This window comes from Lolium perenne, chromosome 5, assembly GCF_019359855.2.
Source record: "Lolium perenne isolate Kyuss_39 chromosome 5, Kyuss_2.0, whole genome shotgun sequence".
NCBI classification, from domain to species: Eukaryota; Viridiplantae; Streptophyta; class Magnoliopsida; order Poales; family Poaceae; genus Lolium; species Lolium perenne.
In genome coordinates, this window is record NC_067248.2 from 2,798,221 (window position 1) to 2,870,309 (window position 72,089).

Below are 72,089 nucleotides of genomic sequence, written 5' to 3' on the forward strand. Positions count from 1 at the left end.
TAATGTGATAACATTGATATTGTAACTTCATCTATATCGCTAAACGAGGGCCACATTGCTAGTTACAGTAAAAGTGAAATCCTGGTGGGATCCGACACCTTACACACCAGTCATGGCACACTGTTGGAAGTCAGCTCCTTGTTTGCCTGCCACATCAATCATGCAATGCTACCGGGTTTGTCGTCGGTGAGGGCGACGCGGACGCGCTCAATCGATGTTCGCCGCTATATCAGTCGTGCTGGCGAGCGTGCCATCTCCGGCAGAGGCTGAAGTTTTCTTATCTAGCTCCCGGATATGGCGACACCGGCGTACGAGGCGCACGCCGTCACGCTCCTGCTGCTGGCAGCGACGACACTGGCCGCCACAGTGCCCTCGCAGCAGGCGGACGCCCTTCTGGCACGGAAGGCCAGCCTAGGTGACCCGGCCGCGCTGTCCAGCTGGGACAAGGCTGTTAGCATTAATCTTGTCTAGTTGGTCGCTATGTCCAGCTTGGGCATCCATATTGTGTTGGATGTGTAATCCTAGTCAAATTCTAGTCTAGTAAGGCAAGGTTTCCTAGGTAGTTTCCTAAGCTGGTTGTATACGTAGGATCTGAGTCTGTCCGTGTCGTGTTAGGACTAGTCCGGCCGGTTCAGAGTCTAGCTCGGTTAGGAATACGCGTGTCCAAGTTTGGGTCGGCAGGTTCTAGCTAGGCCTTGGTTCTTTATATACAGGTCTAGCGTGAAGTTCTAATCGCAAGTTGTAAGGAGAAAACCAAAAAATAAAGAGAAAAGAGCGGGTGCGACATGCATCATTGGCTATAGTTTTGGGTGTTCGTGTGTGTAGTCTATTTTGATTTCTAACAAAGGCGACGCAAGTGATCTGCTCCTCCTGGCGCGGCGTGGGCTGCGACTACCTCACCAACCCGCCGGGCTACCGCGGGTTCTCGCCCATGCCCACCGTCAAGTTCATGTCGCTCTACCTCAACTACCTCAACGGCAGCTTTCCCAAGTTTGTCCTCAACAGCGGCAACATCACATACCTCGACCTGTCACAGAACACCATATCCGGCACCATACCAGAGTCGCTCCCGGTAAAGCTCCCCAACCTCATGTACCTCAACTTGTCCATGAACCAGCTCTCAGGTGGCCTGCCACCGGAGTTGGCCGGGTTGCGCAAAATGCGGGAGTTTAGCGTATCATCCAACAGAATCGCTGGTCAGATCCCACCAGCTTTGTTCACGGACTGGCCAGAGCTCACATCATTCCAACTGCAGAACAACTTGATTTCAGGGAATATTCCGCCGGAGATCGGCAAGGCAACCAAGCTGGAATTCTTGTATCTCTTCATCAACAACCTTACCGGCTCTATCCCGGCAGAGCTCGGCGAGCTGGTGAACCTGCGTGAGCTAGATTTGTCGGTGAACTATCTGACGGGGCCGATCCCCAGCTCCTTCGGTAACCTCACCCAGCTCACGAGGCTAGCGCTCTTCTTCAACGCGCTCACCGGCACGATCCCGCAGGAAATTGGCAGCATGGCGGCCTTGCAAGTCTTGGAAGTCAACACCAACCAGTTGGAAGGCAAGTTGCCCGCCAACATCACATCGCTCAGGAATCTCTCCTACCTTGCTCTGTTCGACAACTACTTCAGCGGCACCATACCGCCAGACCTCGGGAAGGGGCTGAGCTTGACAGATGTGAGCTTCGCGAATAACAGCTTCTCTGGCGAGCTGCCGCAGAGACTATGCGATGGCCTCTCACTGCAGACCTTCACGACGAGCAATAACAACTTCAGTGGCATGCTGCCACCGTGCCTCAAGAACTGCACGGAGTTGTTCCGGGTGCGGCTGGATGGTAACCACTTCACAGGCGACATCTCAAAGGTGTTCGGTGTCCACCCCAGCTTGGACTACCTGGATATCTCGTGGAACCAGCTGACGGGGAAGCTGTCGTCTGACTGGTCACGGTGCAATAATCTTACACTCTTATCCATGAGCGACAACCGAATATCTGGCAATATTGATGCAACCTTCTGTGGGTTGACATCTCTCCAGTCTCTGGATCTATCAAATAACCAATTCACTGGGGCGCTCCCAAGTTGCTGGTGGAAATTGAAACTTCTGTCTTCTATGGATGTGTCCAACAATAGTTTTTCGGGTGAATTTCCTGTATCGACGAGTTTGGACCTTCCTTTCCGGTTCCTTAATCTTGCTCACAATGACTTTCATGGAGTCTTTCCATCCGTAATTGAAACCTGCAGAACGCTCATGAGCTTAGATCTTGGGAACAACAGGTTCTTTGGTGATATCCCCTCTTGGTTTGGAATAATAGTCCCTTCTCTGATATTTCTGAGCCTCACATCCAACAATTTTAGTGGTGTCCTTCCACCCGAATTATCGCAACTTCCTAACCTGGAGTTCCTGGACTTGTCCAGCAACTCCTTCTCGGGTGAAATCCCCATCCTCATGACAAACCACAACTGCTCTCTCATGTCATTTCATCTTGCTAGCAATGGCTTCACGGGAGCCTTCCCGCAGTTCCTAGAAGGTTGCGACTCGCTGGTCACCCTAGACATCAGTAACAACCGGTTCTTTGGTGGTATCCCTGCATGGATCGGCAGCCAGGTTCCATCCTTGAGGATCCTTAGCCTCAAATCAAACAATTTCACCGGAGAAATCCCCTCGAAGCTGTCCCAGCTTTCACTACTTCAACTGCTTGACATGGCCAACAATGGCTTGACTGGATCAATTCCCGTGGCCTTCAGCAATTTGACCACCATGAAGAATGATCTTCCCCCATTGGTCCAAGCAAGACAACTTTCTGGTTTTCCTTCGAGGGCCATGCCCAGTAAACAGAATGAGTTCCCAAACAAAGTTAACATATCCTGGAAAGGCCGTGAACAAACTTTTTTGGAGACCATTGGGTCAATTAGAGGTATTGACGTATCATGCAATCAACTTACTGGAGACATCCCTGAGGAGATAACGTACCTTCAAGGTCTCCGGTTTCTGAACCTATCCAGAAATAATCTATCTGGCAGTATTCCAAAGAAAATTGGCAGTCTCGTGCTCCTGGAATTCCTTGACCTCTCATGCAATGAACTTTCAGGTGCCATTCCTCCCAGCATTTCAAATCTTCTATCTCTCGGCGTGTTAAACCTTTCGAACAATCGCTTACAAGGCAGCATACCCACTGGGAATCAGCTACAGACACTTGTAGATCCATCAATTTATGGCAACAATCCAGGGCTCTGCGGCTTCCCATTGAGCGTGTGTGAGCATACAACCGAAGGCCATGAAGATCTCCGAGATACTACCTGGCTGTGTTGCTCTGTAATTCTTGGCGTTGCTTTCGGTTTTTGGCTCTGGTTCGGAGCTCTGTTTTTCGTCCAGCCATGGAGGTTTTCTTTTCTCCGTCTTGTTGATCGCTTAGGCATTAGGATAGTGCATAAGATGGCGCATGCTTAATGCATATTGTCAAATGTAAATCAGCAGTGATATCATAACTCACGCCTCATCAACTATGAGAACGACTACGGATTACTAAACTCATATTTGTTCTTTTTGGTATAAAAATATCCTAGTCTTCTAGATACATTCAGAAAGCATTTGTGCTGGATGACTTCCCAGGATGTCGTTTCCTATCTGATTCTGCAACACCATGTGAATCGCTGAGTGAGAGTCATGCATTTCTAATGTGCAGCAGCTCTGGACTTGACACTGTGCAATTTTCAGTACAAGAAACCTGACTGAAGACGCTCATACGAAAGATGCCGCGTTTCGATTTATGGAAACTGTTTCAGGTTCCAGTTTCTGAGATGCCGTTTCCATCTTCAGACTGCAAGCAGCTGAAGACGTTTCAATCCTTACCCCCTCCCCTCTTTGTTGTGTTTCCTAAACCTAAAGACATTCAATTTCTTAGCGAAATCCTTACATATGTCTCAAGCCTTCAGTCGCTGGATCATTTCTAACCTTTGAGTGAAAAACTGCTCGATAAAACTTAGAAAGGGAGAGATGTGCCACGTTGCATGTGTAAGAAAAGTATAAGCGCAAATATTCAAGGATATCCACTACTCCCTCCGTCTATAAAAGATGTCTCAACTAAATCTAAATTTAGATGTATCTACACACTAAAACACGTCTAGATATATACATATTTTGACAAAGTTTGGACATCTTTTTATGAACAGAGGGAGTATTTAAGAATGAAGTGAGCCCTAGTTAGGGTTTTCTCTCTACCAGCTATTTTCGCCCATTGCGGACTACTGCTTGACATAATTTGTATCCATATTAGCTTCAGCATATCATTTAAAATACAAAAAATTGTAGTACCCAAATTAGTACAAATAATAGAATTTAGTTTACAAAAGTTGCTATGCCTATTAGATTGTTGTCAAGTGTTTGGTATGAAAGATTGCTGCACTAGCCAATTGAACCAAAAGTCGTCCGAACTGATGGAAAGAGACTAGGCGGTGTATTTATATTCAACACTCCCCCTCATGTCTAGGCTATTTTAGTTCTTAGCGTGGGTTCGGTGCAGGCCGCAGAATCTTTTTTTCTTTTATTTTTAATACTGCACGAGCAGTGTTTTAAACTTGAGACCTCTTGGCTCTGATACCATGAAGATTGATGCACTAGCCAATTGAACCAAAAGTCCGAACTGATGGAAAAAGACTAGGCAGTGTATTTATATTTAACATGGTAAATGTATGTGTTTGGTACATACCTGAAGAGCGATACATGATTCACCAATCACCATGCAATAAAACATACTCTCCCTCCAATAAGAACTAAATATATGTGTGTATGACCTGTAAGTAAATCTTGTGCTAGAATGAGATGTATGTAAACCTTTGTTCTCGGCTACCTCAGCCGCGCCCAAAACTAACTTTGTATTCTATTTTTCTACCTTAATGAAGTTCGGCCACAGGCCCTTCGAAGTAAATCTTGTGCTAGAATGAGATGTATCTTACACTAAAAAAAGTCATGTAGCAGGGTAGTGGCAACTATCAAATTCTTTTAGGATTCCAACATACAGCTTAGGGAGGAAAAATTCAGAAAAATCATCGCCGGAAAACAAATATAGAAACAGCTGCTGATCTCGACTGTGATGGCCACCAATGCAGCGCATATGATTTGGACAAGCAAGAGCAGGCCAGCAAGAGCAACAATGCAATAGAAAAAAACGAAAGCATAGCTGGAAATTATAACCGATGTTTCAAACATGACATATCAGGGAGTAGAATAGACACAGATAGATCGTCATGGATGCAAACATCTGCTCCGCATGGTTACATTAGATAGAGAGATGGACCAGATGCTCAGTTGGAGAGAATAGTATTACCCTTGTGAGCATCGGCTCCTCGAGCTGTAGCGACTTCATCTTCACTCAGAAAATCACCATCCTCCTTATCACTCATGGAGTGATCATCCTCTCCATAGCTGATGAGAAGAGCATCCTCTGTCAGGAATGTACCGACACTAACAGCCTTGATGCAAACTGAGAGGTTAGTGTTGGCAACTGATAATATCTATCCAAAGGCACAAATTTCCTTTCAATATGCAGGGCTAACAACCAAAATGAAGTAACCATGTTGTTATAGACGACAAAGTGGCGCAATAGTGCTTCAGCTAACATGCAAAGGGCGCAAAATAAAAAACACAAGTACTGCATAATGCTACCACCATATACTCAAAGCTGAAATTGAACTCAAGCCAATTTACGTATTCTATGCAACTATATAACTGATAACTGAACGCAAGCTGAGCTGTGTATTCTACTGACAGACTGATGTTAGTTGAGAATTCATTGAGAAAACTCCCATCTCACAAATATGACTAATAACGGGAGCAAGAAACAACTGGTTTATGAGATAGGGGCTGGGAGCAAATTAAACATTTCAGAACAAAGGCTAGAGTTTGACCTTTTAACAAGTACTATGGTATCAGGACAACAAGTTACCTATCAACGAAAGCACATCTTGGATATTCGATATTTCACCATAAGCTCATACTGATCCAGTCAGCCAATCTAAAATGCTTTAGTATATTCCTTACATGTGCAAATCCCCCTATCTGATATGTGGTCGTCGTCAGTTTGTTTGGTTGAAGCCTACCAAAAACTTTGGTAGGCAAGATTGTGATTTCGACAAGACTGGTAAAAAGAAAATGCTACAATAGCCATAATAAGCAAAGACCAATACTTATGAACGATGGAAACATCCACATCACTAGATGAGGTCACCGCACTTGGAGAAAACACAATGCAGTAGGAATAATCTACAGAACAATCAGGAAATCATGCTCATTGGAGACTCAAGCAATCCACCAGAAGAGCAGCCCAGATGGAACCAGGATGCAACAGCAAAAGCACGAGATAGCTGCAAACTGGAATCGATGTTCTATACGTGACACAGCAGGAGTGCAATACACAAATCGTTATAGGCTAGATAGACCGGCTATCTGCCACATATAGTTAGATCAGATAGATAGAGATGCACCAATACTGATGTCTTCATATAGTTAGATCAGATAGTTGGCTACAGTGTCTTCATATATCACTCACAGAGGAACCCTCTTCATCACTGATGGAACGATCATCCTCTCCATAGCTGACGAGAAGAGCATCTCAGGAAGATACCGCCGGTAATAGGCTAATAGCCTTCTCTAAGTTTCTTTAGTTCCTGAAATAGCAAAACGGCCACGGAGGTAACCTGGGTGAAGAAACGCGAATGGCCTACTGGTTGGCCTTCTCCCTGGCGGCGACGTAGTCCTCATCGACCTCGTAGTAGCCATCTTCCTTGAGCCCCCTGATCACCTGCTGCCTGAACGCCTCGTACCTCTCGTCCCTGTCCCCGAAGTACGCCGCGTCTGCCTCGTGCTGCCGCCTCTTTTCTGCGGTCGACTCCGGCGGGTCGAACCGCACGAGGTCGTCCAGTCTAGGTAGTCGGCGCTGGAGAACGGCTCCGGCTTGAGGGCAATTATGCCTTTCATCAGCCGACGCTTCAGTTTAGCTTCATCCCTCCTGGTGGTGGTGATGGTGATGGTGCTCCGGGACTCCGGGTGCGGCCGGCAGCTTCGCCTCCTGCAGCATCTTGTCAATCGCTGCCGCCCTCCTCTGTGAACCGAACGGATGGAATGACGCCGGCTCGGCTAGTGCGTAAACGTCGATCCATCCCTCGTGCGGCGGATCTCCCTCCTTGTAGCTGGACCTGGCCACTGGTGCCTTCCTCTTGGTGGCGGCGGTGCACGCACCGCCTCAGCATCCACTTCGCCGCATCCGTCGAACTCGAACCCTTCTCCTCCTCCTCCTCGTCCATACCCGCCATCTGTTCGAGCTCCAAGATGAAGCCTGGCCGAGCCTCCTTCCTATCAGCATCGACCTACCACTACATCACGGTACAAGATTTGGGGCACTTTTAAATGGCCCAAATTTAAAACAAAGTGCCTCTAATAAGCTATAGGGGCACTTTTTCAAGTGCCACCTTTACTTGCGTCTCTAAAGGTATTTGGGGCACTACCTAGAGGCACTTCTCAAAGTGCCACAAAATCCAATTAGGGGCACTTCTCAAAGTGCCACAAAATCTAATTAGGGGCACTTTGCCAAGTGCCACAAAATCTAATTAGAGGCGCTTTGAGATGTGCCCCTAAATCGAATTTGTGGCACACTTCTAAAAATGCCCCAATACCTAATCTATGGCACTTATAAAATGCCTCAAAACCTATTTTGTGGCACTATGAGAAATGACCCTAATTACATCCTATTAGTGGTACTGTGAGCAGTCCCAAAAAGGCAACAAACTATAAACCGATAAAAACAATGGCAACACAATATGAATAGATATATACAAGAATAAGCACACAGTGGCAAACACATTAATATATCCAGTGCACTTTATCCTGCAATTATCATACAATATCAGTTGCACACACGGCACAGTATATCACTATGTCTCACTATGTACACTCTGTCAACATCATCACTATGTTTCCTATTCAGACACCTTCACAATGTGATCAGCATCACCTTCAGTTGATCCCAGCCTTCAGCATAGTACCTTGAGAGTAGTAATTTATTTCAGCTAACAGAAACGGAAAAAACAGCATGTCTTTTTCGTGTATGTATTACAAGAAGTAAAAGTAGCTAGGAGATGTGCTAACAGTATCAGCAAGTTGCTAACAGTATAAGCAGATGTGCTGGATGAATATTGTACTAAAAACAGCATATGTTGTTGGCAAGGGAGAAAAACGAACTTAAACAACTAAAGTAAACCCGACATGTGTAGAACAAAAACAGCTAAAGTATCATCAGGTTAAATTTAACACTAAAAAGGACAGGACTAGCTAAGAATATGAATATCCAGGTAAACTAGCAAACATTCCAAACAGTAACCGATAGGTGTAAACAAGCTGCAAACTACAAAACTACACACATTTCAAACTGTTTGTACCATGCGGGGTTACTAATTCTTCTCTTCTTGCATGACTTCACATCTCCAGGTTCCTTTTCCCATATTTCTTTCTCCATATTTCTCGCAATTCCTGCATTTATATTGTCCAATTCTGCTTCTGTAATCTGCAAGTCAATGTCAGAAACCTAGAAGCTGATCAGGAATGAGTGTGTACATTATTCATGGTAGTATCCAGATAAAAAAGGGCAGCCCAGTGCATGAAGCTCCCGCTTTGTTCGGGGTCCGGGGAGGGGTCGGACCACATTGGGTCATTGTACGCAGCCTTTCCTTGCAATTTTTGCAAGAGGCTGTTTCCATGACTTGAACCCGTGACCTCCTGGTCACAAGGCAGCAGCTCTTACCACTGCGCCAAGGCTTCCCTTCAGGTAGTATCCAGATAGAGAAAAAAAAATTAGCTGCAGCCATTGGCACGTACATATTTTTTCAGCCATCGAATGCAATGGGCATCTGTTTGTCCTACATTTGTTATCCCGCCTTTAGCTTTAGGCAGAAACTTCTCTACTTAGTTTATTTTAGCCATGATAGTTGCAGGACATGTTGGTCTCGGATTAAAATCTAGAACATTAATTAGAAATAAAATTCAGTTAGTTAGAATAAGTGTAATAGAAACAGTATTACACTATATCATCAAGTTAAATGTTATTTAACATTATATGAAAATTTAGCCAAATAGATACTTAAATTTATGTCTCTAAGATTTTACAGCTGGAGTAACATATTACATATTTTACGGTTGAACATTTCAGAACCATATACTGACACAGTAATAAGCGAATCATTGTTGTGAAACTGAAATTATCGAGATAGTTGCATCGCCGCGCACTGAAAATTTCAGACCCATATACTGACACAGTAATGAGCGAATCATTGTTCTTGCGGCAGAATAAACTAAGAACCATTTATCTGGGCCCATTCAGAAAGCATATTCTCCTAGGACATGCATTCAGCACTTGGGCTGATTTAGAAACAAATTTAAGGCATAACTTTGTATTCAGCACTTAAAAGCAGCTGGACTATCTGAAGTGCGGGAAAACATATTAAAACTACCAAAACAATAATATGACGACCTTCTTATCAATACCAAAACAAGAAATACTTGGTACACGCCAACTTTAAATTGCCCAGAAAATATTGTGTCGACAAGAGTCAGACTTAGAACACTGTCTATAGTCATTTCAGTCTTATTAACTCAGCTTGTTTTGTAAAAGCCAGCAGACTAAAAGACTAATGCCAGCAGACCAAAGTTATAACTTTGGTGCAAAACAGCCTATACTGAAGCAACATAATATCCAACCGGTGTCAAGGTATGCACCGTAACAAATACTTAAGTCAGTCTATTACTTGAATACAACCTAGAATCCTTCCACAGGGTTTTCTTATAGTGGTAACATGGATGCAAAATTAAATGGCTACTATAAATATAAAGCACGCCATGTGAACATGATCTTTCATAAACTCTTGATACAACAATATAAGTTGTTATTAATCAAAGTGGAGCCATGAAGCTATACCAGAAATAAGTGTTACAGCCAGCGGTAGTCCCTTAGGTACAGCAGCGACAACAATAGTTACCTAAATGTCACAATGTAAGATGAGATAAGAAAAAGGGTGCTTAAGAAACTGAACAATGCACAACTTAACAAACTGAACAACGCTTAAGAAAAAGGGTGCCATCTAGCACTCAATTAGCAATTTACCTCTCCTCTATTCGTTACTCTTTTGAAAAAGGTATCTAGTTAATTTTGGTTACTTAGAACCTAGTTAATGTTCATCAGCTGGTCAAAATGTTCTGGTACCCATAGCTCAGCTAGTGGAATTACAAAGTAATCATGCATTATTCTACAACTATTACCATTCTTTTATCTTCTCAAGAGTGTTCCTAACCAAAAAAAAAAACGAATACCTGTGAGCTTTGCTTCCAACAAATACCTGTGAGCTTTGCAATTGTGACTTGAAGTTGGAGATGTTGGCCTCCTGCAGCATCTCACTCTGCACAGGGCAAAGTAGAATCAGAAAACAAATAAGTGACCTGTCCAACCCCACCAGGAGCAGAGTCCGGAGGAGATAGGCGTCACCTTCTACATCTCGACCCTGGAGACACCCTGCGACCCCAGCTTCCTCACCTGCAATCACTGGCGCACACGCATCTCAGCATTTCAATTCATCGAGCACCTCTCAGGCGCAAATCCCAGGAGAGAGCCAGGCAAATACTGGTACCAGAAGCAAGTAGCATGCTGGACTAGAAGCAAGTAGCATGCTGGACTAGAAGCAAGTAGCAAGAAACGGTGAATTTTTCGGCCCCAGCTAAAAATAAACACTCACAGGCACATGCTGGACTAGAAAACTAAAACTAAGATATATGCAATGTGCATGAGCAAGCTGAAGTACCAAAATTTTCAAGATAATCTGGTTTAAGATCACCCCATGGATGCCTTCCACTGCTGTAGTTTTTTAAATTTAAGATTACTAGGGACCTAACACTGCAGTATCAACAAGCGGTACAAATATTAGCTCTGTCTCTGTGATATACAACACAAGGATTGCTACAACAAACTTGAAGAAAAATCATCAAAAGCTCTGTCAGTATGATCCACAGAAGTTCAGTAGTAATAATAGTTCGTTCAAGAAGCAACCACTATGTCTGCATTTAATTAGTTGTAATACGATCGACTGAATGTATCTACAGAACTAGATAAGATAGGCTAGTTTCTCAAAGTTCAGCACACAACAGAAGGCTCTAGTTTACAGTGACAATAAAACTATATGCAGAACCCAAATAACGACGTTTGCAATGTTGTAATTGTGTATCAGGACCAAATGTGTCAACATTTAGAAACATTTCCGGATCACCCACAAGCTAAGTCAAGTTGTCAACATTTACTTGGACTAGACCGACCTTATCGTGTCTATACAAGCATACAGAGAAGTTCATAACACATAAGGAAGCACACAACTATGAAGATCAAACAAGTAAAATGAAGTTTAGCCTTGGGCATATTTAACTGCGCATATCAATGCAACAAAATAAAACACAGATGGACAGTTGGATACTAAATTAGCAGCAATGTCAATGGCAATAATACACCCCCTAACTTTTCATTTGACCAGCATGACACATAACATCAAAACAGAGGCAATTAATAGCAAAAAGTACTATTTCATTTGAGCAGCATCACACATAACATCAAAACAGAGACAATTAATAGCATAAAGTAGTTTGATGCGGCCAAGCACATAGACAGTTATTGGGAGCAACACTGCAGTCTGATCAGATCGAGAGCTCAGAAATAAAACAATGTGATGGACTTAGGGGCCAGACCTGCTTGTTGATGGTGGAGTACTCGACCATGTATTCGTATGCGTCTGCCTGGACGTTGACCCTGGTCTCGGTTTCCTCAACGGGGAGCGCGAAGGCGTACATGACGATGATAGATTCGCCCTCGAACTTGCTCTGCATTAGGCCCATGATCTCGAGACAGAGGAGCAGGAGCCCGAGGGTCGAGGAAGAGGTCGTAGATGACGTAGTGGAGCAGAAGGAGGCGCGGCGGCGCCAGGATCGCGCCAGCGACAGAGCCGCATCGGCGACCTAGACAGCGACACGGAGGCTCAGGTACGCGGGAGCCGCATCGGTGACCTAGCCAGGATGGGTTAGGGTTAGCCGTGGGGGTGCGCGCAGGTACATGGCGGCATCGCGGTGAAGGGAAGTCGGTGGAGGAGACCTTGGGGAGTCCGTGTAGGCGAGCAGCGGCGTGTGGCAGCGCTAGAGGCGACCGACATCGGCCGGAACTCAGGCGGAGTCGACGTCATGGTAGGGTCGTGGGCGAGCGAGAGGGACCTCGAGGGTCAAATCGAACAGGCACAGGTTGTAGGGGGTGGCGAGGCGAACCTAAGCCCTATTTCGCCGGCGCCGTAGAGGGCCGGGAGCGGCGACGCAACGGCGCCGTGGGGTTCGTGCGCGTGCCTGCCTGTATGCGAGAGGCGAGAGGGGCGAGTGTGAGGGGGTGGGGCCTGTAAGGACTAAGGACCCATCTAGATTGGGCCTAATAGGCCAATTAGGTCTGGTTTGACCAGATGGGCTCTGTCCATTTTACCCAGTTGGCTAGTATCTTTTTTTTAGGAAAATCTTTTAAATTACCCGCAAAAAAGGAAAATCTTTTAAATAAAATCCATTATGAAAATCAAACAAAGTAATTTGATGCCATAAAATATCTAATAAGTAAAAATAGCAACAAATGGTCCCAAGGCTCTACGACGACGGCCTTGAGCAAGGTGAGTAGCCTGTAGGTGGAGGATTCGGCGAGGTTGCTCGAGCACACGATGGTCCCAAAGGTCGACGACGGAGGTGCGGAGGTAGTTGACGGGTGCCCAGGCGCCGATGGCCTCGAGATGGGGGACGACGTAGTGGAGGTCGGTCGGGTGGAGGCTCCGAAGGGACGAGGTCTCACAGGACGGCGCCAGGGCGAGCTAGGTTTGGCGATTGGGCGAGCAAGAACAGATGGACTATTCTGCTGCGACGGAGCACCGACGTATTTACTAGGAAAGTTCACCATGTATGGCTATATATACGTAGAATGTACTTCAATAGTAAATCACAAGTTATCAGTAGCACGGGTGTTATTGATCCTCATTGCAGATAGCTTATTTTAGTTTTTTTTCATTTTTACCTCATTTGTTAGCACTTAGAAGCCTCTTAAAGAAGTTTGGCAGGGATTTCATGTCAATCGTTTAATTTAAAGGGCTACATATAGCAAAAGTGGAATGATAGCATCGTCTTAGAACGAAATCTCATTTGTAACTTTTTAAAGAAAGTTGACCCTTCTTTGTAGCCTGTAATGACTATTCTTTCTATTGTTATTTAACTACTGATAAATTGAGGCACGTAGAAGTGCCCTAAAAGGTATATATCTAGTGGGGCACTTAGAGAAGTGCCATAGTAGATATACGGCTATTGTGGCATTTGAAGAAGTGCCACAAAAGGTATACAATTAGAGGCACTTCGCTAAAGTGCCCCTAATTGACACCTATTAGCCGCACTTTGACAAGTGCCCCGAAGAGAAGTGCCCCTAAATCTACACCGTGTTGTAGTGTATACATCGTTCTTTCGGTCCAGCCGTCCAGTCCACGGACACACTGGGCCTCGGCCTCCACTTCTTTTCCCGTTGCAAAAAGAACTCTAATTTTTTTCCTTTTGGTTCCAAGAAGTCAAGAGAAGCGTTACAGACACTGCATCTGGTTTTATTGCAGAAGACTGCTTCATGTTTGTTAGTAAAAAAAAAACATCTCCATTGCACCTCATGCTTGTGACAGTCCATTTCATTCGCGATAAAATTGTTTATACACCCGTGCTCTTGCATTCTTCTTATGTAAAGGTAGTAGGAGCTTCATCAAACTTGCCTGCTCTTGCTAACCTAACCATGAGACCGCATTGTAAGCATAAACATTAGGGGGTGCGGTGTATCCAAGTGTGTTCATCTCATCAAAAAAAAATTCATCATCAAGGAATCCAGCCTTCTCTAAGTTTCTTTAGTTCCTGAAATAGCTTAATCCACTCCTCGAAATAGGCTTTCGCCCCGCTATATTAATATAGCAACGACCTGATACAAGATAGAGACCACCACTGGGGCAAACAGCACAACAAAGCCCAAAAAGAAAATAAAAGAAGAAGAAAAAAGAAAGAAAGGATGACAAAGTCGGATCGACGAAAACGCTGATGATCCGCAACCGCTGCGCCCTCCGGAAGATTCCCACCACGAGCTTAGCCCTCCGAAGCGCCGCATACCAAAGCAGCACCTTCAACAAGGGATGCGACGATGACGACGCTGCTGCCCGGACAAGCCTAAGGTTTCCCCTGGTATTCGGAAGGGAAGTGGGAAGGGGAAACCCCGACGCCCCTCAAGAAGGAATGGTGGCACCCGCGAGCGTCACCGCGTCGGTGTCGGCCATCGACAAGGATTTCTCCCGTCCCCCAAAGACCCACGGCCCCGGACACTCCGTCATGCTCCGCCAACCTCGCCGCCCACCAACTCGCGCCACCACGGTCACGCAACCACCACCGCCGTCTCACCGTGGCCCACTGACGAAGACCGACGAAACCGATAGGAGGCACCCCGAGCCGAGGAGAGCCTGGACAACAGCCACGCGGGAGGGCGCAACCTCCACCGCCAGCTGCGGTGACAGACCGGACGCAGCTACAAGAGCAAACTAGGCCTCTCTGCCCCGGCCGAGCCCAGCGGGCTCGTGAAGCTCCCGTGGCCGCGCTGCAGTCCACGCGCCGTCGTCCTAGCCACACTCAGCAAGAGAAGCTCCACCAGCCGCCGGGAGCAGACCTCAGGATGCCAGACCTGGCCCGCCCAAGCCTAGATGGGGCCCAAAAAGGCCCAGATCTGGGTCAGGACCGTGCCGCCCGTGCCGCCGCTGACCTCCATGCCGCCCCGCCGCCACCCGGGAGGAGCGCAGCCGCCGCCGGAACCCTGCCCACCGAGATGCACCGCCGCCAGCACCGGGAGACCCGCGTCGCCCGCCTCGCGCGCGGGTAGGAGCGTGTCCGCCGCCGCCGGCACCGCACGGGACTTTGCCCGGCAGCCTGTGCCGACGGCGGCGAAGGGGAGGAGAAGGGAGGCGGGACCTGGCGGCGCTAGGGTTGGGAGTTCTCCCGTCTCCGCCCACGGGGGACGGAGCGGACGAAACCTGTAACAAGGTCCAACAAGTGGTCTTATCACAGGAGTGTTTTCCGCCCTCGAAATAGCTGAATCCAAGCTAGCAGAAAGCACAAGTTGTACGCGAGCGACCCGAGCGACGGGAGCGCTCCCCAGGGAGCGGTCGGGCTTGAAGAGTACTGATTGAGCAAGCGCCTGCCCAGTCAGCTAAGGCGCACGTCCGTTTAGGTCCAGCTGCCTCAACAAAATTGCCAGACGAGACGAGCTGTCCAAGCAGAATTAACAAAAACAATTGCACGGGCGCCGTGGTTTTGGCAGCTGGTTTACCAGTTTCATCGTCCCAGGACGAACAATAGACTTCCTTTCTTTCTGAAAAACTCAAAGAGTCCTCGTTATCCGTATAGCAAACAAAACGTCCATGCGGGCCTGCGTGCGTCTGGCCGCCTACCCTTCCAAATCGAAGAACTGAATAAGCCCCCCTTAATAAGATTTCCAGTTCTCAGCCCTCCCTCCCCAAAATGACTGACTGACTACCCAGCATTGCTGATCGGGATCTCACTGAATGCTCTCATATATTTACTATATATCAAAGCTGAAGGTGTTTGCTGTTACCACAGCGATTGGGCAACTGTTCACCTATAAGTTTTTTCCAATTAGCAATTGACACGTTAACCTTACCACTGTAGATATCATCGTTTAGTTTGTAGTTTCTTTTTTTCTTTTCTTGAGTGCCTATGCCCTGCCGCTCTATTTCCCCCTTCCTGCGGTCAAAACGGTGGAGGATAGCATTGGTCAAAGCGGTGCTGCAATGAAAGTGGACGCACGCCGCCCCGTTAGACTGCCATCAGCGTCGACCCCGTCTCTCCGCCATGTCGCCGCCGCCCGCCTCAACCCCGTCGCCATATTTTTTTCCCTCCATCTGCGTCGGCGCCTTCGACTTCCACCAGGCCGCCACCACCCACGTCTGCCTGAACGTTCCCTCTTTCCTTGGTTTTCTCTCTCTGGTCTCCTCTTTCTCATTCAGTGACGGGTGCACCGTCGCTGGAGACGGCCGCGTCGCCAACGTCCTCGATGGCAACGAGAGCGGGGCGACCGACGAGGATGGAGACGCTGCGGCGCCACGTGAGCTCGATCTCCGCTGTCGGATTTTCCCCGCGGTGTCCGTGCTGCCGGCGAGGTCGGAGTCGACGTTCTACAGCCTCCCGGCTCCAGATATTCAGCGACGAGGAATCCTGAACAACGGGGATTTCATCCCCGTGCTCAGCGCGGCCAAAGACGGCGGGAAACAGCGACGCGGAGGCAAACTCCGGCGAGGTTTAACTGAACTTTAACTGAACTTTTCTCTTCTTTGTTTGCGTGGATGAATGGGAAAAGGAGGGCGAGAAGGAGGATGGCGTGCATGGGCTTCTCCGCGTGACCTCGTCCAGGTTATAGCAGAGTGAGAGCTAGAGCGCGCTTTGGTGGCGACGATAGGATTCAGACTTCAGAGGAGCTCCTCTTGTGCTTCCCTCTGTTGTAACGACAGGGAAGGATCAGCCAAGGGGTACTGGCCAGGTGGTTTGGTCAGGCTCGGCTGGGAAGGGAAGAAAGGATGGGCTGGCTGGATAGGTAGGTTTTTCTCTTTCTTTTATTTGTTTAAAAATTCTCTCCATCTTGAACTCGACTTTGAAATCAGAGAGAGAGGTAGAGAGAAAGTTATTGTAAACATTTTCTTTTTCTTTCACACGCTTTCCTTTTTTATGTTACAATGTTGATTTTTGGGAATTTTTATTTGGTGAACAGGGCAAATTGGATGAGCCGGCTAAATCGAAGATGTGGAGTATGGGAAGCGCATCAGGCGAGTATTGCTTTCTCTCTCCATCTCTCTTCAATTCCAGTGTACTGATGCGAGTATTGCTTTCTCTCTCCATCTCTCTTCAATTCCAGTGTACTGGTAGGTTTGCCTGTATTTTTGGTGCGGTGATGAGCTATTAGCACTAAGAAAGCAAGATATTCAGAGACGTCCTATCACTTTCGCCAAGTCGGCAGGGAACGGGCTTGAGGAGGACCTTGATGATTGAGAGGCCAACTCGATTTTGATTGATAGTCCATTATCAGCTTGCGTGTCTTCTGAAATTAGTAGCTACTGCATATTTGAAAGATCATCAAATATCTGTTCTAAATGACCACGTTATTGTGCCTGGTGTTAAAAGGATGTATCTTCCACATTTTAACATCTGATTTGTTATGTGGTCAATAGATTATATTAACTCAGCTACTGATATATCATCTTTTCTACTTACTGCAGACAAGCGAGCTAATTAGTAACTTCTTGAGCATGTAGTTATTAGTATTTGACTTATTTTGGTTTGACATGTAGTAAATGAAACCACTTCTTGCTCATTTCTTTGGGGGCAATACAGCCATTTTGAAAGGAAATCGAACTACATTATGTTCTATAACGTATGGTTATGCAAGAATGATATTGTAGACCCTATGCTCACTGATTATAGTACCAGTTCAGTGGAAAAATGCATGCGTATTGGAGAATTTTATTTCTGTGGAACAGTTCATGCTTAATCAGTTTTACTTGGGAGGAGATACCTGAACTTGCAAAGTTTACGAACGAATGTTCTCACTAGAGACTCAAAGTATCTACCTTTTTCTTAAAGTTGCCAAGCCATCTACATCGGTAAATGACCTAACTGTTTAGGCAGATGAGAACGACAAGATTGGAACTCTGCTAATGTTTTGTGTGGTGTGCATTTATTAATATAGTCTACAAATTTTTTTAAACGGTTGATATCCGTTCCCTTTGTAGTTATTTCTTGGGAACTATATTTAGTATTATTTTTCCAGTGTTGCATATGTTGCCTAAACACAAGGATAAAAGTTTGCATGGTTGTTGTATTTTGTTCACACTATTCCAAATAATGTTTTACATTTTTACACACGAAGGGTGGTTTTGCACGCTGCTTATCTGAGTAAGTATTCTTGCTTAGTCCATCTGATAACATGATGAAATTGCCCTCATTGTTAACACTTTATAGCCGAACTGAATTTTATCACATGAGGTGCGAATTTACTGGCTTTATTTCTGTAGCTGCGATAAGCATATATCATATACAATGCACTAATACAGTGAAAAAATTAAGTAGTTTTGAAGGTGATTTTTTTTCTTGGTCTGCAGCTGAAAGAAAAGAAAGCAAGACAAGTAAAGAATAAAACAGTTGTTAAAATTCCAGAACTAATCTGAATGCTCTGCTAAACTAGAGGTCGGTGTTTTCTAAAAAACAGAGTTCAGCGGTGAAACTAATGGACACTAAAAGATTTTTCCTACTTTGTCCTACTTAGTTCTCCATGCAATTCCATAAGGCTAGCTACATATCTGACAATATAATTATTTGCATATCGAATGTTTGATGGTGACAGTTTTGAAATTCAACTCTTTGAGGGTAAATCTTTGCTTGCTCTCTAGCTGAATTCAAATAATACAGAAAATAAGTACAGCAGAGACAACCAACTGTTAGTCATATTGGAACAGTAATATGATTGCTCTGCTACATGACTAGAAAGAAAACACACAAAGAAACCGATGGAAAGTGAAAGATCATGGGCTGTCAGAATTTTCCATCCTGTTCTTATTTTATGACATGTTAAACTGTGAAGAAAAGTGCTTCAAAGCTCAGAAACAAGAGGCTGCTCTTCGTCGGTGACTCAATCAATAGGAATAAATTGGTCTCCCTGGTGTGCATGGTCGATTCCTCCATTCCTAAGGTCTGAAGATGCGTGTTTACAATGGCCTCCTTAAAGGCGTATATTTTTAATATCTGAATATTGAATTTCACATAACATAGGAGGCATGCATAACACTTTCTGTCAGCTGACTTATACAAATTCTGGTCGTCGCTGATACTGGAATCAAGCAACAACATTCTGATAATCTACCAGATGGAGTACCAGAACATAAGGTATAAAATTAAGAAGCATTCCATTATATACGTAGAGGAACGGTGAATCAGAAGGCCAATATGAGGATGAAGGTCATGTAAGTATATTTCCTTTGCTTCTTCATACTATATATATTTATACGTATGATGTTATAGTTAAGTCAACACATACCTGAACTGATCAAAATCTCTCCACCATTTACAATGATTAGGTATGCCTCATTTGACGATGGTGATGCAAAGCTAGACGAAGTGAAGATGGTCTAAGGTTATGAGATCACTCTCAAGAAGCTACCTAATTAGCTGGGAATGAACATCACCAAAAAGACTAAAATCTATTTCGCTGGCTCATTGCCTAACCATACTGGTGAGACGGCAAACTACAGCTAATATTTTTATCTATCAAATGTTAAACCCGATTACCGACACATTAAATTTCTTTTGAAGATACTGCATATTTTGTTCCGTTTTTCACTGGAAACCAAACATACACCGGCAGTTGTCCTGACCGTTTCTCAGAAAAGAGTGGCCTTTGCTACTATAACAACGGCAGTGCTACTGCCAGTTTTTGGAACAAAACAGAAAAAAAAGCAGAAACACAACGATGAAACAAAATCTCATGGAACATTGATTTTTTCAGGGAAAGCGTGTGGGGTGGAGACGACAACAAGGCGTAGCCGATCCCGGATGCTGGGGACGAAGAGGTCACCACAGACTGCAGCATGATGGGCAATGCTGGAGATATCTTCAGAACACTGGAGAAGAAAGACGTCGACGCCCTAGATTGCCAACACCAACTCTACGTGGGCTGTACACTTTGGTGTTTCACAGGTGCTATTGGCATATGAAACTGATGTCAATCAGTGACGCCCAGTGTATGAACTAACAAGAAAGAAAACTCTTGCATCATCATTGTACTTCATAAGCTACTTTTGACTGACTATGAAAATATTCCCTCTAGATGCAATCTTCCCTCTATCGTATTTTATTCCCATAAAGTATATTCATTAGCGTGTAGTCCAGTCATTAGTGTTAAGTTTTGCGAACATCCATATCAACCCACGGGCGCGGCGTGCGCCGCGCCAGCACTTCCTAGTAGTATACTCTAGTTGCAATATTGAATTTAACAAGGCGAAGAGCCCAGATCACAGCAGAGAAGGGACAGTTGAAAAAGTTGTGATTGTACACATTGCAGAGAGTACAGGACTAAAGAAAGCGTCCTACAACATCAAGTGGCACGGTGAAACTTAACGCGCACCGCTGTAACACGCCCAAGGACGATGTACGCGCAGAACGCGATGCAAATAAACTTTGCTTCACTGAACAACGAGTTAATTAATCCGGTTTCGCATCTCAAGAACCAGCCGTGTGACGAGGCTAGATTCCTTCTTAGCCCAACACCAAGATGCATGGTGCGTGCTCATTCGGTTCCTAACGGCCATTGCTTCTTCCTGCAGCCCTCTTCAGCTTCAGGTTCGCTCTCTTGCCTACAAGCTGTTTAGATCCATGCTTCTTTCCTCCTCCCATATTCTTTCTAGTTTCTCAAGCAAATGCGGACTTCTTCTTTTTTTTTCCAACATTTCTGCGGCAACCAATCTGTCTCCGGCGAGTTGTTAGATCTGGCCTTCTAGCTATCGTATAGTTGTGTGAGACTATCTGAACTTCGTTTTGTTCCTGGACTAAGGATTGGGTGCGCCTTTTCGCGCCACCTCGCCGGTCATTTGCAGTTAAACTTTTTATTTTAGGTCGACAGGGAGAACCTCGCCGGTTTCATTGATTAAATCAACGAAACCAACATCTGGTCCGAAGTTCAGAGTTATTTATCCTGAGCCAACTCGCCGGTCTTTTGCAGTTAAACTTTTTGACATGCACGATGCCATTCTGCTGTTGAATTTCATACTTTGATCGCTAGAGCATGGTACTGTGCATCCTGGGCGACCATTCAACTGAAAAATAGGCAGTCGACCATCCGGGTTGTGGGTGCCAGTATGTACATGGATGCCTATTAGGTCTAGCAACGGACAAGGCATTTCTGAACCCGAATAAAATAGCAAATAAATTTTAAAAAATCTTAAAATTATGTACAATGAACATGACGTGTTCTAATTGCACACCAAATAACTACAAAAAAAGACATATGTAGTGGTATGTGAAAAAAAGAAAAATCGAAGTCATGTAAGCAACAAATCCAGGTGTTCTAAACATCACCGTATTTTATCTTTTGACACAGACCCCTGCACCTATCTTTTTCTCGGTAATTTTTGGTGTGTAGCTAGAACAATTGTTCATGTTCACTGTACAAAAAGTTAATTTAAAAAAAATGGTGTACTACTTTTTATTTCTTTATTCAACCAGGGGTATCTACTCCTGGGTTCAATATCTTTCGCTAGCAACGTGTCTTCTTAACTCTTTGTGGTTTCTATTGCTCTCAAGCTGTAACAAGGTAGCAGCGAGCCCAAGTACATTAACTTTACGTACACAAAATGGAACGGAATATGCATTTTTGGCGAAATCATAGATGGTCATATATACGTACACTCACCTCTGGTCCAGTGGATCTTAAAAGTGACGAAGTCATCACATATGTACACCATGTCTCTATTAGCATCTCCGAGAGACTGAGTCGAAAAAACTTGTCCAACGAGTCTTGAGATGGACGAAGTCACCACATACATACATTGTGTCTCTATGAGCACATCCGAGAGACTTAGTCCAAAAAAGTTATCCGGCGGATCTTGAGATTGACCAAGTCACCATAGATGTTTTGCCTCCCACTAAATAATATTCCGACTTTATGAGAAAGCAAAGCAGTGTCAAACCTGACTTTTGATACCTGGTGGGCTAGGGTGCCACCTTCCTAACCATCCGACCATAAGTTGGTTCTCAAAAACATATATTTTTAGTAATATCAAAACACCGCACACATAGGACACGTAAACAGAAAAGTAGCTGAGCACGGAGACATCATCATGTACTACCTCCCTTGCAAATAAATTGTCACATATTTCTCTAGATCCGCATATGTAAACACGCTAAAATGCATATAGATACATGTAAATCTAAACAAATCTAAGCTAATTAATTTGCAACGAAGAGAGTATTTAGCAAGAGATCTAAATTTAATCGGAAGGGTGGTATTTAGAGTAAATTCGACAAACAAATAAGATATCTGGATTCCTTCAGTCTATCTTTTTGGTGCAGTGTTAGGGCATCTTCACCGGGCCGACCCATCGGGTTCTGGCATGTTCGATCGGTCCACGCGAACAGGCGGACCGGACGTGCATGCTCCAGCGGGCTACCCAAACGGACCGACCCGTCTTTCTCGATCCATTCGTAAACTAAATTTGGGGAGCAGATGCGTCGGCGCAGATGTTGCGCGCACCGCGCGCTTGTCCTCCCGTCCACCCTTGGGTCCGGCTTGTAAGTGAGGCATTATACTAGTTTAGTGATTCATTAGGTTTCGACAACAAGTTACAAAAAGGTTCGCATCTAATCTAACCAAAAATAATAAAAGAGACTGCCAATACGTTGGCCCCTGCACGTCTACTCCTCTCCGCCGCCTAGTCCGTCGCTATCGATGGCCGCCCGTGCAGCCTAGATGGCTTGTTCTTGCCATGTCGTGGCGTAGCGACGGAGCAGCGGCGCTCCGCCCGGTGGCGTTCCTCCTCACGGCGGACTAAGGCGGCATCGAGCTCGGCCGCCAAATGCTTTGTGCGCTCCTCCTCAGTGAGTCGCTCCGTCTCTGTTGCGGCTGCCGCAACCACCTCCCTTGCCTGCTGCGCCGTGGAAGCTTCGGCGGTGCGCTCCTGATGGTCGTGGTATCTTGCGGCGGACCTGCAGTGCGCTCTCTGCACCTGCTAGAGGACATCCTCCTTCTCTTCCATGTCTTTGCCCAATAGACTCCAAGCCATAGCTACGGCCACCGCCTCCGCAACGCGGTCCTCCTTCTCTGCATCGTCGGCATCGCGGTCGGCCTTCTCGCGCGCCGCCTGCTCCGCCGCCTCCATGTGCGCCGCCGTCACCATGCGCGCCGCCATGGCGTCCCGAATGGCCTTGGAGGCGGCGTCGATTTCCGCCGCCTCAGTCGCCTCCCTGCGCGCCACGGCGGTGTGGTGACGCTCACGCACTGCGATGGTAGCAGCGCCGCGCGCCACAGCCTCCTCCATCGCCATGGCCGCCTCGTGGCGTATCACACGCAGGGCTGCAGTGGCGGCCTCCTTGGCCACCGCGGCCTCCGCCTGCTCCAGCGCCTGCTCCGCTTGTCACGCCGCCGCTTCGACCACCTCCGCCAGCGCCTGCTGAGCCACCTCGGCTTCGTGCTCGAAGGCGGCCACCTCGTCCTCCGCCTGTACACGGGCCATCTCCGTGGCCATGATATCGACCTCCTTGTCAGATCTCAGTGGGAAACTGGCTATGCACATCTCCCTGATGCGATTCCAGTTGACGATGTTCCGGCGAGGCATGGATGGATTTTGCTGTCGATTAAGGGTGGGGCTCCTCGCCGAGCCAGCGGGTGTTCTTTATAGCCGTCTGCCGGGCGCGTGAATTTTTTTCCGGCCACGGCGGGAAACACCAAACGAGTGCAGGCGGGAAACCGGGGCTACCGTGCGCGATTGCCATTAGCGTCGCATCGCTATTAAAGGCAGATCGTTATCCTTGACAGCCGACGGGGGGGGGGGGGGGGGGGGGGGGGGGGGGGGGCAATGTGGGTCGGGCCGCTATACTCACAACCCAACCAAAACTGACCGCCACCCCCAACATGTCAGTGGGCCAACCGAAACGGATAAAAACGAACCATTTAGGTCGCCAATTGGGGTTGGCCCGCTAGAGATGCCCTTAAAGTGCCCTGAAATCTGGACAACAAACAGCAAGCCGCTCTTCTTCCAATCCAGTTGTTGTCACAAACAACGCTGCAACAACAATCTTGGAATACCAGCTAACATGTCTAACAAGAGGTGTGTCAGGTTTGATGTCTGTTCATATGCGAGCTAGTCAGGTGAAATCATGTATTCATTCACTGCGATTATCAGATGGATGACCAAATACCAAAGTTCGCAACTATTCCTTCTCCAACTATAATACATCAGTCACATTTTACACTTCCAATTTCACTCAGGATTAGGATGATTATGATGATTGCCTTCTATAAAAAAGATTCAATTGCGAAGTCTTGACCGTTCCCCAAGACGAAGAACGGCCATGAGGCCGGCTCGTCACGCGGAGGCCATAAGAAGGAGCGGAACCGCGGTATGTTCAGGTCGACTACGCACGCGAGATCTACGACTTGGGCCGACCCGTGCTGTGGCTAGACGTCAACCTCCCCACGGGTTGGCTGCTGAACTCTCGGATGGTGCCCGTGGCGTCGTGGGAGGGACGTGAGCGGCACAATGAGATCCGCCGCTGCCTGTTCATCTCTCCACCTGATCTGTGGGAGGACCCAGCTTTCATGTTGGACAGTTACAACTGGGACACGTTCAGCTCGGGGGAGTTCAACCCGCGACGCCGAGCGGGGGTACCTAGGCGACATTGCCTACCTCACCGTCAATTAGTCAATGGCCTCTTCGACGACGGCTCCGAGCACAAAGATGAAGACGGCGAGGGCAACGGTGAGGGCCAGCCCGATCTACCCATCGTCAACTTAGAGTTCTAGCCGCTAGAGCTAAATGAGGAGGAGGCCTTCAAGCTGGCAATGGCCTAGACCGAGCTCGCCAAGTGGCAGGGCCTTGCTAGCCAGCTGTGGGAGTCCGCGCTGGCGCATGGCTGACCAGTGACACCTGGGGTCTCTCCTACACGCGCTGCCAGCGCCTCCCGCACCAACACCTCTGCCACCACCAGATGCACGTCTTCCCGTGCCAGCAGTTGGACCTCTTCCAGCGCCATTCTAGCCCTGGGCATGGGAGCGGCCGGTCTTCGGCAACGACGACTAGGCAGCCATGGTGTGAACCCTACTTGGCAAGAATTCCTCAAAAAAAAACTACTTAGCTGGGGTTTTATTTGTTTTAGTCATGTTTTCCCTTTTTTCGCCCTATGTAAATTAAACTTTCTAGCAATAGAAATTATCGGAAAAAAGATTTATGCCCTGAACCAAACGGACAATTACTCAGGTTTCTCCGATTTTGTGCCCGCAACCTAGCCCAAACAAATTAAAACGGACACTTTTGATGTTCAAAATTGGTCGGGCCGCCGGTGATGCCATTACTATGGAATGCATCCACCAGCGGCTCTGCTCGCTGGCACTGCACTGCGAAATAGGAGGATGGTATTACTATATTTTATGCACTGATTAGAATGTGTGAAAGAGGACTACCAATTAGGTTAGCTATGCTCTACTAATATCATGTGTTCCATGTGCTCAATTTTCACCGGTCAAGTGTCTCTACCTGCTTCTGCGTGTATCTACATTTAGCCATTTTCTTAGGTAGCATATCTTTTCAATTTTTTTATCAGAGAAGGTAGTAACATGGACAACGCCACCTGGGTTCCCAAACTTATGTCCCTCCATTTATTAGAAGAAATTACAGATGGTTTCTCTAAGCACCGGAAACTTGGAGGGGGTGCATACGGAGATGTTTATCTGGTATGATTGAAGACATTATGTATTATTTAGTAATTTTACCAACAATTTCCTACAGTTAGATAAGGCATTTCCATATGCATATGAGTTGACTCTCGCACTTCATATATACATTGAACATCATATCATTCACTCCAATATTAACTTTGTCTACTCTTTTGTGGTTTATGTTAGAATTAGTATTGGTTTGTGAGGTAAGGTTGGAATTAGATGTTGTAGTCAAAAGCATTACGCCAAGCCTCTATATAAAAACACAGAAGATCACGAGGTGGCTCCCATGGTCTCGGTAGGCTACATTTTCGGTTATACTAGGATTTAGTACATGGGGAATACATATGTATCGGGTCGATTACATCATTCATATACTATTTTCTTCTTTATGCATGTGAGATGTTTAATAGGGAGAGCATAAAGATGGAGTGAAGATTGTTGTGAAGGTGCTTAAAGACGTCTTAGACCTTAATGATGAGCAATTTGAAAAAGAGTATCGCAACCTTGCAATTCTTGAGCACAAAAATGTAGTCCGGTTAGTTGGCTCTTGCAATGAAACCACGGGAGAATATGTACCTTACAATGGAAGGATGGTTTTTGCTGAAAAGGCTAGGAGGATGCTTTGCTTCGAGTATCTTTGCAACGGAAGCCTTGAGACTTTTATTTATGGTATGATACGTGCTGCTCTACTTATATTAGGGGGGCAGTAAGTTAATACTTAATTAATTTTACCCCCACAAACTTGTGGGTACTCTTTATGTTGATGCAGATGAATCTAATGCATGTAATTGGCATACACGCTATGGGATAATTAAGGGGATATGCAAGGGCTTGGAATACCTTCACGAGAAACTAAAACCTGATCCTATGTATCATTTAGATTTGAAACCAGCCAATGTATTGTTGGACGAGAACATGTCACCAAAAATCGCTGATTTCGGCGTGTCAAGGTTGTTCTTAGAAGAAAAAACAAGAAAGACAAACAGTGGTCTTGGAACACTGTAAGCCAATATTTTTCATGTGAACTTACATTTTCTATATGATAGGGGCAGCATTGTCCGATTAGTATCACATATATTAATATATATGGTTTCTCGTGCAGTGGGTACATACCACCAGAGTACATAAACGAAGGTTTAATCTCAATTAAGTTTGATATATTCAGTTTGGGTGTCTTGATCATAAAGATAATGGCCGGACGAGAAGGCTACTTCAGAAGTGCTGAAATGTCTCCCCAACAGTTTGTTGATCTCGTAAGACAAAGTGTTGCCTTTTATCGATATCAATGTTACACATTTATGAGTTGGTTGTTGTTTTAAATTTTAGATACACATGGACTGGATGAATAGGCTACAAGGGCCACATGCGTATTCTATACAAGCAAGGAGGTGCATCGAAATAGCTCTAAGTTGTGTTGAGACTGATCGACGAAAAAGACCAAGTATTGGGGCAATCGTCAGTAACCTGAATCAGACAGAGTATCTAATCCAGATTTTTGATGCATTAAGAAATGGCTCAGACCACCAGGTGTGATCTCTAATGACATTATTTCTAAAAAAAATCCCATATCGGATAATTGTGTACACGTGAGACGAGACAATATAGTGACTTTTTTATCACTATATTAACAAAAAAGTGACCACAATGGTAGTGATGTCCACCACACATAGTAGAGTGTGTTTTGTGTTGTTATTTATGGTCATGTGTACCTCAGTTGGCATGGTATCAAACTGACAATCCCATTTTAGTACCTTACTCCTTACTTTATACTCTGTCTATATCGGTTTATTAATCATGCGCGTATTTGTAGGTTATTAATTTGATTTTTTGTTTGTAATATATAACTCATGTCAAGTTGATCAAATTGACAACCTAAGCATACACGTATAAATAGTAAACCGATGTAGAGGGAGTACCAATATATAGCACATAAGAAGGATATTTGATCTGGCTCTCATGTGCAAACACTAGTAGAAAAAGAGGCTTCCGTCCAGGCCCATTAGTCCCGGAAATATTCGAACCGCGACTAAAGGGGTCTTTAGTCACGGTTCGGGAGCCGACCCGCGACTAATGCTCCACCAACCGGGACTAAAAGACCACGGTGGGCTGCGACCGGCGCAGACACCTTTAGTCGCGGTTGGGGACACCAACCGGGACTAAAGGGTACCCTTTAGTCGCGGTTGGTGTCCCCAACCGGGACTAAAGGTGTCTCCAGGTTTTTTACTCCCCACGCCCCTTCACCCCCCTGGATCGCCTTTTTTAACACTATAAAATAGAAAAGAAAATGGTAGAAAATTCAAAAAATAAAATGTTTTCAGATTTTTGTATGTTATGCAACATACTATTAGGGAAAATTAACAAATTTGAATTTTCACTTTTTTTGCAAAAATGGTTTGAAAAATGGTACCATCGCATTAACTTTTGCATACGACGTCGAAAAAAAACGTATAATATATCAAAATGATCGTGGGAAAAAGTTACATCCGAATTCACCGGGGTTTACCCGGTTAGCCAATTTTTAGATTCTCAAAATTCCAAATGAAAATATGAAAGCAGGAAGATTTTAGTTTTTGCTATAAATTACGGATTATATATTTTTTAAATTTTTTAAAAAATTAAAATTAATAATTGCATCCTGCATAAAGATTACTATTACTTTTACACAATTTTTAGATTTTCAAATTTTTAGGTTGGCAAAAAAATAAATATTTAAAAAATTAAAAAATTAAAAAATTTAGAAATAATACAAATTAAAAAGTTAATGTTTATTTATTTATTCAAAATTATCATTACATCATTACTTTTGTTTATTAAAAGATTTATTTAAAATTCAAACAATAAAAAAATGTGACATCGATCAACATGTTAATAGGATTGATATGATACTAGTATCACATACATGCGCGCGAAGCACTTGGATGCGGGACGGGAAGGAACTTGGAAGTTAAGCGTGCTAGTGCTAGAGTAGTGGGAGGATGGGTGACCGAGCGGGAAGTTTGACTAAGAGTAAATAATTTGACTAGAGATAAGTGTAGTTAGAGATAGACTAAACTATGCAAATAACTGAAATAATAGAAATTGTGAAAAAATAGAAAAAAAATAGGGAGTGAAAAATAATTAGAAATCCAAATGAATTAAAAAAAATTAACGAAAATAGCCTTTAGTCCCGGTTCGTGTGGCAAACCGGGACTAAAGGTCCTTCGCCCCTAGCACGCCAGCCGCCCACGTGGCGGGGCCTTTAGTCCCGGTTGGGGAGGGGGCTTTAGCCGCGACCCTTTAGTCCTGGTTGCACAACCGAGACTAAAGCCCGTTGTGAACCGGGACTAAAGGCCCTTTTTCTACCAGTGAAATGATCATCATATGGAGGTTAATGCTAGTGTTGTCTTCCCATCAGTATTTTAGACTCCAGAATTATTTATGCATAGGTAACATAGCACACACACGTTACATGATACTCCCTCCGTCCACGAATAAGTGTACGTTAAGACATATCTTAAGTCAAGCTTTATTTATTTTGACCAGTTTTTTAGAAAAAGTAACAACATTTATGACTCCAAATTAATATCGCTAGATTAATCTTGACATTTAGTTTAATAATATAGTAATTTAATGTCACATATGTTGCTACTTTTGTGCAAACAATTGGTCAAAATTCAAAATATTCGACTTCCCAAAAAAGAAAATGTACACTTATTCACGGACGGAAGGAGTAAATGAGGACAACCCTGTTAAAGTGGTGTAGACGTGGCTGGCCCATTGTACACTGCGATTGTGAGGCAATACAGCCAAATCAATACCCAGATTTCTTCTACATCGATAAGCTACCTAAAACAACAAAACTAAAACCCAGATTTCTGAATTAGATGGACAAAGGAGCTGAAACACCACGATTCTTTTTCCATGATAGTAAAGTCGTATGGCAAGCAGCGGCCAACGGTAAAAGACGGTTGCTTCCCCTGTGCAAAGATGGAACTAATTTATTTATGTTTCTCTAGTACAAATTTCCAGGCAGAAGCTGTAAAACGTATACATGTGATGTTGGTATAGAAAAAATTTATGTACTTCTGTCTGTATGTGCATGTACGCTAATTAACAGCTCTTTTGGAATCGTCTTGTACGTAGTTGTGCCCTTGCATTTGCAATGAGAATGAGATGCGGGATATCCTGGAAAGCAAATCGATCTCTTACCCACTCCATGTAACTGACAATAGAGGTAGGGTGCACGAAACAACAATAACGACTGCTGGTAACACGTCAACCTTTCAGGTCCGTTCTGTGTTATAGGCAAACTAAATTTAATTTGACATGCTATAGGTATAACTTCTGATATTTGTTGCTTTGTTTGCTTACTGGTACGGGTGCTTATTGTGTTTATTATCCAGCAGCCGGCCAAACCGAGAATCAAGGTATGTCTATCTTCCATGAATCTTGCTTGCCTGTGGTGAATTACTTTACAAACTACGGTTTCTGTAGATCATAGACTGCACGGAGGGTTCGGTCTGCGTTACGACAATAGATACACATTCAACAAAGCCCTGGTAAGTTGATGCCTATACCAGGTCTTTACTTCACGATTTTCCTGAAATCTACTTACCTGTCTAGTGCAGCGCTGCGCCCGTGTGGTTGCCTTTCGTAGAACTCGTCTATGGAAGGAGAACAATGTACTAGCTTTGCTGTGTGGAATGCCCGGGGTCTCAATAACCCGGCGCGGCGGGCAGCTGTTAAGGTTGCGGTGACTGACGCTAGGGCTAGTCTCGTGTGTATCTCTGAGACAAAGCTTCACGCTGTATCCGCCTTTGATATAGTGGAGTGTTTTGGACCCCGCTTTGACGGGTTCGCCTACTTGCCTGCTGTTGGTTCTGCCGGTGGGGTTCTGGTTGCTTGGGTGTCCCAATCTGTTCGAGTGCTCTCTAGTCGCGTCGACAGGTTCTATGTGTCGGTCCAGCTATGTTGCCCCGGTGGCTCCTCTTGGTGGCTGATCTCTGTTTATGGGCCTAACGCTGCGGACCTCAAGCCGGTCTTCTTGGATGAGCTCCGGCAGCTGCGAGTCACTTGTATCGGGCCTTGGGCCATTGCGGGTGATTTCAACCTGATCTTGGCAGCTTGCGACAAGAACACCCCCGTTGTGGACCGGCGCTCTATGGGCATGTTCCACCGCTGTGTTAATGACCTGGAGCTCCGTGAGGCGCCTTTGCTTGGGCGCAGATTCACGTGGAGTAACGAGCGCGCCTCCCCCACGCTGGTCAAGCTGGACCGGTGGTTTGCTTCCGTAGAATGGAATGAGTTGTACCCCGAGGCGTCGCTCTCGGCCGTGTCCTCTTCCCTCTCGGATCATTGCCCTATCCTCTTGACCACGATGGCGCAATCGTTCGTTGGCCGACGGTTTCGTTTCGAGCGGTTTTGGTTGAAGCTCGAGGGCTTTGCAGATGTGGTAAAGGGTCTTTGGGATGACCCCTCTGGTGATATGCCTGCGGACCCGTTACGTAGGCTGGATTTCAAGCTTCGGCGAACCAGCCGTGGCCTGCAGAGTTGGAGTCAGCGCAAGGTTGGCTCCATCCGTGACCTCATTCTTGTTGCCAATGAGGTTGTTTCACGCCTTGACGTGGCACAAGAGGGGCGCCAACTATCCGTGGAGGAGCGTGACCTTCGCCGTGGGTTGAAGCTCAAGGTTCTGGGTCTCGCATCGCTGGAGCGCACCATCTCTAGACAGCGTGCTCGGGTGGCTGGGATTGCAGAGGGGGATGCGTCCTCCAAGTTCTTTCGCATCATGGCATCAGCAAGGCGGAGCCACAACAACGCTAGGGCTAGTCTCGTGTGTATCTCTGAGACAAAGCTTCACGCTGTATCCGCCTTTGATATAGTGGAGTGTTTTGGACCCCGCTTTGACGGGTTCGCCTACTTGCCTGCTGTTGGTTCTGCCGGTGGGGTTCTGGTTGCTTGGGTGTCCTAATCTGTTCGAGTGCTCTCTAGTCGCGTCGACAGGTTCTCTGTGTCAGTCCAGCTATGTTGCCCTGGTGGCTCCTCTTGGTGGCTGACCTCTGTTTATGGGCCTAACGCTGCGGACCTCAAGCCGGTCTTCTTGGATGAGCTCCGGCAGCTGCGAGTCACTTGTATCGGGCCTTGGGCCATTGCGGGTGATTTCAACCTGATCTTGGCAACTTGCGACAAGAACACCCCCGTTGTGGACCGGCGCTCTATGGGCATGTTCCGCCGCTGTGTTAATGACCTGGAGCTCCGTGAGGCGCCTTTGCTTGGGCGCAGATTCACGTGGAGTAACGAGCGCGCCTCCCCCACGCTGGTCAAGCTGGACCGGTGGTTTGCGTCCGTAGAATGGAATGAGTTGTACCCCGAGGCGTCGCTCTCGGCCGTGTCCTCTTCCCTCTCGGATCATTGCCCTATCCTCTTGACCACGATGGCGCAATCGTTCGTTGGCCGACGGTTTCGTTTCGAGCGGTTTTGGTTGAAGCTCGAGGGCTTTGCAGATGTGGTAAAAGGGTCTTTGGGATGACCCCTCTGGTGATATGCCTGCGGACCCGTTACGTATGCTGGATTTCAAGCTTCGGCGAACCAGCCGTGGCCTGCAGAGTTGGAGTCAGCGCAAGGTTGGCTCCATCCGTGACCTCATTCTTGTTGCCAATGAGGTTGTTTCACGCCTTGACGTGGCACAAGAGGGGCACCAACTATCCGTGGAGGAGCGTGACCTTCGCCGTGGGTTGAAGCTCAAGGTTCTGGGTCTCGCATCGCTGGAGCGCACCATCTCTAGACAGCGTGCTCGGGTGGCTGGGATTGCAGAGGGGGATGCGTCCTCCAAGTTCTTTCGCATCATGGCATCAGCAAGGCGGAGCCACAACAACATCACCGCGCTGCGTTCTGGGGAACAGGTGGTCACTGATTTACCGGGCAAGGTGGAGCTGGCCACTGATTACTTCGTCCAGTTGCTTGGGACGGCGCAGCCAAGGGACTTTGGTGTGTCTCTCCAGGCCTTGGGCCTCCAGCCCCTGGATTTGTCAGCTCTGGAGGGTCAGTTCTCGGAGGCCGAGGTTTGGGAGGCCATCCGCGCCATGCCCACCAACAAGTCCCCCGGGCCGGATGGTTTCTCTTGGGAGTTCTATCGGCATTGCTGGCCGATTATCAAAGTGGATGTGTTGGCTGCTCTGCGCGAGGTCTGGCTTGGTAGGGACCAAGGTTTCGAGGGTCTGAATGAGGCCCTGATTACCTTGCTGCCCAAGAAGGAAGGGGCGGTCGACCTCAAGGACTTCAGGCCGATCAGCCTTGTGCACAGCTTCGCGCGCCTCCTCACCAAGGTTCTGGCGCGTAGGCTGGCACCGCGGATGCCTGAGCTTGTGGATTCGAATCAGTCGGCATTCATTCGTGGTCGTTGCATCCAGGACAACTTCCTCCTTGTCAGGAATTCCGCCAAGCTCCTGCACTCAAGGAAGATCCCCTCCTTTCTGCTCAAGGTCGATGTGGCCAAGGCTTTCGACAGTATCTCTTGGCCCTTCCTCTTTGAGGTTCTCAGGCAGAGGGGCTTTGGTCCTCGGTGGTTACGGTGGATCGCTATGCTTCTGCGCACGGCCAGCACATGCGCCATGGTGAACGGCTGTGGGGGTGGAGCGTTTCGGCATGGCCGTGGGCTCCGGCAGGGAGATCCCATCTCCCCTTTGCTATTCGTCATTGCCATGGACGTCCTTTCGGCCATGCTTCGGGTTGCCGAGCGAGTGGGTGTGCTTTCTGACCTCACTCCTCTCGGCCTGAAGAGCAGGGTCTCGTTGTACGCCGACGATGTGGTTATCTTCGCCAAGGCAACGGCCTTGGACCTTCAGGCAGTATGGAGCGTCCTAGACTGTTTCGGAGCAGCCTCGGGACTCAAGGCGAACCCAGCCAAGAGCTCTGCGGCCCCGATTGGTTGCTCCGATGACTTGCTTGCTGTGGTGGCGCCGTCGTTGCCGTGCCCTCTTGGGCGTCTCCCTTGCTCCTATCTTGGGCTACCGCTGTCCGTTCGGAAGCCTAGGAAGGCTGAGCTCCAGGCCATTTTGGATAAGCTCGCGGCCAAGCTCCTGTTCTGGAAGGCCAGGCTCATGTCGCGGGAAGGGCGCTTGGTGTACGTACAAGCCGTCATGACGGCCTCGGTTGTCTATCACCTGCTTGCTCTAGATGTGGATCCTTGGTTCATTAAGGCTGTGGACAAGCTGCGCCGCGGTTTTTTCTGGGCCGAAAAGGATGATGCTAGGGGAGGTTGCTGCATGGTCGCTTGGCACCTGGTTTGTCAGCCCAAGTCCCTCGGTGGGTTGGGACTCCATAACCTCCGCTGGCTCAATGTTGCTCTTCGCACGAGGTGGCTTTGGTTGCAGCGGTTCGACGGATCCCAACCGTGGAAGGGCATGGACGTACGGGTCAGCGGTGACGCTCGTGCTTTGTTTGACGCCTCGGTGCGGATCGATGTTGGGTCAGGCGCCGCTGTCCGTTTTTGGGAGGATGCCTGGATCGGCGGCCTCACAGCCACGGCTATCGCCCCTGACCTTGTCAAGCTCGTCAGGGTGGCCGTGTGTCGTCAGCGCTCGGTTCAGGAAGGCTTGCCAGGGAATGCCTGGGCAGCGGACATAGCCGGTGAGCTCTCCGTGGCGGCGGTGGTGCAATACTTGCACCTTTGGGCGGCCATCGCTGAGGTGCCGCGAAATGAGGCTGTGGAGGACCGGTTCAGCTGGAAATGGAGCAATGACGGACAGTTCTCCTCTAAGTCCGCTTACCGCGTGCTCTGGCATGGGACGTGCGGGCTGTCCGGGGCGAATCTGGTCTGGGATTCTTTCGCGCCATTACAGTATAAGCTGCATGCCTGGCTAGCGCTGCGGCGTCGCTGTTGGATGGCGGATCGAAGACTGCGCCGCGGCTTGCCCACCCACACGTTGTGCCCCCTATGTAGCGTCGCCGACGAGACACTAGACCATCTCTCGCTCTCTTGCTCCTTCGCACAGGGGGTGTGGATGGGTTTGGTGGCTAGGCTACGACTCCCTGACATCGCTCCCGCCGGGGATGATGGCATCAACGATTGGTGGCTCTGGGCGGTTAGTCGGTTCCCGCCGGCGGATAGCAAGAAGGCCAACACACTCATCATGCTTACCTTGCGCATGCTTTGGCTAGAACGCAACGCAAGGGTCTTCGATGGGAAGTTCTCCACAATCAATGCTACGTTGCACTTAGTACTTGAGGAGTGGAGGATTTGGTGTGAGTGTAGAGGTAGACGGCTAAGAGATGTCCACTAGATACGCCCTTCTTGTTTAGGGCGGCATGTGTGGTGGCCTCTCTGTGTTTGTATGGGACATCTTGGTCCGCTTCTTATGCTTAATACAATGACACGCAGATCTCCTGCGAGTTCTCAAAAAATATACTGGGTTTTTAATAAAAGCACCACGTTGATCCACATCATCTAAATTATCTTACACGTTAATTATATTGTGGGACCAAATTATAATGGATGAGATTTAGTTGACAATATATTACGTTGTAGTATATGCACATGATTCAATGTACATAGTCACGTACAAAAGAAATAAAGTGGGATCACATATCCCTTATTAGGGCTCGGGTCAGTAGGAGATGGACTGGTCCGTATTTTAAATAGAATCGTGCCAGCCAGGGAATTTATCATGTTACTGCATGGGTGGTGTCAAAAAGGGACTTGGTTATCTAAACAAAGGAACGTGGACATGTGCCATCTAGCCAATAGAGTCCATATGTTACTACATGCACATTTGTTCCGTTTCCTGACAATCGCTAAGTGTGTTCATCCTTGTTTGACCCCTCCATGTCCCGCACTGTCACGGGTCCAGTGACACATGAGCCAGGCGATGGGCCAGCCCAGCGCCCACATCGAGCCCGCCAAGCAAGCCGTCGGTTCCCAGCTAATGAATGGACCCGCTAGGCTACTAAAGAAGGAGAAGGTGTCACGGCAACGACATGGAAGAACAGAATACGAAGACGGCTCTGTTCCCTTCCCCTGCTGGCCTCTCCTCCCACCTCCCGGCTCCATTTCCTCCCCAAATTCATGCTTAGACCCTTGTATCTGTACTCGAATCTAGTGTGTTGAGTGATATAGACAAGCAAGGTGTAACACGCACGTCCGCAACCCTTGCTCCGCGAGTAGGCGGATGGGCCAGACCCAACGAAAATGCCGTATATCACCGACGCACCTCACGCACGCACGATGAATCCCCGACGAGCTACCCGTGCAGACACTGCGAGAGGGATCCATGACGAATGGCGGGGCATGCGCTGCCACCACTGTCTCATTGCCCGCGATGAAGGCTAGACAACACTCCGCGATGAAGTAATGATCGTTGCCGGGCTCATGTGCGCAGCAGCCGGCTCCGGCGAGTACTTCGGCCGTTCCCCTCTCCGGTGCTCCTCCTCTCCGCTAACCCAGTCCTAGACCCATTGGACGGCAAAGATCCGTGTTGGAATACCATGGCCGCCGCCACCGCTGCGCCGGAGACGGCTTTGGAGGGCGTTGGTTCCAGTGTTTATACAGTATACGAAACCATAACATGTTGCTAGCTAGCTAATCCTTGCACCTATACAACTCCAGCCCACCTAATAGAGACACCACGTTAAACCACGTCACCTTAATTTATTTTAGTGCATCTTAACGAGAGATTGAAAATACATGTACGTGACGTGTAAAGTGACAATCAAGCTAAATCCACAAATTTGATTGATATGTGCCAGGTTTTTTATTTCCGGGATTTCGGCACAGACAACTTTTCAGGTTACTAACGAGAAAAAAAGATATATATGTGACATGTAAAGCATTGCCTGCAAAAAATTAAACGATGCAACCTTTGATAATCAGGATAATTCTAGAACTTGATTGATATAAGCTAGGTTGTTTTTCTCGGACGGTATTTCCAAAATTCTGCGGCAAACCAGTTGGTTACCACCGAGATATACGTTTCATAATCATGTCTTGTCGCTGTTCTTGGTGTCCTTGGCTTGTCATCAATCTTATAGGTAGAGGTAGAAGTATACCGGTCTGAGCATGGAGCGTCCTAAGACCGGCATAGGGAGCGTTATGTCGATGGAAAGGCCTCTATGTTGGTGAAACCGGAATGGGTGAAGCCGGAGTGGATGAAGCTGGAATAGGTGAAGTCGGAGTGGTGAAGCTGGAATAGGCCAACGTCGACTTTGGGCTTATGCCGGCTGGAGGGCCCAAAAGTCGGTTTTGCGGCCTTTTGGTTAGCAGAGTTGGAGCTGGACTGGGCCAACTTTGCCCTACGTCGGCCCAGTTTGGGGTTTTCTACCTTTGCCTTATTTCTTCCTTACAAAGTGTCTTTCGTATTACACTTTGGATCCACTTAATCACCATGTTTGGTGTACCCAGGTTTGTCCCCCCGACAGTAGCCCCCGAGGCTTGCATAGGCTCATTAATTTCCATCAAACTTGGTGTCAAGACACTGCCTGCGTGGGCCAAATCAATATATGGCCAACTTGGGCGTGGTTGTGTACTGATGTATAGCCTGCATGGGTGGTTACCAGGATGGTGCATTGCCAACTCGAGCAGATTTGACATATAGCTTTCCTAGGTGTTTGTCACATGCCAGTGTATAGCCTTCATGGGCATCTACCGGGATAGCATTTTGCCATCTTGGGCAGATTTGATATGTAGCCTTCATGGGCGTTTGTCATATGCCGGTGTATAGCATGCATGTGCATTTACCAGGATAGCATTTTGCCAGCTTGGGCAAACTTGACATGTAGCCTTCATGGGCGTTTATCATATGCCGGTGTATAGCCTTCATGGGCATTTACTGGGATAGCATTTTGCCAGGTTGGGCAGATTTGACATTTAGCCTTCATGGGTGTTTGTCATATGTCGGTGTATAGCCTTCATGGGCAATTACCGGGATAGCATTTTGCCAGCTTGGGCAGATTTGACATGTAGCCTTCATGGGCGTTTGTCATGTGTCGTTGTATTGCCTTCATGGGCATTTACCAGGATAGCATTTTGCGAGCTTGGACATATTTGATATGTAGCCTTCATGGGCGTTTGTCATATGCCGGTGTACAACCTTCATGGGCATTTACCGGGTGACGTGGGTATGCCTAATGGGCATGTCACGTGTATATCCCTGGTTCATGCTTTTAGGCGTTTAAGGAGTTGAAGGCCCACGGATCCGAAGGTTTGGAGGCCCATGAAGATGAGGACGTGCGGATTAAGGAAGTAGAGTCAATATAGGAAAACTTGTAATAATATATGGAAAGGCCCAATCCGGCTCGATGTTTGTATACTTGTATGACACGGAAAGCCTTGGCTTCATCTCCTATATAAGGGTGAAGTTAAGGTCAAAGAAAGGGATCGATCATTGTAAAACCCTAAACTATCGTTTTTCTCTAGTTGGACGCCTTTGTTCGTCTGACCACCTTCGAGTTCTACTTGCCCTCTAAATTCCACGAAGCCCTAAGTCTACAATATGTAGGCATTGATGAGTTAAACCCTCGTCAATTGGCATTGTCTGTGGGAATCTGAGGTAGCAATGTCCTGATCTCGATGGCATCATCATCATCGTCGGCAGCAAGCAACGTGGTGGAAGGAGGTAAACCGACCCAATCTGGCCTTGTCGATTTTGTTCCTCACCCTTCTGCCCGTTTGCCTGCATGCCAGTCTGGGAGAAGCAATGGAGATGACGTTCGGGATCTTCCGCTTCCTCGTCGGAAAAGAAGGTTCACACCGCTTTTCGGCCCCGATTTTTTCGGGACCGTCGGCGGTCGAGCCCGAGTTTTCGGGATCGTCAACAGCATCCATCGACTCAGGCGACGAGGAGACTTCGCCGCCATACGTCACCAAGCCCGCCGATAGCAGGAAACTCGCCAATCTGTTCGGCGGGTTGACCTTCAGATCGACCGCCGAAACCGATCTACCTTGGGGAAACCACTCCGACAGCTTCACCAACTTCGACTTCACAAACAGCACCAACTTCATCAACAGTGAGGAGGTCTTCGCCAATCTATGCGACGGTGTCACCTATCCTTTGCACGATATGCGGGTGCCAAACCTAGCACTACGTAGAAGAAACTCGGTGATTCGAGATCCCGAGCTTGATGATAGTGCAAACTCTACGCACCATCAGATATGCGTGCTCACGGCGCCGGGTCGCAAAGTAGAGGAAGATGAGCAATCTGAGGCTTTCGACCCATTGGGTAATCCCTATGTCGATCCCGCAGATCTCACCAGAGGAACATGAACCAAAAATACTGGAACTGAGCAAAAAGAGCAGGTTCAGCTTTCTCAAGCTGCATGGGACAGAGCCGCAAGGGCCATAAGCGGTGCGGACCCAATGACAACGCAAGCAACGGCAGAGGAGCTCACGGCGTATCAATATAAACTCTGTCGCATAAGACGTGAGTTACAGAAGTTGCAGGAGAAATTAGATGCAAGAAAAGCTGCAGAGGATACATCCAGCGACCGCGGAGCTAATTTGAGCGCACAATCAGGGAACTCAGCAAATAATAATAGAGCACCTGGGGGAAGAGCACGGTCTCGGATGGCAGGCATACCCGAGAATCAGCGGGGAGAGCATCTGATCCAAGATCTCGACACGACTTTCATGTCGATAGATTCGAGAGGAAATATAACACCCAAGACGCCAGAGGCAGCTTACATGGCAACACATGCATACATGATGGCAACCAGGCCACCTCCTGGTGACCCCCGAGCATCCTTATATCAAATTGCTATGGCAGGCATCAGCGTTATGGGAGCAGCAATAGCTGGCAGAGAGGTCACCTAGGAACCCGCAAGATCTCCACGCCGTAATAGTCCAAGGCAAGTAGGGCATCGCAGATCAAGGTCACCAAACCGACAGCGCAGCCCTCGGCGGGCAGCGGTGACAACTCGAAACATCCAAAGAGAAGACGATACGAGGAACATCGCATCTCCGGCACGAGTCGATAGAGCACGGAAAGAAAGAGGTCGTGATGATAGAAGCCGAGAATATCGACAAACAGCCGAGGAGAGCGAAGAGGAATTATGCGGACTCCCTTGCTTTACCCGTAGGGTTCGCAAGACTCGAGTACCAGCTTTAAACTACCCGATAATTATAAAAAGTTCGACGGACTCCAAGATCCAGATGATTGGTTGGTCGACTACCTGGAAACAGTAAAGTTGACTGGATGCACAAGAGCAACAGCCATGCAAATCATTCAAGTTTACCTTAGTGGAGCTACAAGATCATGGATGAGGAAACTGCCAGAAGGGTCGATAGATAACTGGGAAACCTTCGAAAGGGTGTTTGTGCAGAACTTTAAATCTACTTGCAAAAAGCCAGTGTCGATAGAACAACTGAGAGCATGCATGCAAAAATCAGGCGAATCAATATGACCATACATCCAGCGGTGGAGCCTTATAAAAAATTCGGCTGAGCACGTGTCTGATGAAAGAGCAATCGACGCATTCATTGGAGTCATCCGCAGAAGAGACCTAGTGGAGGAGTTGGGAAGAGCGAACCCAAAAACGGTTGCGGAACTCATGGATATAGCAAATAAATGGGCGGATGGCGAAGACGCCGTCCATAACAAGCGGACTCATTCACCTGAGGAAGATTGCAGCAGGAACAACAGTCAAAATAGGCGAAGATTTCGCAACTTTGGAGAATACGACGGTCCCAGCCAAGTTTCAGCTGGCTTCCGTAGCAACAATGACAACAACCACCGCGATGATTACCTCAGGAACAGCGGGCAGCGAAGTGACAATAGAGATGCGCCTAATTCCAGCAGGCAGAGCAATCGATCCAGGTACAACATGTCACCAGAACAAATCATGAACGGTCCATGCCAGATGCACTTTTACATAGACTTCGAAGGAAGGAGGCAGTTGGGTCACCTCCAAAAGGACTGTCGAACGTTCCAGGCTCTGCGAACAATTACGGAGAACTCACAAGCTAAAGCCGTTAGCAGAGGATATGCGCAAGGGCCAAGAAGTGAGGTGCACGTACCACCACTACCACCACCACCACCAACAATCACCAATGGGAACCAGAAAAATCAGCTGCAGATTACGGGTCCTTCAAATGCTAACGGTGGGTACACGTAGACAAAAGGAGTGGTGGCGATGATCCAGAAGGGCAGGCCAACGAACAGAAAACAGAAACTGATTACCCGACAGGTAAACATGGCAGTGCTGTCGGCACCACCAAGTGTCGAGTACCTTAATTGGTCAGATCAGCCAATAGGATACAACAGAGCAGATCACCCACCCTAGGTGCCACGGCCAGGACATTCGGCGTTAGTACTACCAGCAAATATCGAAGGGTACGAGGTCCCTCGAGTATTCATAGATGGAGGCAGCAGCATAAATTTAATCTATGCAGATACGTTAAGAAAGATGCATATTTCGCTGGCCAACCTGACGCCAATGGACACATGCTTTCATGGGATAACACCCGACAAGCCAAATTACCCTTTGGGCAAAATATCCCTCGACGTACAGTTCGGGACGGTGGAGAACTTCAGGAAGGAAAAGCTCGAGTTTGAGGTCATGAACTGGCCATCGTAATACCACGCTATCTTGGGGCGACCCGCATATGCCAGGTTCATGGCAGTACCGCACTACACATACCTCTTATGGAGGATTCCTGGACCCAATGGCCCAATAACGATCAGTGAAAGTTTCGCCTTGTCAGATAAGTGCGACATAGACTTCGACAGAATCTCCGAGCCGTTCAGAATGCAAGCTTAGTACGAGGAGACGAAGCTCACCACTAACCATGATGTGTTGCCAGGCGGGGGTAGATCCTTGCAAGAGCAAGCTTTCGACAACTCCAAGGATTCTAAGGAAGTTCAGGTCCACCCAACAGACCCCAAGAAGACAACATCCATCGCGGCCAACCTCGACCGCGCATAGGAAAGCGCGCTCGACGAGTTCCTCCGTGAGCGCTGGGAAATTTTCGCATGGTGCCCAGCTGACATGCCAGGAGTACCCAGGGAACTCGCCGAGCACGCACTCAATCTGGATCCAAGAGCCAGACCAATACGACAACCTCTGCGCCGCTTTACCGAACCAAATCGCAAGGCCATGCTGTCAGAAATTCATCGCCTTGAAGACGCCGGATTCATCAAAGAGATAAAAGAGGCCACTTGGGTCGCTAATCCAGTTTTGGTCCCGAAGAAAAACACCGATGTCCTTCGCATGTGCGTCAACTTCACGTGTCTCAATAAATACAGTCCAAAGGATCACTTCCCCCTCCCGCGGATCGATCAAAACATTGACTCCACGGCAGGGTGCGAACGTCTTTCCTTCCTGGACGCATACTCTGGTTACAACCAGATCCGATGAAAAATAGAGGACGAAGTCAAAATAGCTTTCATAACCCCTTATGGCATGTTCGGCTACAAAACAATGCTGTTCGGGTTGAAGAACGCAGGAGCCACATATCAACGCATGATGCAGAAATGCCTTGCAACACAGATTGGCAAGAACGTCCAAGTGTACATCGACGACGTGGTCATCACGACAAAAACGGGGTCATCCCTAATCGATGATCTTCGTGAAACATTCGACAACCTCGGCAAGTTTCGCATCAAGTTAAACCCGATGAAATGTTCCTTCGGTGTTCCTGCGGGAAAACTTCTCGGATACTTAGTGTCGGCTAGAGGAATTGAAGCAAATCTAGAGAAAATACCGGCCATCCTAACGATGAAGAAACCCACCAAGCTTAAGGAAATACAACAGTTAACGGGGCATGTCGCAGCTTTAAGCAGATTTGTCGCCATGTTGGGAGAAAAAGCGTTACCATTTTATGCGCTTTTAAAACAGGGAGAAAAGTTCGAGTGGAACGGGGAAGCAGACAAAGCGTTTGAGCACCTGAAGCATACTATCTCAACACCACCAGTTCTAGTGGCTCCACGAGAGAAAAGAACCCCTACTGGTATACATAGCAGCCACCCCGCAAGTGGTTAGCACCGTCCTTATCGTAGAACGGGAAGAAGAAGGGAAGATCCATGGGGTTCAACGACGAGTATATTTCCTTTGCGAAGTCCTATCTCCATCCAAGAAGCGGTACCCGCATTATCAGAAGCTCGCATATGGAGTCTTTATGTCCGCAAGAAAATTCAGACACTACTTTTCGGCACACCCGATCGTGGTAGTCAACGAATCACCCCTCTCGAACATCCTGAACAACCCCGAAGCTATGGGATGTGCCTCCCTTTGGGGAATCGAGCTTTCCCCTCAGGACATCACGTATAAAAAATAAAAGCAATCAAGTCGCAGATCTTGCCAGATTTTGTAGCAGAGTGGATAGAGATTCAAAATACAGGACCACCAGATTTATCAAGTACCTGGCACATGCATTTCGACGGGTCCAAGAGAACAGAAGGAGCAGGAGCTGGGGTGATACTCACTTCTCCACAAGGCGATAAAATGAAGTACATATTGCGGATGACCTTCCCGAACGTATCAAAGAACGAAGCAGAATATGAGGCTTTGCTCCATGGGATGAGAATGGCAAAAGCATGCGGTGCAACACGCCTGAAAATCTTCGGAGACTCGCAGTTAGTAGCGCAACAAGTGATGAACAAATGCGATGCGGTCAATGACAACATGATAGCATATCGGGATGCATATAATGAACTGGAAGGAACTTTCGATGGATGCGAAGTAAATTATGTGAGCAGATTCAGTAACGATGAAGCCGATGCTTTGGCAAACATCGGGTCGCAATGTCTGCCCATACCTCCGGGAGTATTTTGGGAGGAAATCAGCGAGAGGTCAATCAAGCCGAAGAAACTCACAGCACAAAAGCAGTCAAAGAAAAAGAAGGACAAGGACAAAAAAAGGCTCGGGGGATGCAGCAGCCCTAGAATCATCAACGTCAGATGAGGAAGAGGAACAAGAGGTGCTAATGATACAGATTCCTTGGATGCAGGCGTACTTGGCGTACATCGTAAACCAAGAAATACCAGCAGACCCAGTCGAAGCTCGCAGAATTATCAGGCGATCTAAAGCATTCACAATTTTCAAAGGTGAGGTATATAAATGCAGTATTTCGGTCCTCCTACAAAGGTGCGTCACACCCAAACAAGGACAACTCATACTCAAGGACATACATGAAGGAATATGCAGCCATCATGCAAGCAGTCGAGCAATTGCGGCCAAAGCATTCCGAGCGGGTTTTTATTGGCTATCAGCCATAGAGGACGCAAAGAACATCGTGCGTACCTGCGAAGCCTGTCAAAGATTCACGTCCAAGCCACATGCTCCAGCAGCCAAACTAATGCCAATACCTCTGGCATGGCCTTTTGCCCAGTGGGGACTCGACATGGTAGGAAAGTTGCACAAGTCCTGGCCAGGAGGACATGTTTACCTTCTTGTGGTAGACGGCAGATTCACTAAATGGGTCGAGGCGAAACCAGTAACGATAGCAGATTCAACGGCAGACGTAAATTTCATCAAGGGCATTGTTTTTCGGTTTGGTGTTCCAAAGAACATAGTAACAGACAATGGCACTAATTTCACCTCCCAAGAATTCAAGGATTACTGCGAAATATTAGGTATCAGCTACATTTCGCATCAGTGGCGCATCCACAAACCAATGGTCAAGTTGAAAAAGTAAACGGTCTCATCTGCAATGGCATCAAGAAACGCTTGTTAGCGCCGCTCGAAAAAGCAAAGCACGGCTGGGTCGATGAGTTACCCTCCGTGTTATGGAGTTTGCGAACAACACCAAATGCAGCAACCCAAGAGACGCCTTTCTTTCTGGTCCACGGCGCTGAAGCCGTGCTTCCGGTGGAGCTAGCTCACGACTCTCCACGTGACATAGGCATCCCCAATGGGCCTGCCAAAGATGGTACCCGGGGTTTACTGAAGGCCCACGACTCGAAGAATATAAAGTTCGGAAGCCCAAGATAGTGTTAAGGAAAGCTAGAGTTGTATTAGGAAATATAGACTTGTAATTTTACGGACGGGTTAGAAACCCTCCCGGACTCTGTAACTTGTGTATTATGAATCCCTCGGCTCCGCCTCCTATATAAGGGGGAGTCGAGGGACAAAGAGAGGATCGATTCATTGTCTCACGCAACCCTAGTTTTTACATCGTCGAGTACTTTTCGGCTGAAACCTTCTAGATCTACTTGCCCTCTACTTCCGACTAAAACCCTAGTCTACAATCTGTAGGCATTGATAAGTTAATCCCTTGTCACCACGAGTTGCAGAATACAATGAAGAAGCTTCACAAAGAGCACTCGAAGATGACGTTGACGCAGCCGATGAGGCAAGAGACGTGGTGCTATCTCGAGTAACTGCATATCAACAAAACCTGAAGAAGTATCATAGTCGTCGACTTCGTCCACGATCTTTCGAGGTTGATGATTTAGTCCTTCAACTCAAGCAAGATGGCCATGAAAAACTTGAATCTCCATGGTTGGGACCGTACATCGTCACAGAGGTCATTCCAGGTGGAGCGTATCGCCTCAAGGATAAGAAGACAGGCAAAATCGAAGGGAACCCGTGGAACGTTGCACAACTGCGGCACATCTACACATAGAAAGAAGCCATCAGAATTCTGTGCACAAGGCCATGTAAACATACAATGTATCCGAACAGCTCGTAAGTTTTCAGACGCATTCTTTTCCTTTCAAGGCACCGAGTGGGGCTGAAAGGTTTTTAATGAGCCGGGCTTGCTTTGCTGAATTATACCACGGCCTGAATAAAAATAGTGGTGTTGAATATTATCTCTTTTCTCGCAGTCAATGCTCGGGGGCTCGACCCGCAAGTTAAATATAGTTCAACTCGACAAACACTGTAATATACTCGCTTGGGCTTCGCACAAGTCCCGCGGGTAAATCAATATAGTTCATCAACAACAACGCAACATAATTATCATGACCAAAGACTATTGCCACCCGAGACTCGGGGGCTCGGTTGGAAGTAAACATAGAAATGGCAGTTCTCTCAAAAATATATTCACCTTGACCGCACCAGAGTCTCTTGAACATATAAAAACAGTTCAACAACATGACGCACACAGAAATGTCTCCTGCTACCCAATTATCGGGAACTCAGCCGATAAATATACAACAAATACAATATACTTACAAGCATGCGTTTTGGTTTGAGGTCAACCTCACGCAAATATCAATAAAACTATACAAGACTACATGGAAGAATTTACAACAATCTGTCTATGTTGTCCTTCGGGGCATGCATCTGTCGGGTCGACTCATCATATCGGAAGCTCTTGAAAAAATTAGAGTCTACTTCGAGGGTTGTCAATCATTTTTTCGGCAGGACCAGACACTGCCACAATATGACGATCAAGGTTTATCTTCTTCGAGCTCTTCAAAAGAATCCCTTTAGCAACTTCTTCAAGATCAATTTTCGGGTGATGGATCCTTAGCCAGACCAGAGCAAATTTCGCCCCAGCAACCATCTGCGCCTTGAATTTTTTGATTAGATCAGTAAACTTTTCGGGTTGCGGGTTGCGAGGAAACATGGCATTGTATACCATGCACAGTGAACTACGACATAAGTCGATAATTTCGCGTGCTTGAGCAGCGCGATCCTGAAAAACGGACAATCGCGCGACAGCGTGTTTCGTCTGCCCAGAAATCAACATTGGCTTCAGCTGCAAGCCGCATAAGATATCCAACCCGTTGATTCACCCTTTCTTCTTCGGCAGCAGCATCCAAAGAAGAACCTATACGAAAGGGAAGAGCATCATGGTCAACAATTGTCAGACAAGGTCTTTATATTCAGATAATTGGGAAATGAGTATGTACCAGCTATGTCTTGACTCACGGTAGTCATAAGCTCAATCATATAATCTTCGCGTTCAGTAGCACGCGCAACCTCCAAAGTGGTAGCCTGTTCCAACTTGGTAGATTTGTGCACTTGAAGAAGAGCAGCTTGTTCACGCTCAGAAGATTTCCTCGCTTGATTCAGGGCAGTCGTAGCTTGTTTTTTCAGTGAATGCAGTTGTTGCCACAGATCTTCCATTTCCATTTTTACCGAGTCAGGCACCACCGGCGTGTCGGAGGTAGCAGCTTTGGAAGTGTTTGTGGCCTCGGTGCATTGCCAGAAGTATCGAGGCATCCAGATTCAGCATAGTCATCAAAAAATAACTAGAAAAAGTGCAAAACGTTCGACATCAATCTCTCAGCAAGCTGATTTTTCATTCATCATCAAGATATATTACAAGGGAAGGTCCAAAAGGCCGCAGCCGAAAAGAACAAAAGTGAAAATACTACTTGACCACAGTCTGAGTAGTACTGGTGGATGAGGCAGCTAGCCGTCGGGTCGATGATGGCAACCAATTTCTTCGAGAAGGCTTTAGCACTCCTCAAGAGACTGGTCCACTTTTCTACAGTTAAGCCTCTGACAATAGCCACCTTCACCCAGTCAATCTTCTCGCCACTAGCTATCGCCAGTGCAATGGTGCCATCAGCACCAACTTTCAGGGTAGACTAGCGATACGCCACAACAGGGTCATCCTTGTCCGTGAAGCATTTGGTGAGAAGCTCAAACTTATCTGGCGTAGTTTCTTTCGGGAAGAAGCGCTGGAACAAACGTTCGAAAGTAGTTCGACCGTGCTTCAAGCAGATTCGCGCAAGATAGCAATTCATCTCCAGCGTCGTGAGAGAATCCAGGAGTGGATCTTCCTCTTGCTCCTGGTTCTTCGTGTACATCTCACCAATACGCTCTGCTGAAAAGATGGTAACTCATTAGCACAGGCCCATAGTTGCAGAGGAAAGGGCATGATAGAGGTACCTGAGAAATTGTCAGATTGTTTGTCGAGTCGCTCTATTATATCGGCTTCTCGCTGGGCGAACTGCTCAGTTTTCTCCTTCAAGGACAGTTCTGCAGTATCAAGCCTAGCTTGCAGCTTATTAGCACTCGCGGCTTTTGCTTCGGCATCTATGCAAGCATTCTCGCTAGCTTCAAGCTTCCTTTCGAGCTCCTTGATTTGCTCCTGGGTGGTGCGTAGAGAGTCTAGAAAAGGATATACAATTACATCACAGAAATCAGTAAAAGTTAGCAAATTAGAATGTACGGAGACTCACCTCTCAAATTGCCAGCCTCATCGCGGTACCCGATAAAACGAGCAGCTATGCCGAGCATTTCCTTAGTTATAGGCTACAAAAAAGTCGAGATGCACAAGAGGGAAGAAGTATAAGAAAACGGTCATGGCTAAGCAGGAAGGAAGCAAATAGCAAGAAGAATAAACTTACATCATCCATGAGGGGAGTCGATGGGTTTTCAGCGATAACAACCCCTTTGCCAGCATTACCGGTTCTTGGTTTCTTCTTTAATGCTCGGGGGCTCTTCGCTGGGCCAGTGGCTTCAGGGGGAACCTTCGGGTCCTCGGAGACAACCAGTGTTTGTGAGGTACTCGTTTTTGCTGTTCCAGGAGCATTATCTTCCGAGGGCACCTCGTCATCCCTAACATAAGAGTAAGCAATGCTGAGATAAAAAGATAAAGAAGTCAAGTAAGATGGGTATGGCAAAGGAGAAACAAACTTACGAGCTCATGCCAAGGGCTGCATCGAAGGGATTGAAAGCAAGAGTTTGCCCTTTGGAAGTTTCTTCCGCTGCATCTTCAGCTAGTTTGGAAGTGCCCGAATCTTCATCCTCGTCCTGCCTTTTTCTTTTTCTATTTTCTGGAGAGGTCGCGGAAGCAGGAGGAGAGTGCGTTCGGGACGAGTCAGAATAGTGAGTCGATGAATTCGCACTTTTTCGGCTTCCGCGGGTTCACTCTCGCGAATGGAGGCCTCTTGGGAATCATCGGCAAGTGTTCGCTCGGGTACCTCCCCATTCTCAGGAACAGGCGGAAGGGAGAAAAGTGATATGTGTTTCTATACTAATAAGATTACGAGTTAAAAAGCAAAAGATAAGGTGAGCAGTGAAAATAAGAAAAACTTCGGGAAGGAACTTACAGCTGGAAGGGCGTGTGCGCTGCTGTATGGCTTTACGCGGCAAGACGCAGGCACTTCAAGTTTCTTATTAAGTGAAGTAAATCGGCAAACCAATTTCTCCAGATCCTTAACAGGAAGGTCCTCAGATATCCTTGCAGCATCGCTAGCGCTAGAATAAAGCCGTAAAGGAGTTGAACGAGCTTGGATAGGCTGTACACGAATCCGAAGGAAATGTGCTAGTATCTGTACACCCGACAGTTCTTTTCCTCAGGTATTCTGTAACTTCCTAATCTGCTCCAGCAGATGTTCTGTCGCCGCAATTTCCTCCGGAGTAGCTTCGGCATCCCAAGAATGGCGCCTAAGGATTTCATGCGACATGTAAAATGGGGTGAGGCCGTATTTCTGGTCGCCAGTTGTTTCATCCTTCACATAGAGCCATTTCTTGCACCAGCCCTGGACCGAATCAGCAAATTTCAGATCAAAATATTCTGCTTCAGGCCAAACACAGATACAGACACTACCTATGTCGTAGATGGCATCCCTATAGTTGTTGCGGCGAAGAAAGAAGATGTGTTTCTACATGCCCCAATGAGGATGGATGCCGAGGAAGCATTCACAGAGAGTAATGAAAATAGAGATGTGGATGATGGAGTTGGGAGTTAGCTGGTACAGCTGAATCCCGTACACAAAAATATGCCCACGAAGAAATTCGTGAATAGGAGTGGAAAGGCCGCGAAGGAGGAAATCAGAGAAGATTACCCGATATCCTTCCGGAGGATTGGGGGTCGCTTCGTCCCCGGGAATTTTCATCTTCCCCTCATCAGTGAGCAGCCCCAGCTTCTTCAACTTCCGGTACTCTGCTGGGTTGAATTTGGATATGTCCCATCCAGAGACCTTCTTCTTCTCCACTGGTTCGGCGCCGGCAGTGCCGATCTTGACGCGTTTCGATCAGGCCATGGTGGCGAAGGAAGGGCTAAGGTGTGAAGAAGGAGCAAGTAGTAGAGTGCGTGGGTAATGGCGAAGCGACGGATTCGTGCGGTGGAGTGAGAAGGGGAAAAATGAGCAGCGGGGTTCACCTTTTTAACCTGGAAGACGACACAGATCAACCGTCCAATGGAGAGGAAAGAATCCTACCCTTACACGTGGCAGAAGGGTAAAAGTATTTTTTTCTGTTTTACATGGAAGCAACGGAATTACCGCGCGCGTGGCAGACACTTCAGAGAACATGAAAACCCCACTAAGTGCAACGTGGGAGCAGGACAGTTACATTGGGCCTACAGACAGTGGTCCACTGGCAGTCATGAGAGTCGACAGGGCACCATGTCCATCAGAGGCAAGATAATCTTCGAGTCAATGAGATAATATAAGATGCGTAGCATGGACTTTGGAGCCTATGTCCAGCTGCAAGCACCTGATCACAGGCTCGGGGGCTACTCTTATCGGGAGCATTGTCCTTACTCCCGATAAGATGCAATATAGTACAAGAATATAGAGTCGATAAAAAGCATGTTGAGCCTACAACCAAGTGCAAACACTCGGATGTAGCCTCAGGGGCTACTCCCATCGGGAGTGCTGGTCGCGCACCCGATGATATTTATCAGTAAAGAGAAAAACAACACAACATGACAATATAGATGAACTTGAAGAATTTTGGTGGTGGGTAGACATCTTCGAGTTTTGTAAACTCGTCATGTACTCCCATCGGGATCGTCAAGATTTTACTCACAAAAATATAGTAACCCAAAGAAATGGAGCATTCTATCAGCCGAACATAGGCACTCGACAATATATTCTTAGAGCGCGTCCGCCACGAAAAAAAATCTGAATGCCGTGACTTGTAAAAGGTCACGAAGGTAAGACCCCAGGATCTGTCCTGTGTGGCGTGGCATCGCACCCGAATGCACTCTCCCACTTCATCCACATCAATATATGTGAAGAAAATCCCAGTGGACGCGCTGGGTACCCGATAATTTAGCTGGAATTCAGTTTTCGATAAGTTCTAAAGCGGCACGTCCTGAATTACGCCAGTATCCCAGGTTCGAGTCCAGGGACTCAAACTTGAAGTAGGTTTATGCGGATTTGCCACAAAAGCAATTAACTTGTACCTGATCCGTCAGATGAACCAGCCTCATTTACCAATATCCCTGTACAATATAGATGTCGAATAAAAATAGCGTATTCATGGACTCGAAGCATTTGTAAAAAGGAACGAAGGATGGAGATTTTACCCGATTCTACGACTCGAATAAAATCTCGGGGGCTACTGACATGGGTATGGCTAATGGGCATGTCACGTGTATATCCCTGGTTCATGCTTTTAGGCGTTTAAGGAGTTGAAGGCCCACAGATCCAAAGGTTTGGAGGCCCACGAAGATGAGGACGTGCGGATTAAGGAAGTAGAGTCAATATAGGAAAACTTGTGATAATATATGGAAAGGCCCAATCCGGCTCGATGTTTGTATACTTGTATGACATGGAAAGCCTCGGCTTCGTCTCCTATATAAGGGCGAAGTTAAGGTCAAAGAAAGGGATTGATCATTGTAAAACCCTAAACCATCGTTTTTCTCTAGTTGGACGCCTTTGTTCGTCTGACCACCTTCGAGTTCTACTTGCCCTCTAAATTTCACGAAACCCTAAGTCTACAATCTATAGGCATTGACGAGATAAACCCTCATCACCGGGTTAGCATTTTGCCAGCTTGGGAAGATTTGACATGTAGCCTTCATGGCGGTTTGTCATATGTCGGTTTATAGCATTCATGGGCATTTACCGGGATAGCGTTTTGCTAGCTTGGGCAGATTTGACATGTAGCCTTCATGGGCATTTGTCATATGCCGGTATATGGCCTTCATGGGCATTTAACGAGTTCACACTTTGCCAACTTGGGCAGTTTTGACATATCACATCTATGGACATTGTCGGATTTTGACCTTGATGTCAGATTTCCAGTTTTGATGTCGGATTTTGACTGTGGTGCCGGATTTTGACTTTGATGCTGGATTTTGACTTTGATGTCGGATTTTGACTTTGATGTCGGATTTTTGGCTTTGATGCCGGATTTTGACTTTGATGTCAGATTCTGACTTTGATGCCGGATTTTGATCTGAAGCCGGATTTTTGACTTTGATGTCGGATTTTGACTTTGATGCCGGATTTCGACCTTGATGTCGGATTTGACAGAAACAAGCTATACAAAAGGCAAAGTTAGTCGATGCATATACATATATATCTTGGATATTTATCCTTAGCAGGGTTAGTCAGAACATATACACAATGGTTTATAGCTATGCCAACAAGTAACACACAGAAGTCAAACTTTATCTAAACTGAATGGCGGGTCTAAATAACAAGATAATGGTTTGGTTTCGGAGCAGCCCCCGAGTTAATCTTTTAATCTAGGTGAAAACAAGAACCTGACTCGCCGGCTAGCCCGAGGGTCACACACACGGGTTCCGGGGAAAACAACTAAGAAAAAACTAAAGGGTGATAGCCCCTGAGTGTGTTTCAGGGTTACCCACCCACAAGAAGGTGAGAGAGTATACGCGGTAAATATTGACAAAAATGATGGCCAAGACGAGCCCCCCGAGTTTCTCGGGCGGCCGGCGGGACCGCCGCGCCGGTGATGATGAAGAAGGTGTAGATGCCATAGAGAAGGCAGTGAACCGCGCTTCGCGGTGATGTCAATGATGATGAAGCTGGTGAAGCTGTCCAAGGAGTTGAACCCCGGAACCCAGCCCGAGGCGCTCACCGGAGTTGATGAAGAAAGTTCCCGTCCGGACGAAAATCCAGTCGGCGCCGCTGTTGGCCCCACGGTGGGCGCCAACTGTCATCATGGTGAACAAACATATGTCTGGGGTAGGCTTATCTTGGGGCCGATGGGCACCGGAGGATCCGGGGAGGGATGATGCGGTAAAGACCGCACACGGAAGAACACACGATGTACCCAGGTTCAGGGCCCTCCTGATGAGGTAACACCCCTACTCCTGATTGTCTGACTGTATATGCACTGTATAGGAGATCTACAATGGTGCTCCTTGAGCTGTGTCTCCTAAGGAAGAAGAACTGAGCGAGAGAGAGCTCGCGTAGGGGGGGGGGGGGGGGGGAGGCCCGAAAGGCTGCCCGTGAGTGCTTCCCCCTGGTGCTCCTTATATAGGGAGCACAGGGGAGATAAGATGGCCCACAGGGTACACTACACTATACACTTTACACTGTTTGGAGATTTGACTACTAGGGTCTTGTCAACACTGTAGAAGATGTCATGCTGGTACTCTACCATGTACCAGAGGAATGGGTATGGCACGTCTTGTCGCTGCCCTTGGTGTCCTTGGCTTGTCATCGATCTTATCTGTAGAAGTAGAAGTATGCCGGTCTGAGCATGGAGCGTCCTAAGACAAGCATAGTGAGCGTTACGTCGAGGGGAAGGCCTTAGTGTCGGTGAAGCCGGAATGGGTGAAGCCAGAGTGGATGAAGCCGGAATAGGTGAAGCCGGAGTGGTGAAGCCAGAATAGGCCAATGCCGACTTTGGGCTTATGCTGGCTGGAGGGCCTAAAGTTGGTTTTGCCTCCTTTTGGTTAGCAGAGTTGGAGCTGGACTGGGCCGACTTTGCCCTACGTCAGCCCAATTTCGGGTTTTCTACCTTTGCCTTATATTCTTCATTACGAAGTGACTTGCGTATTACACTTTGGATCCACTAATCACCAAGTTTAGTGTACCCGGGGTCATCCCCCGATAGGCAGGTGCCAAATAACAATAAAGAATTTGTAGAGGTGTTAAAAACGGTGGTGGAGATGTGTGTCTTCTCATGGAGATTTTGAGCGCGCTGACCTATTATGGACGTGGTGGAATAGATTCATTTTCCATTTTATATTTGAGAGAAAATACTTTACCTCTTGTCTTTAGATCTTGATTCGCTTCTCTTGAATTACCAGGAAGAAAGAGATGTGTCAAAGGAACTTGAAAGACCAAGGTCTATCAATTGGCCTTGATGAAGAGGATATTATCAAAATCTAAGAAATTTAGAGCTAATTAAAACTTAAGCAATAAATGAACTTGCAAGGACTAGCCCAAATAAAAACAACGTAAAACATGAAAGTAAGTAACGAGTTAGAACCAAAGACACCGGATATATCCATAGGTTCACGTGCTTGGTGCAACTCCATGTCTCTATTGTTGAGGCTTAGGTACGTAGCCTCGAAATCACTTGGACTTCACATTCTTCTATTTGAGCTAATTTCAAAAGGAACTTTCCTAATCACTCATGGTGTACTTCAGATGATCCTCGGACCATCCCAAACTTCTTAAGGAGGATCCACAAAAATGGAAGCTCCTAATCGACTCCTAGACAAGTAGGAGATGGTAAATATTCAATAGAAATATATCATCGTCTCTGGTCTCGAAGATGCTCTTTCTTGACTCTCAAATAAACCTCAATTGCGATCACAAACTTTTCCTCTCTTAAGATGGGACTCAAGAACAATAAGCGTGAGAGTGTAGATGAATAACCCAAAGTTCAAACAGATGAAGCTATGATTTCACTGACTAGTGTCTTATGTGCAGCCAACATAAAAGAGTAGTTTCTCAACAAGATTTATAATCGAAAGCATTGTGTTCCATATCTTTCACCCTAGGATTAGACTCCTCTATCTGATTTTCTCATAGTCGATTGCTCTTAAAGAAGCACAGTCACACCAGGCTTGACGACTTACTTTGTACATACATTTCGAGAACCATTTTCCCATATTGCCGACTGGAGACCAGATGCTAACGAGGTTTCAAAAATCAAGTTTCACCATTCGAAGGAATCCAGTCCCGGAAATATGTGAAGCGAACCATGACCGGTGCTCATGAAATGGACATGTCCATGACCGAATCCAGGTACCACCGAATCGAACAAGTATAACCAAGAATAAAAAATATAGTTTTTGAACAAAAGTAGGAGTGAATCCTAGAAGGAATGAATTATACACCATCAACGCCTAATTGAAAAGCATAGCACCCATGGCAAGCCTTGAGGATATGATTCTTTTAGAGGATATTTTTGCAACAAAACCTTAAAAGCAAGTCCTGAAGCTCTATGCGCCTAAAGCAAATTAACCAAGCAAAGTTTCTAGACCTCACGTCAGAGGAAAATCTCGGTAATTCACTAATTTTGGCTTCAAGCTTGTATCAGTGGATATATGTTGGTAAATGATTTAATCCTAACTGAACAAGAAGTTTCATCTACGAGATCAGGTATCTTATCCCTATTTCATAGAACGACTATTCGTATTCTTGGTGTGATTCTTCAAACAACTTAAAGGACTTGGAAACTGTCTCTACTCCTGTAGATCCAAGCCATCCTCACACATTAACTTTGTATGGATCGACAATCCTTGGTTAAATTAATATATTTGGGACTACACACATATTTATAAACCCTTTTTGCGATATAACATTCATATATTGAGTAAACCATTGGTACTGAAAATAAAAGGGGGAATCATGGGTCGGCTTAACAATTCAAGGGCTGGCCCTTCCATCTCCTACCTGCTGGTGAGCCAGTTCTCATATGTCTTTAGGATTTTCCTTCATCTCAATGCACAATATTTTCTCGAACTGTTGAATAATCCGCTACTTCTCATATCACACAATGTATTCTTCTAATTTCCACATATGTGATAACATCATCTGAATTAAAACAATATGAAAATAATAATACACAGACGTCATGCAAAATTGCACGCATAAACGAAATGCCACCTAGAACACATGTCATTATATATATATATATATATATATATTGGATGCATTTGTTAAAACAACTGTAACATAAATTTATTTAAAATTAGAAATCTACTAATTATGTACAGAAATACCATTTTCTTGTAGAAGTTGTTCTACTTAAAATATAAAATCGACAAAAATTCCATGCACAATGGAACTTGTGGTTACACCATATGAATTCACTGAAATTTAGCAATTGGAGCTAGCCTATAGTATATCCATAAAAGGCCACTAAAATCGTAATTTTTTCAATCGCGCATATCTGCAACTAAAATAATTTTGGCACGGGCCCGAAGTAAGAATTGTTTCTTCCGCGGTGCATTTATAAATCACAAAAAAACATATATACATATGATTTCCAGTATATAATCTATATATTTTAATGGTATTTCTACACAATGTTCTCAAAAGGATGAAATTATCTATGTCCAAAATAACCACATTTGTAGAACTCGGGGGAGTCTATTTTGCCATTGGATAGCCAAGTTAAAATAATTTATATAAAAACAATAACCTTTCAGATTTTAATCACGAGTTTTCTTTAATTAATCTAAACTTTAGCATACAACGAATGATTTATATTTTTTACATACATGTGGTATACTTATTGCTCAGGCAGGAGTAAGTATGGATGAGTAGTTATTTAATTAACATATAGTGGTAAATTAACTCTGGTATCATATATTATTCTACATTTAAGTATCCCCTTGTGTTGCGCAGGATATTGGTTGGTCATTCCCATGGGGGTGTCTCTATTTGGAACCATCATAACCAGGTGTGTACATCATCCCTTTATCATCCCCAACACAGTGTGCAATGAAAAGATATGCTATAACTAATACCATTCTTTTGAAAATAATTGAAAAATATGGAATGTTACTAATGATCTATGTCAAAAAATGGCAAAGAAAGTTAATTGTCTCCGTAGTCCTTTCTCATGCATGAAACCAAATTGGGTTTAGTGACATTCATCTTTGTCCCCAAGCGATACTCTACAGCTCTCTCCCAAAACTTCATAGTATGGATCATAAGCTAAATTCCTTAGTAATTGGTATATATTTGAATTTATCCTTTGTCTTTGAAGATAGGTACTATTATTCATTTCCTCCACTCTCCGGGCATCTTGTTTGACCAAAACATCTGGTTGAATACCTTAGTTAGCTATAATATAGCCACCTCTCTAAGGAATCTCCACATCGCAACAGAGAGATAGCAGGGGAAAGGGACTTTCCTTATTTTATATTTTTGGGGACTTTCCTCCTTCTACCTTTTTATTAGGGCCACCTTAACATCAAGATATAGGATCATCTGCGTGAACAACATGATAGTGCCATCCAAGGAGTCGTCTAGCTCAGATATAGTCCTCCCATTCACATCATTGAATAACCCATCAAATTAATCTCTCCATCTTTTCTTAATCTCTTCATCCTTTACTACAAATCATAGATAACTGACATAAAAAATATAATTTATTTTGAAAGCATAACAACACGAGCCACATAAATACCCTAGGGTGCAAGACACAAGCGGACAGTGGTTGCCACTCAAGGAGAGGACGGTTGGGCTAGTAATACATTAATGAACTTGCTGGCTCAAAATGCCTTACTAATATTGTTTGTTTAGTTTTTATAGAGCGTCCTATGGCCTGGTGTGGTCCCCTGCTAGTGGAGGGGGTAATTACTAGAGACAACAACTACCCAATAGTTTCCAAACAGAATCAACATTAAAATATCAGTCTATAAATGTTGCACCAGCAATTCTTTCCATAATGTCACATGTTACATGTAAAACAAAGAACAAAAACAGCTTGATAACTTCAATGTATAATGTTGGTCGGGGAAGAGCTCCATAGAGAAAGAGCCATCACAGAAACAATAAAATCACAAAAATTGAGTAGTAGGCTCCTAAGATAATGAACATAAGTAAAAATATGTTTCTAACCTTAGATAATTTACATGTAGCATGTTGAAGGAATTCATTAATTATCCTTCCTTTGGAAGTTGGTGCTCCAAATTAGACCTAAAATATTCTATAATTTTATCTAAAAGTATTCTAGCCGTACCTAAGTACCTTTCCTTTTAAAATATCCCAAAGGTGTGGCTTGACGTTTAGTTGATTGCTTCAATAAATTCATCAATAACTCCTTTGCCTCTGGTCATATGATTGGTTCATCCACTATCCAACACCCATTTTGAACCACCTGAGGCATTGCCCTACAAAATCAAGTCATTTGTTTAGGAACCCATTGAGTAATGGATTCCATGATATTAGCAAGAACTTTTGGTACCTAAATTGAGTACCAATGGTAAGCATAACCATTGCGGGGACCAACATATTTAGCATACATATCCCCTTGTGTGCCCTTACATATCACATAGGATGGGTTATCCTTCCCCGTAAACTTGCGAATGCGCTTTCCCCTTGTGGCTCCCCCATTCGCAACCATCTTCTTGACATTGCCATCCACATTGTGCCCTTCTTGCAGAAAGTTTACCTTTTTGGGTGGAATGGTCTTGGGTTCTACCCAATTACTTGCTTGTGAGCTCTCACCTTTTGATGAGCAAGGACATCATCATGAGTCTTATCCTTGATAGAAGGTGTGAGACACTCTTTCTCAGGTTGCGTTTTCAACTTCTTATTCTTCTCAATGAGAACTGCTTGATCAATGGTAGAGTTAGAAGCACATGCAATGTTATCAATAATTATGGGATATTTCAATGTACCAATAGCCTCTTCATAAGTGGATTGAAGTAGATCATGGTTCTCTCTAAGTTTCATGAGCTCACCCTTAAAAAGCTTGTTAGCAAGCTCTAGGTGGTCCAGGTCCTTGGTGAGGGAAGCATGATCGACTTCAAGTTCCTTCTTTGACGCATAAGGTCTTGAGACATTAAAAGAGAGTTATCAAGAGTATCCAAGTCTTTAACCTTATCAAGTCCAAAGGTTTCAATTTGTTGCTTAAGAAGAAATGTAGTGTTCTTCTCATTGCTTAGTTCTTGCTTAAGGAGATTTAATCTCCGCTTTTCATTTTCAATATGAGATGTCAATTCCTCAATGGTCTCGTCACGTGAAGCAACGGTATCCATTAAGAAATCGAACTTCGCAAGAGCATCGCCACAAAGAGAACACTTTACTTTAAACAAGCCGATGATTATATATTCTTCTTCAACATCAGCATTATCATCCAAGATGCTAGAGAGGGAGGGATGAGACATCACCTTAGCACCTCTTCCATGAGGCAAATGTCGCAGTTCTTGAACGGAAGAGAGGATGAGGTCATCCTCCATTGCTCCTCTTTCCATGAGACAAGTGTCAGACTTCTTGGGAATGGCAGAGTTGTCGAAGTATTCCTCTGTGTATTCGTAGGTGAATTGTGACCCACGGTTCGTCAAGAGCCAACCTGGCCACAACTACCATCTTCTGCTCATCCTCACTATCTACGTCAGAAGTACACTCGGAACCAACAAGAGTTTTGCCTTCACTTCTTCTTCTTATATCTTTCATTGACCGGGTTTGGCTTCAACCTTAGCTTGGCACCCCTTTCATACTTAGGCCTGTCTTCTCTCTTCTCATAAGGACACTTGTCGGCAAAGTGTGGTTTGCTTCATCACAATTGTAACAAGTCCTCTTATTCTCACTAGGGTAGCTCAAACCTTTCTTCCCAAAGTAATTGTTCCACTTCCTGGCGAAGAAAGCAAGATCCACATGGATATCACTAGTTGATGTCATCTCATCTTCTTCTTCAATATCTTCATGGTCTTCCTCGTCTTGTTCAACCTTGGACTTCAAAGCAATGCTATGGGTGGAGTCCATAACACGGTTCAACTTTTCGACCCTCCTTCCTTCCATGGCCATATTCTCCGTGGCAACAAAGTATGAGACAAGATTATTTGGAGAGAATTTGTTTTGACATCAAGAAGAGTCAAGTTGAGGGCCAATTGCTTGCCATCGAAGGCAATTATTAAGAAAATCTTGGACTTGATGGTATCATCATTTACATCAAAGCCATCTTGATACTTGTCGCAACCAATTCCCTTAATCTTCATGGAGAGGGGATCAAGCCTAGAGTAGGCATCAAAAAGGCTTTCACCATCCTTGATCATGAACAAGTTCATCTCGGACTTGTACGATTCATACTTGGACTTTTGGATGAGGGACGTTCCCTCTTGGAGAATGACGATTCTATCACAAAGATCATTGGCAGACTCAAGATCACTAACTTGGTTATGAAGAGCTAGGTGTAGTGCACTTCAAATCTTCTAACGGGCGGTGGCGTTGAGTTGACGATCATAGTACTCACGTGGAGTTAAATCATTCGGATCGATGACCTTGAATCCATACACTACCACGTCCGAAAGCTCCTTGCTACAACTGTGAAGATGAGACTCCATAGAATTTTTCCAAAAGGAAAAGAGAGCTCCGTCAAAATGGGGACAAGGTCTCGTATGGTAAATATGAGGCATGAGGGGATTAGACTTATGGTATGTAAAAGGAAATTGACTATAATACTAAGGAGGCTTTGTGGAACCACTTGTTTGAGCGACATTTATAATGCCTACTTCACTCGGGACAAATGGTTTCGCTTGGGAGCTAGCCGAGGGTTTAACAAGTGGAGTCTTATCCCCAAGATCCTTCATATACTTCTCGATTTTGCTAAGCCGGTCATTGTGATCGGAATCGGCCTTAACCTTTTAAAGGGCTTAATTTTCCATCATTTCCCTAATCTCTTTGACCGTATATTGCTTAGTCTCATCCTCATCACCGGTGAAAACCTTCTCGCTCTTTAGGCGTTAAAGCCTTAAAAAGAGTCCTTACTCTGATACTAATTGAAAGGATAGACATGGTAAACTAGAGGGGGTGTGAATAGGTTCTACAAACTTTTATTTAAATTCTTTTTAAATTTTAGGCTTTGAGGAATATTTAGTGTGCCTAATGCAAACTAGGTGAGGCAATCTAGATGATGATACAAGGTACTTAAAACACAACGGCTATCACAATTGTAAACAACACAAGTAATGAGATCAGTGAGGAATAACCGAAGCACGCGGAGACGAAGATGTATTCCCATGTTCACTTCCTTGGGACGAAGGTACGTCACGTTGGAGAGGTGTCGGATCCCATGAAGGATTTTCCAACGCCACATAGGCTCACCTTGTTATCCGGGGCCTATCCCACGAAGGAATAGCTCGCTCACTCGTGGTAGACTTTAAGGTAGTCTCCAAACCCTCACAAACTTCTTCTTGGAGCAAATCCAGAACCTGGATGCTTCCGAGTGACCCTAGCCGCATATGGTTTCCCAAAAACCCAAGAGTAACAATCTTGCTCGATGAAATCAAGTGGGGATGATGTTTAGCTTGGTGGGGTCGTACATCGAGACCTCCTCTTGCTTTCTACCAGAGGAATTTGGATTTGGTTGGGCAGAATGGGAGATCCTCAAAAAATGGTGAGAGAGAGAGTTCAAGGATATGTTATGAATGGTTGACCTAACCCTCTCAAGCTGGAATAGAAGGGGTATTTATAGTCGTGAGGATGACGCGCGGGAGTGACTCATTTTTTTTTCCTAAATATTTGCTAGTAGCGCGTCTCTATGCCGTACGCTACTAAGTGCATATCCATCCGCCCAACACAGACGGATTAAAATTGTCTATTTTTTCTCCGTCCGATTAGAATTTCGGTAAAACTTCATCCTAGAAGCTCGATGCAAACTGATCATGTGCATATTTAGCTGCCCAACGTAAATGGATCAAAAGTGTGTGTTTTTGTTCAGCCGATCAGAATTTGGATAAAACTTCAGCCCACAAATCCGACACAAACTGACCAGCGTGTACCCACCGACGCATTCACGTTCTAATTTTGGGCTCGGAATGCGTCGGCGCGGACGTCAAGCGATTATTTGGTGGCGGCGACAAGTTCCTTTGCTAGCCTCACGGCAGCCTCTGTCCAACTGCCGGCCTCGACGCCCACGACCTATTCGGTCAATTTTCCGGTATGAAATCCTCGACCATTTTCGGCCATTTGCCACACATATGGACCTCACGTGGCCGATCGACTTCTTCATCAAAGACGTCCTCGACAGCTCGTCGGAAGACGAGTCAGATGCCTCTTTGGGGCTCATGGCTGCCGCGGCCTCCCTCATCCATGAGCACGCTGAGATGCAGAGGCCGGTGCATATAGGCTCGACGAGGCCTCGCAGGGGCAGCCTGAAGCGCAATCGAGAGGGTGGCCACTACCCTCACCAAGCCGGTCTTCTCGGAGGCCACGTTCCGGCGGCAGCATCTGATGCCAAGAGTCATGTTCTAGCTTGACTATTCTACCAGGTGTGAGAGACTACGACTCCTACTTCGGATGCAGGCCCGATGCAACTAGTAAGCTAGTCTTCACCTCCTATCTACTCGTATGGTTGCGTATGGAGTATCATCACATAGAATTTTAGTTGCTTAATTATGAATTGTTTGATTATGAATTCGAATTACACCCTCCGTCCCACCAAAAGTATCTTAACTTTGTTAAAATTTGGATGTACCTACCTACTAGATAGTGTCTAGATACATCCAAATTTTGATAAAGTTAAGACAATTTTGGTGGGACGGAGGGAGTACATGTGAACGTTGTCGTTTATTTATTTATTTGGGTGTAATAAGGAACTTAACATCATTTTATTGTAAGATTATTGTTTTCTACACCTATATGTAATTTGGTTTGAAATATGGCGATAAATGAATGAAAATGTCCTGCACAGACCAAAATGCGTCGGGCCGCTGGGCTACCTACCCAAACCGACATTTGTGGCAACAAGGGCAATTTGGTTTTCACGACCTAGGACATAAATGGATATTTTTTGTGTATGTTTTATGTCGGGCGGTCCTAACAACCTGCCAGAGCATATCCAATGGCGTCCCCCAAACCGTCCACAAAGAGATTTAGGGCGCGCCGGACATTTGACCACCCCTAGCCACGCGCCCCAAAGCCCTTTTCGATCCGGCGAGACCCAATATGTTTTCCGGCGCCTCGAGGCCATCCCCTCCACGAAGGGGACGTTGCGGGGCGCGGGACACAACTAAAAGGAACGCAGGTACACGTCTACCAGCGACCACAGCAGACACCGCATTTCCCTGCGTCGCCGCTCAAATCGCCGGCCCCCTCAAACCGAATATTTCTCCTGCGTTGGACTCCGCTGCGACGCCTGACACCCTCCCCGCCCATTTCGCCGTAGGTGGTTCGCCAACTCAGGCCAGAATGCGTCGGCCATTCTCCCCTCCCCACAACACTGTGCACAGAAGGTGTCCGACCGTTTGTCTGGTAGGCGCCGCCGATCGCTATTCGTTGGCTCCATTGCCGCCGTTGATTTCTAACCATTTGTTTTGCCTCCTAGACAAGGATAGCGACGAGAAAATGACCCAACGAATCATGGACGACGAGGCAGCATGCAACGACGACGTTCGGGAGCACTTGGAGTTCATCGGTCGCCTTCAAAAAAATGTTTAATGACGCTGAGGAGAAGAAGAAGCCGTGGAGATTAGAGGCCGTGCCGTGGAGAGTAGAGGCCGGGAAGAAAGAAGTCAAAGATCCCGGCAGAGGTTGGAGTGTCATACCATGTTGTACAACGACTACTTCTATGATACTGCAACACACCCCGACAATTTTCGACGGTTCTATAGGATGAGCAAGGACTTGTTTATAAAAATCCTTCATGGTGTGAGAGAGTTCGACCCCTACGCACATCGGGCTAAAGCACGACGCCGTTGATACGGCTGGCTTCTCGTCGATCCAGAAATGCACTGCTGCCACGAGGATGCTTGCATATGGAGCATTTGCCGATGCATCAAAGGAGATGCATAACTGCGCCAACGCCTCATTTGTTTGGTTTGTTGTTCATTAACTTCCATTTTGCAGACAATATTATTAAATATATGTATTTTTGTGGTATGTTTAAATTGGTTGTATCTTGAAATATCCTAAACCCTAAGAAAATAATTGGAGGACCCGTTTTGGGTAGAGACGCGTTCCAAACCGGCAACGGTCTGTCTCCCTTCGTTCGTTTGTCTGCGAATGAATGTGGGTTGGTGCAACGTATTGAATGAGAGCCTGAATTTTCCTTGAATGAGCCCAGGCACCTCGTGAGCAAACCCATGGGCCCTCCTTGAATCGGCCGAGGCACAACGCTCGAGGGCCTGGGTTTTCGGGGCCATTGAACATGACGACAGTGCGGTGCGGCTCCATGGACACTTGAGAAATTTACATTTTGCTTTAAATTAATTAGTGGAGGACATGTACTTGGCTGATCACGCATTTTGCATTTACTCGCAGACAAAAGTGATGACATTCCGAGTTAAAACAGGACTGCTGACATTCGGAGATAAACCATGCATCAGGACAGCTAAATTCGTTGAACCGTTAATGGGTTTTGTGACCGGCGATGATGAAGGATACATCCACGTGTACTTATATATAAAAATGGAGAAGCTGCAGAATTTTAGAGGTCACGCGGAACGCGTCACCTCACTGGCGGTTCACCCTAGTGAGCCATTAGTGCTCTCGGCATCTTGGGACACGATGATCAAACTTTGGAACTGGGAGGCTGGCTGGCAGTGCATACGGACATTCGAAGGACACCAGAGCTTTGTGCATCAAGTCAAGTTCAACCCGCAGACTGCGGGAAACACTTTTGCCAGTTGTTCACTTGACGACACGATAAAGGTTCATTAATTAGTTGGTGTAGATTTTTTTTAGTACAAGAGCAGTTTTCATATCAATTTCCCTAATAATTCCATGACGATGCTTGTGATTGACAGATCTGGAACATTGATTCTCCTACTCCTATCGCCTCATTTGAGTGCCATCCAGGATCGGTTTTTAGTTTTGATTATTTCTGCCCAGGCGGGGCTTTGCAGTATTTGGTTACAGACAGTGCGTTTGACGGGAGTGCACAGGTATGACATCTTCAATATATTGTTTTATAGCAACACATGAAGAGCTCACGAAAAAAGAAGCAAAATATAGTATTACTAATGATGCATGTGTAAATTATTTTGTTGTGCCGCCTCAAGCTCCATGTTTTTACCAGATCTGGGATTTGCAATCAAATACATGTATTAAACATATCAACGGACTCCAAAGATATGGTCGCAATATTGCTGTGGTTGAACGTCCCTCAGGTCGTCCGATTCTGCTTACAGTGTCAAAGAACCACACTGTTGCTTTTTGTGACTCAACAACTCACAGGTAACATTTTTATTACCCTACGGGCTAGCCAACATCTTTCACTCCGGCAAACACTGCAACTGCATTTCCCATTCCTTCTTAATGACGCCATGCATCAAAGGTAAAAATAAGTGGCAGCGGTGGATGAATACCTTGCTTTACAATTTGGCAGGTATGAGAACAAGGTTAACTTTAAGTTGGGAGATGTCAGGGGCTTTGCATACATTACCATGACAAAAAGGTAAATGTTCCACGGACTCTTGTACTAGTTATTTCTCGCATCATTTAAATTTCAAGATTCTTGCTCTCCTTCTCTATCTGTAACCAGAGATCATATGTGTGCAGCCTCGCCGTCCTTTGTGACTACGGACTTGCATTAATGGAAATCCATTGATCTTCCACAAAGATCCAGTTTGTATCGAAGGTGACAGCAGTTTGTATGATGGCAATCTTGGTTGTCTTCGTGGACCGTTTTGTATCAGTCACCATGTACTCCCTCTGTTGACTAATATAAGACACTTTGGATATTTAAAAGTAGACTAAATACAAACTAAAATAAGTAAACCTGCACACTAAAAAAGACTAGATACAAAATAAAGTGAGTGAATCTACAAAAAAGCTAAAACGTCTTATAAAAACGAACGACGGAGGGTGTACATTTTTGCAGTGCGCATTGTAATTTTAGCGGATACCATCATCTTCGTAATAACGGAAGGAGCAAATGTTACGAACAAATTGGTGCAGCGTGTCGTGAAACAGCTATAGAGACTAGAGAGAGAGAGAAGAGAACGTGAGTTTCTGCCTTCCAATTGCAGAACGTGGTATTCTTCAGCAATCAGTCGGGCACAGGGGGTTTAGTGTTCAGTATTTGAGTATTTGGGTATGTTATATTGAACAACGCATGGGCTTGAGGGTTGAACATGGAACGCCAATATATAGACGCCCTTCGCTAAATGATCTTGAGGTGGAAAGTTTCTCTTTTCACCTTATATTTCCAGCTTGCCTCGTGAGTTTACTTCTGAATTTGAATCACTCCGGTCAAGCATCTACTGAAAATCAATACACTACCATCCATATCAAAATATTTCCGGCTGGTCGTGTTAAGATGGTGCCGTCTCACAATGCCAATTTCATGAAAACAACATGCCATTAACTTCGAAAACCACTAAAAAACAAGTTCATTACATCTCACTGGGGTAAATTTCAAAGAACCGCCACATTACAGCGGCAATATCGAAAAACCACCATTATTCGTTGAAATTTTAAAAATCCACCAGTATTGTGAGAAACTATTACAATGTGCACTGATTCACTAGTTTAACCGTCTTAACAAGGAATATGACAATGGATCTCACTGGGGTGACGTGGCCGGAAATGTGACGGCCGAGGATGATGAAGGTTAAACAATAACTTTTAGGGGTTTCCTGTAGATTGTTGAGGGACATACAAGTCAACTCCAATCTCCTTTCTTTTTCTGTCTTTCCTAATCCCGCACTACAGGCAACGCGCAACCTACCACCTTCGGCGTCGTTCGTGGCCATCGACAACGTCCTTCCTTGCCCCCACATGCGCCCTGGTAGGTGGCGTCGCCCATCCACGCCTCCACGTCCGTCTGAAGCCAAGAATGATATGGCCGTTGCCGGCCCCAGGCCTCCTATGAGCGGATTCCCGCCGCCGCATGCCTCCTCCCTGTTGCGAGATTGACCGGCGAAAATGCATCTCCAGCGTCATTGATGTGCAGGGCATGGGTGGCGACCTGCGGCCGGCGGCATGGCGTCGAGGGACGGAGGTGGGGGTGGTGAGGCTGTTCGCAAGCTTGTAGGGCATATCCAACGATGTCGATGTGCAGGGCATGGGCAACGACCCGCTGCCGGTGGAACATCGTCGAGGATCGAGGTGGGGGTGGTGAAGCCAGCCGCGAGTTCGTCTGGCATCTCCAGTGCAGGGCGTTGGCGCGTGGCCTGCGGCGGCGCTGTCCCTGCAAGGTGGGACGGGGGGAGGGAGAGGACTGATAAGTGGGTCCCATGAAAATTTACAAAAAAACCCAAATTTCATATGTCCTATTCCTTCGTCTCCATCTTGCCACGTCATCCCTGATAGTGGGACCCATTTTGTGAAACATCGTTTGCACGGCTAAAATTGACAATCAGTGCACATCGCAACAAACCAATGTAATACCGGTAGATTTTTGCAATATTGAAAAATAGTGGTGGTTTTTCGGACATGTCGATGTAATGTGTTAGGTTAGTGGAATTCACTCCATCTCACTAGGAACTTCCCCGAGTGTGGAACTTCTTTTTCAGGTGAGTTAAAAGGACTGCCACTGACGTGTAATCTGATGCGATTGCTGCTGTGGCATATACATGATCTTGGATATTTATGCTTTATCTCAGTTTTTGTACATTTGAACCCCACTGATTTCTCTTGGATACAAATAATATTTGAGATTTTTTTTTATCATTGGGTGAAGGGGCTCAAATTGTTCTTCCAAGGCAACATGGACCAAAATGCTGAAATGAAGATCCATTAACACTGAAATCAAGGCAACATGCTAAAGTTTAGGCTTTAGGGCATCTCGAACGGCTTTAGGTTGAAAATTGCCTTGACCGTGGGATGCAGAATTAACGGAAGGTCGCACAAGTACGTGTAGGGGTTCGTAGCATAGAAAACAAAAAAAATTCCTACCGCAAGAACAAACAAAGGCCAAGATCTAATCTACTAGATGGTAGCAACAAGGTTGAGATCAACGTACCCTCGAAGATCGCTAAGCGTTAACGAGGTTGTACTCGTGGTTGATGAAGTCGATCACTTGCCGCTCTCAAGAGCGAGTAGAAGATCTTGACGGTGCCGCAATCGGGCAGCACCTCCGCACTCGGTCACACGTACGTAGTCGATGAAGACCTTCCTCTCCCCGTTCCAGCGGGCAGCGGAGGTAGTAGATCCCCTCGGAATCCCAGCAACACGACGGCGTGGTGGTGGTGGTGGAGGAGAAATTCCTGCAGGGCTTCGCCAAGCCGGCGCAGGAATAAGGAGGAGGGAGGAGAGGTGGCGGCTAGGGTTAGCTCAAGGGCTGCCCCTTCTCTCTTTTATATATAGGAGGAAACTTGGAGGAGGAGGAAAAATACCGACATGAACAGTAACCGACATGAACAGTAACCGACATGGACAGTACCGGCATGAACAGTACTTTCCCCCAAAGTTTTCCTTTTCCTTTTTAGGGTTGCCCTACTTGGGCTGGCCGGCTGGGCCCTTGAGGGCCTGTGCAGGCCTCCCGAGAAGGTGGGCCCACTGGTGACCCTCTGGAACCTTCTAGATACCCTCCGATACAATACCGAAAAATTCCTGAACTTTTCCGAAACCCTGAAAATAACTTTCCTTATATGAATCTTATTCTCCGGACCATTCCGGACCTCCTCGTGATGTCATGGATCCCATCCGAGACTCCGAACAATATTCGGTCTCCATCTCATATTTCATATCTACTTAAACAACATCGAACCTTAAGTGTGTCACCCTACGGTTCGCGAACTATGCAGACATGATCGAGACACCTCTCCGATCAATAACCAATAGCGGGACTTGGAGATCCATAATGGCTCCCACATATTCAACGATGACTTCGTGATCGAAAGAACCATTAACATACGATACCGATTCCCTTTGTCGTGCGATACTTTACTTATCTGAGGTTCGATCATCGGTATCTCCATACCTAGTTCAATCTCGTTACCAATAAGTACTCTTTACTCGTACCGTGATATGACATCCCTTGTGACCTAGTCACATGCTTGCAAGCTAATTGGATGGCATTCCACCGAGAGGGCCCAGAGTATATCTATCCGTCATTTGGATGGACAAATCCCACTCTTGATCCATGTGCTTCAACTCATACTTTCAGAACACTTAATACCACCTTTATAACCACCCAGTTACGAAGCTGTGTTTGATGTCATTAAATCATCCATCCGGTGTAAGTGATTAACATGATCTCATGGTCGAAGGATTAGGTTACTATGTATCTTAAAGCTTGTAGCAAAATGAACTTAATGAGTTGATCTTATGCTATGCTTACTTTGGGTGTGTGTCCATCACATCATTCTCCTAATGATATGATCTTGTTATTAATAACATCCAATGTTCATGATCAGAAAACCATGATCATCTATTAATCAACAAGCTAGTTTAACAAGAGGCGTACTAGGGACTCTTTTATGTTTACAAAACACACAAGTATTAATGTTTCCGGTTAATACAATTATAGCATGGGATGCAAACATTTATCATAAACACAAAGATATAATAATAACCATTTTATTATTGCCTCTTGGGCATATCTCCAACAGTCTCCCACTTGCACTAGTGTCAATAATCTAGTTCAACATTTGGCAAAGATCCAACACCCTTGGCCTTTTGGTGATGATCATGTTTAGCTCGTGGAAGAGGTTTCAGTCAACAGATTTGTAACATCAGATCCGTATGTATGTGCTAACCACTTGCGTCTCTACGCAACACTCATCTCGAAGGAGCTAGTATGGCATTGTATAAGTTTGGTCTTTTGGTGAAACCTAAATTCCTAAGTGTGAAGAACATGTTGCCAACATTGTTGTAGCTTCATAGTTCAGACACATTTGGAATTGCACCAAGTTCCGTTAAAGAACTATTTGACTCAAACACCTTCCAAAGGTTGTTTATCAAAATAACAGTATACTTCGCCTTTCATTTGTAGTATCCATCACAATGTTCAAACTTTAGAATTCATCTAAATCCAGCATGGAACACTCCAGCACATTGTGCCACCCTTTAATAAAACACTTAGCCTAATTGAGATTGAAATTTTATTTGTATATGTGACAACACTAATATCGGTGTAACGCATTACAACGATTCTATTTTGTCATTCTCTTATACAATACATGTCCTTAGTTCTTCAAAAGATACTCAAGGATTTCCTTACTGTTGTCTAGTGATCATCACAGGATTCACTCTGGTATATGCTCATAACACCTTAGAGCATCGGACATCTTACTATGTACATATTATGGTGTTTCGTGATCTAAATCAATTATGTGTTTTACTCATCAAGTGTCAAACACACTTAAGTCTTGCTAAACTCCATATAACAAGAACTCTTTCTTGATATTTCCATATTGAACTATTTCAATATTTCTTTTATGTACTTTAACTTAACCTTATTAGGTGTCTCAATTTATCTTCATAAATTTTGATACTTAACAAAGTTTCTGTCCAAGTCCTTTCACTTGAAAACTAATTTTCCAATGAAATTTAATTGCGTCTAGTAAAGGTACATAACTTCTAATCAACTATATGTCATCCACATAAAGTATTAGAAAAATGCCTTAGCGCTCCCACTTAATTTCTTGCAGATGCAAGTGTCTCTTCTGTTCCCGATGAAAAAAAAACTCTTTGACTATTTCATTCACTGAAGATTCCAACTCCTTGATGCATACCAATCTAGCAATCTTGGATTTGACAAAAACTCGTGGTTGTATCTTGCATACACCCTCGATTTATACTCTTATAGTTTTGCTATCCAATTTCCATATCTAAAATATGGAATGAATGCTAGAATAATCCATATAGACTTTGAGTATCGCTATGGAAGATCTCAATCTTGTCATAGTCAACTCCTTGAACATTTGTTGCAAACAATTTCTCAATAAGTCGATACAAGTCTAATTACTTATAGGTCCACCTATGTCCAAAAAGGTTTTATCCTTTCAGACGATCTATCAAGTTCAAAAACTTGATTTCATATATGGACGCTATCTTTGATTTTATGGCTTCAAGCCATTCAACGGAGTCAGGGTCCATCATTGCTTCTTTGTTTGTGGTCGGTTCATCATTTGTTCAATAACAATTCTTTGTCCTCAAATCTTTCATTTGATTACATATTTAACCAAACCTACAAGGTCCAATAGATACTTCGATCTCAGGGGCTACAATACTCTGTAGACACAAGATATACGAGGGTCGTGGCTGTAAGCCCCAGGAGTAGGAAAACCAAGAGCGAGCAGGTATCAGGGGTTTATGTGCATGAGGTCACTACAAGGGACCGTGAGGTCGCCTCGCATTCCCAAGCTTATGGGTAGGCCAAGCCAAGCTCGACACGCCCATACACACAACACCCACCTCATAGGCTCACGGTTAGTTTCCCAGGCCTGAGTGCTTCACCTTCCTGTGCATTTCAAACAAACACGCACGGTGCACAGGGTACAAGGGTGGAATACAGATATAATATCACATCATAAACACTAAGACACAAAAGATGGAAATAATGTTTATATAGCAACGCTCTACTGAGCAAGATCCAAATGACACGCAACGGACACATGTCCCATCAGTACATCATACATAGCGGAGGCAACATAAGTCTGGGTACAGACAAAAACCAAATTGGACTAAGAGTCCATAAATAACCAATCGGGTCCATAACCAACAAGCCACAGGCTCCTGCCTAGGAGCGATCCTGCTACTCAACGAGGTCGTCATCCATGAACTCAACGAAGTATCCTCCAGCGTACTGCTCAGCATCTGTCGTACCTGTTTGTCGAACAGCGGTTTCCGGAAAAAGAGAGAGAAAAACGAGGGTAAGTACCGAAGGCACGTACTTGCGAGACTAGACCGGCTGTGCTCACCGGTGGGCGGTATAAACTTCGCCCGGCTATATGTGGAGTTTAGCGACAGCAAGGCATGAACTAACTTATAGAGACACGCTACAACATTCGTCTATCAGAAAAGATGAGAGAGCGCATAAGCTAACAGTTCTATACTCTGCAAACAATACCCTGCCGATGCGATCCCCCTTCGCAAAGAAGTACTACCAAAGGCACTCACACAGTTGACAGTTTTAATCAATGTCAGTTGAAGTAAGACTAACTTACTACACAAGTTATTAGCAAGATTATTAACAACAGATATAAGGTGTAAGTTGTTCTATGATCGAGTTAAATAGCTCCAAGTCGTCCATAACCGCGAACACGGCTTTCCGAAAAGATATACCCTGCAGGGGTGCACTACTGTTCCCATACACACACGCTCTATCCTCCAACCAGGCGAAGGAAAGATATCACGACAAGACCGTTCCCAGTTCTGCAAGAAAGTCTAGGGGGGCCACCCCACTAAGCTACCCGTAACGAAGTTCGGCCGTACTCCGAAGCGGACCCAGGGTTGCGTAGGCGTCTAGGCGGGCACTAACGGCCAGGCACTAGATAAGTCGTCTAGCAAGGTACAGTACAGAATATAAACACCCGAAGGCAACAGGAAGTAAACACCCGAAGGCAACAGTAAGTAAAGCATGGCATAGGCAAATAAAACCAAGGTTGTAGCCCCCTTTTCAACAGACTTGAGAAATGGTAATGGGTGATGGGGGTTCCCGATAAAACCTCCCGCGAGTGGTTAGTGCGCTCAGCCTTAGAACAGATAACAAGAACTCGGGTCCTAGGGGACATTAGCGAGACAAAAATCCGATGCTTTCGCAAAGGCGCTCACAGATGCCTCTGCATTAATTATTATCCCTTAGCAATTTTAGTTGTAGCAAAATTATCAACAATATTTTCAAAAGGTGTTTCATGTGTCAACTTCCCAACAACAATATCTCGAACATATCGAGAT

At 45.9% G+C, this 72,089-nt stretch overlaps 2 protein-coding genes and 2 long non-coding RNA genes across 6 annotated transcripts; 3 read left to right on the plus strand and 1 right to left on the minus strand.

The window, feature by feature from the left end:
- The first annotated feature begins 294 nt into the window (after positions 1-294).
- Positions 295-3,475, plus strand: LOC127321668 (uncharacterized). Its single transcript, XM_051350683.1, has 2 exons — positions 295-450; positions 848-3,475. Exons 1-2 carry the CDS (start codon positions 295-297, stop codon positions 3,443-3,445), a joined length of 2,754 nt encoding a protein of 917 aa, XP_051206643.1. The 3' UTR covers positions 3,446-3,475.
- A 4,341-nt stretch (positions 3,476-7,816) lies between these two features.
- LOC127321663 (uncharacterized) lies at positions 7,817-12,385 on the minus strand. 3 transcript variants are annotated; one of them, XR_007864267.2, is made up of 7 exons: positions 12,168-12,385; positions 11,768-12,082; positions 10,524-10,580; positions 10,378-10,437; positions 9,960-10,020; positions 8,428-8,807; positions 7,817-8,034 (listed from the first exon to the last, which is right to left on the minus strand). It is a non-coding gene; the product is annotated as an uncharacterized lncRNA (long non-coding RNA). The 3 variants fall into 3 exon arrangements; XR_011744499.1 differs by having other exon boundaries at positions 8,428-8,552; positions 11,768-12,385; XR_007864266.2 differs by having other exon boundaries at positions 11,768-12,385.
- Positions 12,386-16,996: 4,611 nt separating this feature from the next.
- LOC127321653 (uncharacterized) lies at positions 16,997-19,942 on the plus strand. Its single transcript, XR_007864254.1, has 3 exons — positions 16,997-19,131; positions 19,246-19,400; positions 19,674-19,942. It is a non-coding gene; the product is annotated as an uncharacterized lncRNA (long non-coding RNA).
- A 533-nt stretch (positions 19,943-20,475) lies between these two features.
- LOC139830951 (cysteine-rich receptor-like protein kinase 26) lies at positions 20,476-27,146 on the plus strand. The gene is made up of 6 exons (XM_071819712.1): positions 20,476-20,506; positions 25,481-25,610; positions 26,009-26,267; positions 26,368-26,599; positions 26,701-26,851; positions 26,925-27,146. The coding sequence occupies exons 2-6, from the start codon at positions 25,494-25,496 to the stop codon at positions 27,129-27,131; spliced, it is 966 nt and encodes a 321-aa protein (XP_071675813.1). The 5' UTR covers positions 20,476-20,506; positions 25,481-25,493; the 3' UTR covers positions 27,132-27,146.
- The last annotated feature ends 44,943 nt before the right edge of the window (positions 27,147-72,089 follow it).

Excerpts from the sequence above, each read along its gene's own strand:
- LOC139830951 (XM_071819712.1), top strand. The coding sequence starts at position 25,494 with ATGGACAACGCCACCTGGGTTCCCAAACTTATGTCCCTCCATTTATTA. Across the intron at positions 26,600-26,700 it reads AACAGTGGTCTTGGAACACT|TGGGTACATACCACCAGAGT; the intron begins GTAAGCCAATAT and ends TTTCTCGTGCAG. Across the intron at positions 26,852-26,924 it reads CCCAACAGTTTGTTGATCTC|ATACACATGGACTGGATGAA; the intron begins GTAAGACAAAGT and ends TTTAAATTTTAG.
- LOC127321668 (XM_051350683.1), top strand. The coding sequence starts at position 295 with ATGGCGACACCGGCGTACGAGGCGCACGCCGTCACGCTCCTGCTGCTG. Across the intron at positions 451-847 it reads TGTCCAGCTGGGACAAGGCT|GCGACGCAAGTGATCTGCTC; the intron begins GTTAGCATTAAT and ends TTTCTAACAAAG.